We start from the raw sequence: 67229 nt of genomic DNA, 5'->3' as shown, positions 1-67229 counted from the left end.
TTCAAATCGCAAGAGTATACTGAACTGATGTACTTAGACTAAACCAAACTTTAAAGTATCAATTAAATGATGAATAAAATGATTTAAATATGTTTTCTATTTACATATTTGAATCAAAACTAGTAACATTTTCCAATTTGGAAAATGTCCCAGTTCCACCGGGAGCGTCCAAAAATAAAATTCCATTCAACAGTGGAATGTTTGTTCGAACTGCATCGTAAGCTAATCACAGATGCGCATTAAATGCAGCGCAATGATGCATTTCCGAAAAGGCCCACAGCCCAATTATGAATAACAATTCCTCGGGAGTTTTTTCCCTTTCTCCTATTCAAATTCAATGGGAAAAAACTCCTGGGGAATTTTTTATTCATAATTGGGCTGATAGTCTTTCACGTCGCAACTCTTGATTAAATACGTGCATCGGATAATGTCGGTTTGATGGGAAGCATGTTGAGATAATTATCGAATTTGTTTGTATTATTTGATGAGTATTTGACGAAAGCACACCATAATCGATCGCAAGCGTTGACACACTTCTCAATACGTGTCACACAATTCACCATTTACAGTTCGCAAATCTTCTTATAATGTTGGGAACGAACGTTTACTAATAGCAAATGCAAATAAAAACACTCATCGTTTCTTGGAGAAAACCTAGAACTGGATTTCCTTGTATTCGCCGTTGAAATTTCTTTGACGATTGATTCCAAGCATTTTGTAGTATATCAGCGTTCGGGCAAATTCATCATTCATCAGTTGGTCGATCAACTCGTAATACATTCTCCTCTTTGACTTCATCGTTGGAATTTTTCTCACTAACTCAGCCATGTCACTGCCTTTGGTTACATATTTTCAGAAAATTTACCATATCGGTGATTTTAAATAAATCAAAAAAAGTTGCTGTAGAAGTAGGCGTGGTCAATTTTTCTTTCCGTAAAAAAATAAGTTGGACTATGACGAACATTTAAAAAAAAACAAGTAAGAGAGCTATATTCGGCTGTACCGAATCTTATATACCCTTCACCAAATTATACTTCAAAATAAAAGTTTTGAATATTTTTAGGTAAACAAAATTTATTTTTTTTTCCAATGTTGTTTTTTAATTTTTTGGAAAAAAAAATTTCGAACTGTTATTTAAATTTTATTTATTAAATTGAATTTTTTTTTTAAATTTTAATTTTTTGTTTTTAAATTTTTTTTTTTGTGAAAAAAATTCGGGATAAATTAATTTTTTTTTCGATTTTGACCCATTGTAGGTCCAACATACGTCGTTGCAAAGGTCTTTGAAATATCTATCATCAGATATCCATATTGTCTATATTAATGTCTTAGTAATCCAGATATAGGTAAAAAATCGAGGTTGTCCTGGTTTTTTCCTCATATCTCAGCCATTTGTGGACCGCATCGCTACCCAACTTTAGTAATATGAAAATGAATCGAAACATACATAAATGGATGTGATCACTTTATTTTCAGAGTGTGCCGCTGTGCCGAATCTTGTATAGCCACCATCAATCACCCCTATCGCGAATCAATATTTCACATGAAATATTTTCCCTTTTCCTTTTTTCGTTCATCAATTTTGTTCACGTGAAAAAATTCCCCTTGTTGTGAAATTTTTAGATGGAATTTTGTAAACAATAAACAGCTGTTACGAACAAAATCAACTATTGTGAATGTAAAATTCATCGTGATATTCCCGATAGCAATTTTCCCTTCGAGGGAAATGGATATTTCATGGGAACAAAATTTCACATGTTATTGCCGATAGGGGTGAATATGTGATATTTTTATTTATTGGCAATAAAATATTTTGCTGATATATGGGGGTTGGGTCAATTATGGACCAATCTTCACAACAGTTGGTAGAAACATTTACTCTCATAAATATAAAACTTGTTGATGCCTAACTTCATCACGATACAATGTCCAACAGCATTTTTGGAACAGAATAGCGACCCTATAATTCTGAAAGGGCATGTTGAGTAAATGATCTACCAAGGCGAATTCATACAAGGTGGTGGCAGGTCTACAAAAACAACAGTTGGTCTTAACAAATGACAAAAAACTAAAATTAAACAAATAAGTATTACAACTTAATATAGTGTAGAAATTGAATAGTGAGGGTTTTACTTATTTATGTAAAAAATAAATATTTTTTTTAATAAGCTTAGAATACGTTGTTAGAACCAAAAAGCAAAAAAATCAGCTGTTTGACTGACTCCACCTTGTGATCTACTTTAGCTGGTCTGAATTTTTGTTTATAGTGGATCAAAGTTTTCATTTTTTGGCCGAAGGGAGCATTATACTGAATGAAAAAAATGTATGTTTATGCCGGAGAGAATTATTATTTTTAGAGTTGTATTTTGGAATTTTATGGGGATATTATTTAAAAAATATCAACCCTCTGTTAAAAAAAACAAAGCAAAGATCCAACAGAATTAAAAAAAATAAATAAATAAACCTAAGTATCTTTTGAACTAAAAGAGATATGTTACTTATGTACATATGAATGCATCTTTTTGTATATCTTCTTAAGGACTATTTATATTATAAATTTCAGCTCATTCGGATCATACCGGTGATTTTTTAAAAAAAAATGTGTGACCCGAGGTGGCGTTAAATGTTGCTATAAACTATTCGAATGTATTGATGTTTTTGATCACTACTATATCGGTGGTTATAAACTAGAGTTGGTAAAAGCAATTATGGATCTTGGTATTTTGTTAGATGGAAAATTAAACTTCATACAACATATTACGATGGCTGTTAACAAAGCTAGAGGAATCTTAGCTTTTATCAAACAATGGGCAAAGGAATTTAATGATCCCTTCATCACTAAAACATTATTTACGTCACTTGTAAGACCGATTTTAGAGTATGGCTCAATAGTGTGGGACCCCTACTATAATGTTTACATTGATCGTATCGAATCTGTCCAGAAACAATTTTTAATATTTTGTTTAAGACATGTATATCGAGGATATTCTTCGCTTCCATCATATTCTGCACGACTTGCTTTAATTCGACTGCCAACATTAAAAAGCCGAAGAATTATGCTAAATGTTTCATTTCTTTTAAATGGAAATGTTTTATCCGATTTTCTTTTAAGTAAGATAACATTAAATGTTCCTCAACGCTCATTACGATTTAATAAACCACTTTATGTTAAAACTTTCCGAACAAATTACGAAATGGCAGATCCGTTTAGGAAATTATGTTGTAATTTTAACGAAATGTTTAACTTTATAGATTTCACATTAAATGTTCATGTTATTAAACGAAATATTATTATCCATTTAAATAACTAAAAATCTTTACATCAAGAAAAAATTGTATAATTTAATACTCAGTCTGTAAGGATAATATCCATAGACTAAATTAAACAAATAAATAAAAAAAATAATAATAATTAAGCGTAAAGCAACTATGGTATCTTTGGTGACCACCACTGAAATTTTCCAGGAAAAATTTCCGTTAAATATTTTAATCCTTAAATGTCCTTTTTGAAAGGACTTTTTTTTGATGTTCTCGAAAAAAAAGTCTAATTGACACCTAAAGACAGGAGATAGAGAGTTAAGATCTTCCACAAAAATGATCCCCATAAAATTCCACAATACAACTTTGACAATAAGAATTCTCTCAGACATAAACTTACAAAATTTTTTTCATTCAGTATAATGCTCCCTTCGACCAAAAAATTAAAACTATAAAAAAAATCAGACCAGCTTGACTATAAGTTTATTCTACAAAAATGATCTACTCAACATGCCTTTTCAGAATTATACAGCCAAATTATGAACAAAAATTTCCCTTTTCTCATGTTTCCTATTCAAAGTCAATGGGAAAAAACTCCCGGGGAATTTTTTATTCATAATTGGGCTGATAGTGTCGCTATTCTGTTCCAATCAAAAAGGATGAATTTGTTGGATACAAACTCTACAAACTCGCAATTACAAATGTTCTAGTTATTTTCTGAGGGGGACCTTGTATGGGGACTAGGACAAATATTGTTCAATTTACGCCATACTTTATAATTTCAGAGTAATTGGAACTAATTTTTACAATATTTTATCAATATTATCGCAACATATTTATGGCTGGTCAAACAGTATTCATGTGGGAAGTTTGAATGGGGGCTAGGTGAAATCATGAATCATTTTTGATGGTGCGTATAAAAATAGAAATGTCCAAATGACTCTAAAGATTATGTATTTTTCGAATATGATCACAATCGAAAGACCCAAGGACAATTTGTTTGTAATGTACAGTGGAATAAATGATATATTATACAAAACTGCTCTGAATCTGAGCCCAACAATGACGCACTTTCTTTTGTTGTGCCTGATTAAATATTTACATACATATATTATTATTATTAAAATATTCTTATCAAAGAAGTTGTAATTAATTTAATTATTTAGCATTAAAGCGTGTTTTCAATGTTGCTTTTGTTATTTTAGTAAAAAAAATGTGTGTAGTAAATAAATAAATAATTTTCACTGATTAGAAGTGACATAAAAATCTCAATAAAAATTGAATTTTGCAAACTATAAAACAAAATTAGCAATCAATTTACACTTGAGTAAAAATCATATGAAATCAATCAACATTTAACAAATTAACAATTTACCAATTACTATTGTTGTTGAAATATTAATGTTATTGATCTTGTTCTTTGAAGAACAAAACAATCATATCCGCAGAGAACCAAACACCCTTAAAGAGAAAAACATGTTTTTTTTCTTGTCCAAGTAAGAGCAAGAAAGAAAGAGAGTGAGTTTAACACGAGGAAAATTCTTAAGGAAAGATATACCATCATAAAAGTCAACATATTTTTGGTAATTTATTATTGTTTTTATTTTTAAAACACAAACTGCATCTTAGTTCTTTTTCTTTATCTTATGAAAAATAAGTTTAAGGAACAAAACAACCAAGTGTCAGGTAGTGGAGATTTTCCATTGTACTCGCATTTTTCTAACCTACAGCAACAATCAGAAACAAGAAAAATGAGAAAGAGTGGGAAAATCATTGATGCAGGTAAAATCATGTAGTCAAAATCATAATAATAATACTTCATACGAATGTATTTTAATCTTAGGAAAATAACCTTTAATGACCTTAGAAATAACAAGTTTAGCGTAGAAACAAATTTGAATATTTTTTTTATTTTCAATTGCTTAAAATGATTAGTATAAAATGGGAATACCTATAGGTATATTAAGTTTCCAGTAAGCAAATTTTTATGTCTTATTTTGATTATTCTGTTGTTTTCACTTTATCAATATTTTGAGCATCATTTCAATATTTGGAACAGTTATCTGCGATTTTATTTCGTACAGAATATAGCCCGTAATATATTAAATTTTAAAAATGCTTTAGTTTGCGAGACAATTTTTGTATAAGCTTGAAATCGCAGATCCTTTTTATGTAATTTGTATAAAAATCAGAATCATAGAGAAATATACATAGAGCAGAAACTCTGCAGTCAAAGTCCTAACTCCTAAGTGGTGAGAATGTATTATTAAAAAAAAACTATGTGAAAACAAAAACAACATTCCACATTGGGGCAGAATCAAAATTTTTTGGAAATAAATCTGGCATTTCTAAACGGCTGATCCGATCGGGATAAAATTTTAGCCAAGGAGTATTCGAGTTTAAGATATTAAAATGGGCCATACAAATGAGCCAGGGGCGGCGCTATGGGGGCTCAGAGTAGGGTACCTTCGACATGTAACATTTTTAAACACATGCAATTTTTTGTTTCCTATCCGATTTCAAAGATTTTTATATTACTTATACTTTTCGAGTTATAGGCATTTCAAAATTGAAATTTTAAAATTTTGAGTTTTTTTCTAGTTTCCGCTCTATTAAAAATTTCAATTTTATAGAATCGACTTAATACAAATTGAAATTTTATGTTCCATAGTGAAGTGTATCCCAGAGATGTCATGATGGAATATTACGGTTACATGTCTATGCGTTTTCGGCCAATGCTCGCTTCAAACGAACCAGTTGTGTTCGATTCAGGTTAGTTCTGTTCAGATTTCAGCAACTCATAATAGATAGCAACCTTTTGCTCTCACCCAATACAGAGAATTACCTTAGCGCCATGGATGTTTGGCTTTGGTATCGATTCGGCTGATTGACCGGGCTTTACATACGATCTATTGCGCTTCGGGTTATCGTAATGTACCCATTTTTCATCGCAAGCAATGATTCGTTGCAAAAATTATTTTTTTTAGTGTTCAAGCATCATTTCGGATATGGAAAATCGTCTTTCTAGGTCTCTCAGCTTCAATTCGTATGGTACCCATTATCCCTGATGAATCCTGCTGCAAGCCCTTGTTGAGTTTTACAACAATCTTCATGAAGTAATGCCTTTGACTCGTGGTCTAGTTTGGCTGGCGTGGGCGTTCTTTGTCTTCTCGCACGTTGAAACCGATGGAACACATTCACCATAAGCTTCGGTAAACCATCGATGTGCTTCGCAACCATTCCAATGGAAGCACAAGAACAAGTATTCCAGAAGCTCAAGGATCTATTATGTACGGCACCAATTTTGTCATATCCTATACCTGGAGAAACGTTTGTGTAAGATATAGATGTGAGCGGATACGGAGAACTTTTGGCAGTTTTAGAGTGTGTGAAGCATTACCACAAGTATCTGTATATCCAACTCAGAACCAATCATTCTGCCCTCAGGTGGTTGCTGAATTTTAAACAAACTGAAGGACAACTGGCTCGTTGGTTTGAGCGGCTTCAGAGCTATGACTTTAGCATCGAGCACCGGAAGAGTTTGGAACACGGCAATGCGGTTGCGCTCTCAAGACGGCCCTGTAATACAAAAGCTGAGGAAAAGGAATGTGCCAACGATGTTCTACTAATGGATATAGAGTCCAGTGAAGATTATTCTGTTCAACATTTGTAAAAAGGTCGAAGGGAGGCTGGACCCAATGTACAGAAATGAGACAGTCAAGTTTGGCGTACATAATATTGCGGCCTGAGACCGGGGCAATTCATATCATAAAAAATACTATGACTCGGATATAGATCCATTTTAAATGATGTTCTGTATCCATACGCTGAGAAATATGCCCCAAGTTTGGAGATTTCAGCATGACAATGACACCAAACACACCCCTAGGGTTGTCACTGAGTGGTTACAATCCAATGAGGTACGTGTTTTGAAGTGGCCTGGCCAATCGCCAGATATCAATACCATAGAAAACCTATGGAAAATTCTTGATCGCAAAATATGAACTCAAAATTATACCACGAAGGGAGCTTTATCAGATGCAGTTATAGGGGAACGATTGAATCTTTAATTGGTTCAATGTATCGACGCTGTGAAGCAGTAATAAAAAACAAGAGATATCCAACCAAATACTGAGTCATTGTTGGATCCATTATTTAATTGTTTTGGAAATTTTTGAAATCAATAATGGAATAAAGTTTCAAAAGTTGAGATATGGCTATGTTTAGTGAGACCGTATCGAACAGTACTTTGGAAATATATTCTCAGATTCTGAACCTGTATTCTTTACTAAACATAACTTTAGCTTCTAAATCTTTAGTGTTACTCCGAAAATGTTATAAGTTGTATTGTAATTGGAAAGTGAGTACTTTCCAGTCGAATGCTCTCATGATCATGATGAGAAATTCGGTTTCGTATAGAATACAAGTTCAGAATCTAAGACTCTGTCTCATATAAAATACAGTTTCAGAATTAAAGATTTTGGTTCGACAAGAGTACGAAATTAATCTACAGCTAATACAGGAGTGTTACTATATAATGCGATTTGAAAGGAAAAGGATACGAATAACATAATAAACATAAAAAGTTTCAAGATTTTCTTTTTCGAATCGTGTTACATAATAACATTTAGGGTTAGAATATAAGGTATTTTTTGTATAGTTGATAGGTTGTGATTAGAGTTTTTCACGGGAATTCCAGGGACGAGAAATCCCAGGAATTCCGCACATTTTTCAGTCCCGAAATTCCGGGAAATTGTGCGAGAATTCCCGGGAATTAATTTCTTTAGTTTTATGTAATTTTTGCAGAAGATTCATACAACAAAAAAGATTTAAACCAAATAGACCAGTAACAAGTTCGAAATATTCCAAAAAACTCGTGAATGTTCAGGACTGTCACAGAATTCTATTCCGATCTAAAGTGGAATTATTTTAGTATTTTGCTTTTTCGCAAAGTGTAAAACGTATATTTTTTAGAGTAAAACCGTGTAATTGAATTTTGTTTAATCAGGCCTGTCACAGAATTCCATTCCGATCGAAAGTGGAATTAATTCCGTATTTTGCTTCTTCAGAAAAAATAAAACGAAAATTTATTTCGGAATGAAACCACTTTCACTTTTCAAAGTGGAATTGATTTTTGATTGAAATTATTTGGTTTTCTAAAATTTTTAATCAATTGCTGTACCAAAACCTTAACATTTGTTTTAATATGAAAAACGCTGTTAAATTAAAATCAGAAATAGAGAATTATGAAATATTTTCGGAATTAATAAATTAAACGGAATCTGAAGAACCTAAAACGAAATCGATCAGAATAAAAATACGAATTGAAACCATTCCGAAGAAAATGTATGACAGGCCTGAATATTATTGGGGTTTCTTCAAGTTTTAATTAACATCTTTACTTAATTTTTGATTTATAAAGTAAATATTTATTTTTTGCGAATTAAATGGGAATTGAAGCCATTCCGATACAAATCTTGTCATAACCAAAATTAGAAATCGTGTCAGTTTACCTCTTTATATTAAATTTTTATTGTATTTTTTTATTTGTATCCAATTACATTTTACAACCAAAGACATTTTTTAGATTTTTAACGAAGTCTACATTCTTAAAATTGAATAATTTGTTCTAGGCGGGAATTCCCGGAATCCCGGGAAATTTCAAAATGAATCCCGATTTATTGGGAAATGAAAAAGTATGGGAAAAGAAAAACTCTAGTTGTGATCGAAAGTGATGGTATTGATTATTTACGAAAATTGTTAATTCCATATTTATACCAAAAAATAACTCCATTTATTGTATTAATCAATGATTGTGGCACTACCAAAATATTATTGCTAGAACGTGCAAGACTTATTAACACAAATCAAATCTTACACAAATCAAACTTTAGAAATGAAACCATCTTAGCAATTATCATGTTTTTATCTTCTTTTTTACACATTTAAATTCCAAAAAAAAAGTAAAACACATTAAAAATATTCTGCTTTTGAAAAAAATACTTGAAAAATTTTGAAGATTTCAAGAGAAAAAAACAAATAAACAAAGTTATGATTAACAATAATTTGTTAATGGAAAATAAAGCAACTAAATAAATACAAACAACCCAGCAGTTAAGCAAGTAGTTAATGTATCCCTTATAGACAGTAATTGTCACTTAAGTGTCTCTAAGTAATCTAGAGTGTAGTAACATTAAACGACGATTGTGTACTGAATTTTTATGCCCTTCACCTTCGTGAGAAGGGTATATGTATATAAGTTTGTCATTCCGTTTGCAATTTCCACAATATAATTTTCCGACCCTATAAAGTATATGTATATATTCTGGATCCTTATAGATAGCGCAGATTGATTATGCCATGTCCGTCTGTCTGTTGAAATCAACTTTCCGAAGCCCCTAAATGACTTAAGCTTACGCTTTTTTAAGCAAATATTTGCCATGTGTGACCCTACCTTTACATACACGATTCATACATCAATATCTCCGGAATTCTTCCGACTCGGAAGAAAAATCGGTCCACAAATGGCTGAGATATAAGGAAAAAACCAGGACAACCTCGATTTTTGACCTATATCTGCAATATGACAATATGGATATCTAATGATATATATTTCAAAGACCTTTGCAACGACGTATATAAGACCATAGTAAGTTGGACCTACAATGGGTGAAAATCGGAAAAAAATATTTTTTAACCAGAATTTTTTTTCACCAAAAGCAACTATTCGCTAAATATTAAAAAAAAGTTTTAAAAACAAAAAACATTTTTTTAAAATTTAAAAAAGAAAAAAATTTAAATTGAAAAAAAACAATTCAAAAAACATTTTTTTCCAAAAAATGAAAAAACAACTTTGGAAGAAAAAATAAATTTTGTTTACCAAAAAATATTTATTTTGAAGTATAATTTGGTGAAGGATATATAAGATTTGGCACAGCCGAATACAGCTCTCTTACTTGTATTATTAGTAATTCGCTTTATATTTGTTTTATATGAATTGTGTAGATATAATTCTCATACAGTTTATTTTATTTTAGCTTAAGTATACTGACATCCCAGATAATCTACCGTGAAGTCAATTGTCTCCTTAGTGTCTCTTAGTAACCTACAGTGTAGTCACTTTAAATTTTTTATTATTATTTTGTACCGTACTTTAGAAAGAACTTATTTTACCAACCAGAAGTAATCTATGGGAGCGTTGGTTTGTTTACAAGCAATCGGTTATTGTACTGTCTATGAGATGTCTTTTTGACTGACTATTTGAGGTCAATTCGCATCCGTACATGTTAAAATAATTACTTACATATGTAGCTGATCAAGTAACCAGTTAAGTAGCTAATAAGGTAACTACTCTATGTAACCGTTATGTTAATCCACTGCGTTGAGTACTTTGGACCAGCTATCGAACTGTCTCATTGTAATCCAAAAGGCGGCAAAAGAACCCCCGAAGCTAGTTATGTAACTAGTTGTCACCCTAAATGATAGGTAAATTCATTAGTTCGGCGCAGTCTCCTAGAACTGCTGGGAACTATTAATACACAAAAATACACATTTCAACAAAAAATACATCCATACAAATAGACAAACGTGTACCACAGCCATACACCCATAAATTGTATTTATCGGAATTTTCAATTATTATTTTTGTAAAATTGAGATTGAAATAAGAGCAACAGTAGTGTAGCATGTCACTGTGTAGAATACAAACTCGTATTAAATGACAACAACAATAAAGACAATAATGATACAATATTGATTGTAGCTATTATCACCACTTAGCGTGCAACAGTTTGACTTCGTACTTGTTATCAATTTGTATAGTTGTTGTCGTTGTTTTTTGACAACTATAAAAACAACAACATGACACTTTTAAATTATAGACAAAAATAAATCTCAAATGTAAACTTTTAAAAGTTCTCCCTCTCTTCTGGGTTGCCATTTCAAAACAATGACAATGATAAACACGTTCTTTACTCTTTAGTTTTGCTCTTTATGTTAGGGACTGATTAAAATTATCAATGAATTTTTAACTAGTTTGATAAAATTTAAAAAAATTGCGAATTATAGATACTATTGAGAATTAATCGATGATTCAGAATCTATACAAAAAAGGAACGATTTCTGGGAAGCTCGATTATATGTGGAACATAAATAGTCTGTGAAATTTTTGAATCTTGTTTTCAATTAGATAATAGACTCAGCCTTCTGAGACTTGTTTTGATATAGAAAATAGCTTTAGAATATGAGAATAGTTTTTATGTAGGAAATATGAAACTAGTCTCAGATTGTAAGATAATTTTGTTAATGAAAACTTATTTCAGATTTTGAGACTCTTATGTATAGAAAACAGAGACTCAGACTTCTGGGACTCTCTTGCCTACAAAAAAATATAGAATAGAAATCATAGATTCTGACTTCTGAGACTCAATTAAAAGCATAGCATCTGAATTGAAAGATTCGTTTCCTTATTGAAAACATAGTCTCAGATGTCTAAGACTAGTTTTCATATAGAAAATAAAGTCTCTGGCTTCGGAGGCCCAGTTTTCAAAAAATCTTGTGTCAGACTTATGGTTTTTATCCCGGTACAAATTTCCCGGGAATTTTGCCAATTTTTCACTACCCTATTCCCGGGATTTTTAGTCGGGAATCCCGGGAAATAAAAACTGACGAAAATACATAGAAAACAAGTTAGAACTCCATTTTATTCACCAAAAAACAGTGAAAAGTGGTTTACAGTTGTTTGCTTATATCTCGGCAATAATAGACCGTTTATTATTATTATTATTATTTATTTGGTGTTTTTCGTATGAAAATTTAAGAAGTGAATTTATTATTTATGGATTTTATTTCTTATTGAATCATTCTAATTTCTTTAAATTTCTTCTTCAAATCCATACAAAATAGCTTCAAAAATTTATTAAGTGATTAAATTTTTCTTCAATTCAAATCTAGTACAAAAATGATTTGATTTAACAAAAATTTAATCTTTCAATGTTATTAATTAACTTTAAAATTAATTCAGTTTAAAAAATTAAATACTAGGAATGGATTTATGGAATGAAAGGCTGGCATTCTTTAATTACGGATTAAGATTTTAGTGAATTAAGCTCAAATTTTATTAATTAATTCGAAGCTCTGATATTTAATAATTATAACACTAAGTTTTTATATGAAATACAGTATCATTATATATTTCGAGAATAGCCGGGTACCCGGGAATGTAGAAAAAAATTTCCCGATTCCCGCGAATCAAAAAAGGTCGGGAAATTAAAAACCCTATTCAGACTTCAGAGACTAGTTTCCGTATAGAAAATCTATCAGACTTCGGAGACTAGTTTTCGTATAGAAAATCTAGTATCAGACAAGTTTTGGTTTAGAAAATCTTGTCTTAGCCGTCTAAGACTAGTTTTCGCTTAGAAAATCTTATCTCAGGTGTCAGAGACTAGCTTTCGTTTAGAAAATCATGACTTAGACTTTGGAGTCCAGTTTTCGTTTAGAAAATCTTATCTCAGCCTTCTGAGACTATTTTGCGTTTAGAAAATTTCGTCTCAGTTGTCTGAGAATAGTTTTCATTTAGAAAAATCTTGTTTCAGGCGTCTGATACTAGTTTTCATTTATAAAATCATGTCGCAACCGTATGAGACTAGTTTTAGTTTAAAAGGTCTTATCTCAGGTGTCTGAGATTAATTTTCGTTTAGAAATTCTTGTCTCTGGCTTCTGATACTAGTTTTAATTTAGAAAATCTAGTATTAGACTAGTTTCTGTTTATAAAATCATGACTCAGTTTTAGTGTAGAAGATCGAGTCTCGAGACTTGTTTTCATATAGAAACTCTAGTCCCATATTTCGGAGACTAATTTTTGTATAGAAAATATTCTGTCAGACTTCGGACACTAGTTTTTGAATAAAAAATCGTTTGTCTAATTTTTGTTTAGAATATCTAGTCTGAGTCGACAAGTTTTCGACAAGAAAATATAGTCTCAGACTTCCGAGACTAGTTTTCGTATAGAAAATCTGCCAGACTAGTTTTCGTTTACAAAATTTAGTCTCAGACTTCGGAGACTAGTTTTCGTTTAGAAAATCTTGTCTCAGTTGTATGAGACTAGACTTCGGAGACTTGTTTGCAATCAAGAGTCTGACTAGTTTTCGTTTAGAAAATCTAGTCTCAGATTTCGGAGACTAGTTTTCGCATAAAAAATCGTATCTAAGGCGTTTGATACTAGTTTTCGTTTAAAAAATCATGACTCAGACGTCTGATACTAGTTTTCATTTAAAAAGTCTTGTCTCTACCGTCTCAGACTAGTTTTCGTTTAGAAAATCTTGTCTCAGCCGTCTCAGACTAGTTTTCGTTTAGAAAATCTTGTCTCAGCCGTCCGACACTAGTTTTTGTTTAGAAAATCTTGCTTCAGTCGTCTGAGATTATTTTTCATTTAGAATATCTTAGCTCAGCCGTCTGAGACTAGTTTTAGAAATCTTGTCTCAGTCGTCTGACTAGTTTTCATTTAAAAAATTTAGTTTGAGGCGTCTGAGACTAGTTTTCGTTTAGAAAATCTTGTCTCAGCCATCCGATACTAGTTTTCGTTTAGAAAATCTTGACTCAGCCGCCTGAGACTAGTTTGCGTCTGAGACTAGTTTCGTTTAGAAAATTTTGCCTGAGACTAGTTTTAGAAATCTTGTCTCAGCCGTCTGACTAATTTTCATTTAAAAAATCTTGTCTGGTGCGTCTGAGACTAGTTTTCGTTTAAAAAATCTAGTTTTCGTTTAGAGAATCATGACTTAGACTAGTTTGCCTTTAGAAAATGTTTTCGTTTAGAAAATCTTGCCTCAGCCGTCTGACACTAGATTCATAAATCTTGTCTCAGACGCCTGACTAGTTTTCATTCAAAAAATCTTGTCTGAGCCGTTTGAGACTAGTTTTTGTTTAGAAAATCTTGACTCAACTGTCCGAGACTAGTTTTAATATAGAAAATCTTATATCAGACTAGTTTTCGTTTAGAATATCTAGACTCAGACATCGAAGACCAGTTTTCATATAGAAAACCTAGTTTACGTTTAGAAAACCTAGTTTACGTTTAGAATATTTTGTCTCAAATGTCTGGGATTAGTTTTCATTTCTCAGACTTCTGGGACTAGTTTTATGTCTTATTTATATCTGATACTAGTTTTATTTTAAAAAATATTAAAATTCTCTGTTATAGTCTTTAAATTCAATTTCCATACTGAAACTATTCTCAGTAACTAAGACAATTTCCTATACGAAAACCTATTTTCTCTTTTTTAACATCCTTACAGTGTTTTTCAAACTGTAAATTTGTTCTCTTTGGAGATTTATCACAAGTTGTTGTTGTTGTTGTTGTTGTTTTCAATTTCCCTTCAATTTATTGCTGTGTGTTGTGCGTGTGTTCGTTTGTTCATTTGGACCATATGTGTGTGTGTAATTTGCTCGATCATCACTCGGTGTTTTTGTTTTGAGTTGTTTTTCTTTTTAATTTTTACCCGAAGTGCATTGTTGTGGTTGTTCGTTCATTAATTTTTCCCACATGTTGTATTTTGTATTTATTTCGTTTTCGTAAAGTGCTCTTTCTTTTTAACAGTTTTGTTTTGTTATTGTAAAATAACAACACATTCGTGTGTCGTTGTGTATGTATGTGTGTGTGTGATGTTTTGAACAGAACAATTTTCTTTTAAGAGAACCTCCATAAACGTCAATTTCATATACGACTCGGTTATGTACGGACGGTTATAATGATCGCTTTAAAATAAACGTTAAATTTGAATAAAAGAAAATAAAAAAACATTTTCAATTACGCTTATTGAAAAACAACGGTTGGTGTGAATGATAAATTCGAAAAAAAATAACAAATAATAATAAATTGTTAATCTGTTTGTGTTGCCATTAATTTATACTAATAAAAGCTTAATAATTTTTAATAAAAATAAATTGAGAAAGAAAATTTGAAAAAAAAACGAAAACAATTTTCAATGCTAATTAAAAAGAAATTTATTTTAAGAAAATAAAAAGTGCTATTTTAATATATTTGCATAAAAAATAAAAAAAGTTAATAATTATTTATTTTTTCAACGATTATGATATTTTCTCTGGGATTACAACAATTGGATTATAATTTTTTTTAATATTGGATTACTTTGGTTTATTTCACAAACAATTTTAAAGGTAAGTTGATGTTTTTTTTAATTTATTAAACAAAAATTTTGTGGATTTTTTTCCGGCAGATATTTTTGTGTCCCGTTTAAGATAAGATTATTTATCTAATGAACTAAGTGATCTTATTAGGTTGGATCTAGTACTTTTTCTCTAATAGCTGGTCTCGATCTAATAGTAATTATCGAGGACATATCCACTGTAATAGATTGCTTGTAGCTTATCTATCAAATTATTGACCGAAATTTCGTTTTCTCATAATTTTCCTTTGTGTTTTATAACATTTAACTATTATAAAGAGAATTAGTTCAGCATCCTTTGAATTTTACGTGAGGAAAAAAATACGATATTCAAATTTATATCATTGGAAAGGAAATTCGGAATAAATACCTAAATATTTTTAATAATTATAAAACTAAACAGTTCTTTTATTATTAAATTAAATTCAAAGTTTGTTTTAGAACACTTTTCATTCAATCTTTTTATCAGTTATTGGATTGATTTTTATATTATTATTATATAAGTACTTTATTCAGTTAAAAAATATTGAATTTTATTATGGGAATTGACTTCCTGTCCAATATCAAATCGTTTATACAAATTTATTCATCAAACTATTCTTGAGGTTTTAGCAAAAACATAAAAACAATACTCTAGATAAGCAAATATTTATAACTTGTAATAAAATTCCCTTAACCACAATAAATTTCAGTAATTTTAAATAAAAATTCTTAAATTATTTCGACCTTGATTTAACCAATGAAAATTCTTAAAAATAACCCTTTCAGTTTGAAAAAAAAGCAATCCCACAAATTAACCTCAAATTTATCGTGTGTTTAAGAGAGTGAGTTTTAATTTAATTTATTTATATTTGTTATTATCAATTAACTAGCTGAAACCCCCAAAAACAAAACTTCATATGAGTGTACGAGTTAGTGTGAATGAAATGACTCAATTTTGCTGATAAAATTTTGTAAAAAATAAGAAAAAAATAACATATAAACTACAAAATGCACAATGAAAACAATAAAAATTTATCACATCAACGATATAAAGTAGTTTATTTCAATTAAAAACAATTAAGAAAATAATAATTCTTTAAGAATAACAAATATTGTATTGTTTGCGTGAGTATAAAATATGTATGACGATCATACGCTCTCTTTGACTTATGCACGAGTAAATTGCGTGAAGAAATACATATAAAAAGCATGATATCTAACTGAAGACAATTGAGAACTTCTTAGGAAACGGACTCATACTTATTGGTTGAGGTCTTTTAAATGAAGAGGGAAATTAGCGAGAAATCTGTATCAATGTCTACTATTATTTGTGCCACATAACTTTCAATAGTCCTTTCATCAATATATCTAAATGATTTATATTGTATTTTTGATTTGAAGTAGAAAAATGATTTTGGTTAAACCAAAATTAAATTAAATTCAGAATTGTCGTATGGTATTGAATGATTTTTTTTTACCAATGTTCACCAAACTGGCGGGTGAGAATGGCAGAAATCCAACTTTCGTTTTTTAAGGACCACCCTAGCGCACTATCCTTGGATCATAGAAAGATCAATTGAATTTAAAGATCATACGATGATAGATTTTCTGTATATATGGGCTCCTTTGATGATACCGAACCAGCAGCTGATGGACTTGGATTTCAACAGGAAGAGTGCATTTTGCCTCTCTTGTGGAACCTAGTAATCAGTACATTACATAGGAATACTTGGATGATCCAAAGGTGGCATTCACTGGAATTCATAAGAAAATGTCGGAAATGGATTCAGTGTAAATCCAAACAAAACAGAAGTTGTACTATTTGCTGGATAACTTGGAGATTCCTTCCTTCATATTAGCTAGTTTGTTGTACTGACTCTCTCAGAGAGCGCAAAATGCTTAGGCATCATTCTGGCTAACACGATATCCGGGAGATCAATATATAGGCAAAAGCATCGAAGGCGAATATGACAATATATGCAAAGGACGAGAAAGGAAAATCTTCCTGGACAGTTGAATAGGCTATATACGATAATTATAAAAACTGGAGAGTGTATGGGCAGTATGACAATCCTGAATTGTGGGGACAGAGGATAATTTGCAAAATCTTATACATTATTGCAATTAAAATCCTACCATCACCAACAATTTATAACTTCTCAAAATTGGATGGCACAAAATTAGCTGAAGAACTCTTCTCTTCACCGCGGCAGCACAGTGAGCCACAGTCATTGGTGTGGCTCTAAGAGGAGAGAAGGTGACCACGATATAGCAATTGTGATATCTACATTGATAGCTTCAGGCTTCCGAATACATTCTTATAGTATAATTTCGAATTGTCGGTTATTTAAAGGGCAAGAAACTGGCAGAGGTATTATATGAAATCGAATATAGATATCAGAATCTTTAGCAACAGTCAGACCGAATAGTGATTTCAATTTTCCTGGAATGCAGGTCATCCTTGAATTGGATGGCAAGAGATGCATCAGTCATACTTACATATTTTCAAAATGGGGTCTCTTCGACTTTACTTGATTGTTCACATGTATAGTGAACTACTACGTAAACCATACTTACATTAGTGCGTGGTTAGGGGACTGGGACTGTAAATTTTATTGCCGATAATCAGGTGAAAAGGGTGCCTATGCTTTCGGATGTGGATTCTAATGGGAAACGAGATGGGTAAACTTAGGAATTGAACTTGTTTCATAGCAAAATAAAATTTGTTAAGGATGGACTGGACTCCTACATCGTGTAAACTACGATTAAAGAGATCACTGATCATACTGTAGAAGCTTTTAGAAGAAGCTTCCGTATGATATACGGCGGCAACCATATATCATATCCTCTGTCGATGTTCTGTGCTGGCAAATTGTCAATATGAGTTTATGGGAAGACAATTATGCAAATGAATGTCCAGAAAAGATAAGTTTATTTTATTTGGAGCAACGGTAAATCCACACTAGAGTGTGATTACATGACCTTCTCTTACTTTAAATTCCTCTAACCCTACTTTTTATTGAAGCATAACATGTATATAAGTGAGCTTATCTGTTCTACCTACCTACCAAAGAAAGTTGAAATATTTTTTTTTTTAAAAGAACCAACGACAAGCTTCAAAAAGTATTTTTCTGTTGTAAAAGTGGATGACTGAAAACATGTTTGTATTAAATTAAATAAAACTTAAATCGTTCAATACAAAAATTCACAAAAATACGTAATTTTATTCAGTATTTATGATTTATACTCGATATTTATCCACTTTTTCCGTAAATCTCCCCATTAAAGATTTTATAGTTGTTTCCGTTACCTTTTTCGACAAGGTGGTCCACTTACGCTTAAAATCGGACTTGTCCTGGGATACCTTTCCTGTGTTCCTTAATTAGTTTTTACAAGAGCCCAATACCTTTTAAACAGGCCGAAGTTCTGAGTGGATTTGCCTCCCGTGGTAAAAAATTTACATTATTGCATGAATACCACTCAAGGGCATTTTTTCCATAGTGGCAGGATGCCAAATCGGGCCAGAAATATGAAAGCACTCTGTGATGTTTCAAGGTATATTCCTGTGTTTATCATGCCTTCAAATGGCTTGCCACACAAGAAACTTCTTGGGGAATTTGGTTTGGTTTTTTTTTGTCCGGTATTGTTTTTGAACCTCTTCAATCAGATACATACAAATCTTGACCCGGAAGTTGTGAAAAGTCTGTCAGTACATAAGATCCATCATCCATCATACAACAGGTGTATTTATACCCTACACCACCATAGTGGGAAGGGTATTATGCGTTTGTGCAGATGTTTGTAACGCCTAAAAATATTATTCTAACACCCAACTTAAAGTATACCGATCGACTTAGAATCACTTTCTGAGTCGATTAAACGATGTCCGTCGGTCCGTCTGGCTGGCTGACCATGTAAACCTTGTGCGCGGATTACAGGTCGCATTTTTGAAGATATTTCTATCAAATTTGGTAAATATTATTTTTTCGGCCCAAGGACTAAGCCTATTAAAACTGGCTGAAATCGGTCCATTATTTCACCAGCCCCCATACAAATGTCGTTCCTAAATTGGACTTTATCGGTAATAAATGTTTAATTTATAAATGTATCTCCACAAATTGCGCTCCAAATAAGTTTTATATATACAAAATTCATGTCACCAAATTTTGTTACTATCGGTCCATAATTAGTCATAGCTCCCATATAGACCCGCTTCCGAAAATCATTTTAACGTGCATAAATTGCTTAAAAATGTTGGTATACTCACAAAATTCAACATAATTAACTTTCATATAGACATAAATCACACGACCTAATTTCATGGTGATCGGTCCATAATTGGTCATTGGCCCTCATATAAGGCCCACTTCCAAAAATCACACAAAAATATAAATTATTGAAATTTTAAAAGAAAAATGTTTTTGCTCTTTTACTTAGTGTAGGGTATTATATGGACTTGACCGACCATACTTTCTTACTTGTTTTTTTATAAAATTTGACATACATGTTTTCGCTCGTTCTTTTGCTTCTAAGTTCTTTACCACATTGCGATCTGGAACTTTCTGGAAGTTTCTGAACATTATACGACATCAATCCAGCATTAGCTTTGGTTCTGCGCACAAAAAAATAATCAGAGCATTTAACTTTACGAGCAGCTTTGTTCGAATTCTTTTGCCATGTTATTAATAGTTAGATTAATATTAATATCCAGTTTTGAATTTTTTATTCATATCATATTAAAATGATTTGATACACACGATCAAAGAAATTTTCAATAATTCAACCGATTTTTGTTATTAAAAAATGTGGAAAGATGTACGTACGATCATGGTTTAACGATCATCATATTATCGATCTCTAATAGAAAGCTATAACACTTTATCCATAAAAAACATAAAATACACCTATTCCATAAATTGTTATATAGTTTTCCCTTGTTTCAATGATTTTGTATTACTTATTTCGTGTCACATAATAATTGTCTACATTTAGAATTCTTGTTTTCTTTTTCTTTCAATAAAATTTTTCAGTTTACTTTTATTTTTAAACCCCCAAAAAAATAAGCTATTTTTAAGTTTTAAAAATTTCAATTTTATTTAAGCTCAAATACTTTGTTTTCCATGTAGCGATTGTCATGTAGATTTCGAACAACAAAAAAAATATAGAAAATAAATCATACACTCACAAAAATTAATCTGAGACAAAAATACACAGAATCACACATTTACACGCACGAGTTGGAAGTAGAAAGAAAACACGACCACAATTTACTATTTAATCACTCTCTCTATAAAGGCTCTCACGTAGCCAGCCATAAACTCACACACTCACTCACCACATGCCAAGATAACACCTGTTATTATCAACATAAACCGAACAAACGATCATATTTATATTATGACAATTTCAGGGCAGATTAAAATTATAATATGCACAATAAAACACTTTGAAACATCAACCGTGAGTATTTTAACAAAGATCATTAAGATTTTACAAGCCGTAAAAATTATGAATATTTATTTATTCTCTTATTTCTTGTGCACGGACTAATTCCTTCCTAATGTGTCAACATCATCTGGGGGATTTTATTTACGTTATTGTGCTAGATTATAATGCTCATTATTTTGTTGTAGTGATTTTGGTCCAGCGATCGTTAGTTATGAGGGAAGGCTGAAAAGTTTTTTAATATTACCTTTAGCATTATTTCGTTTGTCTAATTTTTATACCCTTTACCTTCGTGAGAAGGGTATATATATAAGTTTGTTATTCCGTTTGTAATTTCCACAATATAATTTTCCGACCCTATAAAGTATATATATTCTGAATACTTATAGATAGCGGAGTCGATTAAGCCATGTCCGCCTGTCTGTTGAAATCAATTTTCTGAAGACCCCAGACATCTTCGGGATCCAAATCTTCAATAATTCTGCCAGGCATGCTTTCGAGAAGTTTCCTATTTAAAATCAGCAAAATTGGTCCACAAATGGCTTAGATATGAGGAAAAAACCAGGACAACCTCGATTTTTGACCTACATATATCTGGATTACTAAGTCATTAATATAAATGTAAAAAACCAAAAAAAAAATTTTAAAATTTAAAAAAAAATTTAAAAAATTTAAGAAAAAAATTTAAAGTTTAAAAAAAAAATTTAAAAATTCGAAAAAAAATTTTCCAAAAAATTAAAAAAACAACTTTGGAAAAAAAAAATTTTACTTAAAAATCACCAAAAAAATTTAAAAACCAAAAAAAAATTTAAAATTTAAAAAAAATTTTAAATTCGAAAAAAAAAATTTCCAGAAAATTAAAAAAAACATTTGGAAAAAAAATAAATTTTTATACCTAAAAATATTCAAAATTTGTATTTTGAAGTATAATTTGGTGAAGGAACAGCCGAATATAGCTCCCTTACTTGTTAGTATTATCTTTAGCATTATTTCGTTTGTATCATTTTTGTTCTACTTTCAAATATTTGAATATTTCAGCGATGATCTTATGATCGCCGGCATATACATATTTTCATATCTGGAAATATATGAAAAATGTTAATAGATTTTTGGCAATAATACATGATCTTTGCCAACCATTGTTTCTTGCATAGAAGATATTATATGTTGAGGCCGGGAAACCCTTCACGTCCAGGTCTGAAGCCCAGGGTTCTTGCACCAGCCAAATGTCCAGGTCCTCTTCGGCTAAGAGTACCCGAAGGTTATCTGTAGCACATTTCGAGTGCTGCAGATTTATCTGCACTACTTTTAGCACCATTGTCATTACTGAGAGGGGGTTCGGAGAGCTTCATCTCTATGAGCAGAGAGTTTGCCGCTTCAACCTCATCCGCTTCACCGCTCCCCGTACCTGTGGGCCGAAACACTTTCACCTTTGCGTCCCTCACCCCGAAGAACAGCTTAAACCCCGCCTTCTCAAGCTGGACTGAGCCAGATTCCGTGATGGCGAGAATTAGGCAAGTGTGGCCATCGCCTTGTTCAATGCGGATGATGGACCAGTCATCCATGTGGTTATTGGGGTTCTGCAGCTTCAGGCACTCCAACATCATATGCGCATTGGTTTTCATATTTGGTAACCAGTTTCGTGCACGCGGTCTCATAGGAATTTCTTGAGCAGGGATCAGTTTAAGGCTTAAACCTTCCCATGCACCACTAATCTTTGCGATGCATTCGCTAAGAAAGTCCTTTGAGAACTCGTCCAAGCATTTGATCACCCTGTAGCCCCGGTGAATTTCACCAGAGTCAAAACGAGGTGCCGTACCAGTCCTATTAGCGAGCAAGTATTCCATGACGAGTTCAGCTAATTTGGACTCGATGGCACCCCATTCTGTTACTACAGGATTGATGGTACCGTCTTTCTCAGTCGCCAGAGCCATAAGGAGATGATCTTTGACCACCTCGTTAAAGGGCCGTCTGGCGGATGTAGTCGTGGTTGAAGTAGGTCCCGGAGCGGCTTTTTTGTCGACAACCTTTCTCCGTTTAGGCGATTTTTCTTCCTCTGCCTGAGAGCGATTACGCTTGGACCTCTCTGTGTCTACGGCAGCTGCCTTGGATGTGCTGGGCACGGAATCCAAAAACTTTTGGTACTCATCTACCACAGCTTGGTATTTTGCGCGATTTTCCTCTTCGCGTTCATGGGGGGCACCTTGGCAGCATTCTTGTCAATCTTCTCAAGAATGAATAGCGCCTTGGCGTATCGAGATTTGAGGATGTCTTTCTGACTCTTCCTCTTTTTTCTTTTCTTCTTCAATTGGTCGCCAGTCTTGGCATCTGATTGAAGAGGAGCATTAGTCGAGTTATTGGAGGGCAGTAGAGTGCTGTGACGGTCACCCACGCTGCCTGACATTGCGACCAAAGTCTCTTGACTAGAGGCTAGTAGGTCGTCTTCTGAAGAAGAACCGAGATCATCGGTTTTCTTCAGGGGGTTGTTGTTGTTTTTGTTGTTGTTGTTGAGGTTCATTTTTGGTCCCACTAGTAGGCACGTACGGGGATGGACCATCCATGCAGTGACGCCGTACATAGACTGGACAGAAATTACAACCGGCCCGTGTCATAAGCAACGGAGGGGAGCTGTTATCGACTAATCTTCTTTAACCACTAATTAGCCATTCAGGTTCTCGGCACTGCTACCAACCACGTTAACCTTACAAGTGGGGGAAAAGAAAAGAGGGAGAGAAAAAGAGCAAAGAACAGTTTTGGTCCGCGGGTTGTAACACAAGAAAGAGAAAAGAATGTGCTATCACTAGGCGACCATTTGTTATAAAATGTATCGCCAGTTCTAGCATTGTCATAACACCAATTATATCCTACTGTGAACCAACTCATAGTTTTAATAGTTTCTTGGTGTCTGATATCGTGATCGCCGACATATATTTTTATATTTGGAAATGAGCTAGCTGTAATTGAAAAATATTAAATCAGGATGAGAGAGCTTATCTAGAGATTAGCATTGGCCACATTTGACCGATTTGTTCACAACCCAACTCATAGTTTTAATAGTTTCTTGGTCTCTGGATCCCAGATTTAATTTAATAGTGTTAGATACTAACATTGTTCGCTTTTGGACCCTAAACCAACACATATTTTCCATAGTATCTTGGGGTCTTGATTATTTTGATGGATCCCAGATCTTATTTGTAATAAGATTTAATTAAAAGTGATCATTTATGCAACTCGAAAGTTATTTAAATCATAGACTAAAAGTTCAATTGTAATAGATCCCAGATTTGACCACGATTACAAAATGAAACGAAATGCATTGAAATATCTCTAAATATGACAACAATGCTGAAATCTCGGATGTCGGAAACTAAACGATTTCTTCAATCATCTTTCAGATTTCCCTCGGCCATCATTCGTATGTATGTGAGTACAAGCGTGAGAGTGAATTTATCAATTTATTTCATTTATTTTTTATTTTGTTTGTCTCTCTCCGCATTTGCACGATCAATTTAAATCAATTAACGTTGGAATTGAGGATTTTGTTGTCTGACTGTCTGCCTCTACGTGCATAGTTTCCCATTAGTGTTTTTTTGTTTGAGATGTGTTTTTAGCTGTTGTATTTCAGTTATTTATTTATTCTATTTTAAAAAGAAAATTAAACAACTTGTTGCTTGTGTTTTATTTTATTTAAAAACTAATAAAAATATTGTATAATAATTTCTTTAAGTTTTGTTAGTGTATGATTACGTTAGAACGTAATAGATCTTTTTAATTTGTTTTGAAATCGAAAGCGAAAGTCATATTTATCAACAAATATTTGTGTGTTTAATGTTTAAAATGGTTGGGTATTTTTTTTTGAATAAACATTTTAGTAAACTCTCCCAAAATATGATAAAGAACATGCATTTTGTTTGTATTCTTTATAGTTTTTATTTATTTGTTTTTACTTTAGTTTTGAAATGCTGATAAGATTTTGAGAATAAGTACATATTTATAGTAAAAGTGTATGCAGGTTAAAAATGTTTTTAAAATTTTGGTTGTAAATCAGGGAAAGGCAAAACATGGGCGCCGCGTTTTTCATTTACTCTTCTCTTACGTACGTGTGCACACGCATTGTAGAGAAATAAACAACTTTTAATCAGTCTAGCTTGAGAACTCAAACAAGCAGTTTGTGTATCGTTTTTTATCGCACAATTTAAGAATCAGCGTTGCCAGTGAAAAAAATATGTCCCAACATTTAAAGATGTATGATGAACAATATGAGATTTTACATTTTTAATTGGGGAAAAGCGACGAAAGTTTACTGGCAACACCGATTCGTGGTGAGAGCGGAGAGAGTGTATAACTAATACAATCGTAAAATGCAATAGTATAGGTTGCCTTTCCCTGTTGTAAATTAAAAGTACATTGGCTTAGTAAACATTTTTGGAAGCACCTAAGAACAAAACAGTTTTTCTTGCTCTCCGAAAAAGGAGCTTCTTAGAGAAAAGAAAAGTAAGCGAGAAAATAAAAGCAATGATTTAAATAGCACGAAACAAACCTGCTTCCAAGTGGAAACTCAACATATAAACCTTGTCTTCTTTAAGAGAGAGGGCGAGCGATAAGTTTACTCTCCGGCTTCCGAAATTTAATCTAGTGTTTACACTCCCCCTCACAGGCGACATGAATTTCGTATGTCGAATTCCCACTTGAAAGAAGGTTTGATAGTGTTTGGCTCTGTTTAATCATTATTTTAGTTTTCTTGCTTAGAATTGATCATTTAATCTCTTACTCTACTGGTTCTACGATGCTTAATTCCTAAAGATTCTAAGATTATTCATATTGCTACGTTTTACCTTTTAAAAACGGTGGTTTATTTCCTTTAAATAAACCGTATTCTTTTAATTGCAAATAAAAACAGTTTAGTTGGTTAAAATAACAACTCTTTATTTAAATTTACACAACAATTTGAATAATCACTCTCTTTTAATACACGCACACACTGACTCACTACAACCCGCTGCTACAATTTATATACACAGTGCCATCTTCTAGTAGTTTCAAGAATTATCTTATAACGTACAAAACTAGAATGTTCTATTTCTAGAACATTTCAGTTGCTAGATAACCTAGCATCAATAAAAAACATGATGTACATAATCGAATCATTCGAACGGTAACAAATCTGGTTCCAACAAAGAATACGTTCTCTATTTAGCCCTTATTTTGCAAGTCCCTAATATAACGATCAAATTGTGGGGATTACTAGCTTAAATAAAACTTAACTTAAATCTGACAAATATAAAATGAGCCCATGCTCTATCTCGTGACACTTCTGTACTCAAGTGTTTTATTTTCTAATCACTTCCACTTGGTTCCCCGAATTCCATAAAAGCCTTTAGCTAAATTGCTTATTTCTAACAATTACAAAATCTTTTGACCGAATTATAAATTGAATAATTTCTGTTGTTCCCAAAATAAACTGTAAAAATTATGACGTCTGACCCACAATCACAAGACACTTAACAAAAAATCGCACACACACGCACCCTTTCTGTTAAACATATTTAAAAATTTAAGAATTAAAATGAATTGAAATAAGTACTAATTTGTTTTTCTCTACTTAACAAGAAGATAAAGTTAAAATCATTAAGAAAAACACTCAGAGGCAAGAGTGTGCATGCTTTTTTCAACACTGTGCCAAATTGTAGCTAAAAGTGAAAATGGATACAGCCAATATGCTCTATTCAAGAAAACGTGCAATAATTCTTTAAATAATAAACGAAAAAAAAAATAATTAAAGATTAATAAAATCACGTTCAAATCTATTTAATCAAAATTTTCTAGCAATGTTTATAATATTGTTGTGATTGGCAAAACACGTTCAAAATATGAGACTCTAATGAATGTAAGAACAGGAATAACTCGGAATGTATAAATCAGCTAAAAAAAATAAGACTATTTTAAAACGAATTATTTTTCTAATTAGGTTTCAAATATTGTACAAAAAACAAGTAAGAGAGCTATATTCGGCTGTGCCGAATCTTATATACCCTTCACCAAATTATACTTCAAAATAAAAATTTTAAATATTTTTAGGTAAACAAAATTTACTTTTTTTCCAAAGTTTTTTTTTTAATTTTTTGGAAAAAAAAATTTTTGGAATTGTTTTTTAAAAATTTTTTAAATTTTAAATTTTAATTTTCCTTTTTAATATTTAGCGAAAACAAAACTTTTGGTGAAAAAAAAAATTCGGGTTAAAAAATATTTTCTCCGATTTTGACCCATTGTAGGTCCAACTTACTATAGTCTTATATACATCGTTGCAAAGTTCTTTGAAATATCTATCATTAGATATCCATATTGTCTACATTAATGACTTAGTAATTCAGATATAGGTCAAAAATCGAGGTTGTCCTGGTTTTTTCCTTATATCTCAGCCATTTGTGGACAGATTTTCTCGATTTTAAATAGCAACCGAGCCGGAAGAATTCCAGAGGGGTATAAAAAGTATACAATTCTTTTGAATTCGAATAAAATCTAGTTACAACATCTCGATAACTTGTCTACTGTAAATAAAAGTTGTTGATAACTTTTCTAAAGAAAATTCAAGTTATCGATAACTTTTCTAAAGAAAATTCAAGTTATCGATATTTTTTCTATAAAATATTCTAGTTATCGATAACTTTTCTATAGAAAATTCTAGTTATCGATAACTTTTTTAAAGAAAATTCAAGTTCTCGATAACTTTACTATAGAAAATTCAATTTATCGATAACTTTTCTGTAAAAAGTTCAAGTTATCGATAACTTTACTATAGAAAATTCAAGTTATCGATAACTTTACTTTAGAAAATTCAAGTTATCGATAACTTTACTATAGAAAATTCAAGTTATCGATAATTTTTCTATAAAATATTCAAGTTATTGATAAATTTTCTATAAAATATTCCAGTTATCGATAAATATTCTATAGCAAATTCAAGTTATCGATAACTTTTCTATAGAAAATTAAAGTTATCTATAAATTTTCTTTAAAAGATTAAAGTTATTAATGACTTTTACATAGAAAATTCAAGTTATCGATACTTTTTCTATAGAAAATTCAAGTTATCGATAATTTTTCTATAGAAAATTCTAGTTATCGATAAATTTTCTATAAAAGATATTATCGATAACTTTCCTATAGAAAATTCAAGTTATCGATAATTTTTCTATAGAAAATTCTAATGATCGATAACTTATAGAAAATTCAAGTTATCTTATCAAGTTTTATATAGAAATTTAAAGTTATCGATAATTTTTCTATAGAAAATTCTAGTTATCGAAAATTTTCTATAAAAGATCAAAGTTAACGATAACTTTTCTATAGAAAATTCTAGTTACGTAATTATCGATAATATCTTTGGGAAGAATTTACCAGGAATTCCCGAGAATTATCGATAACTTTTTTATAGAAAATTCAATAAATTCAAAATTCCTTTTAAGGAGTGAGATCGAAAAATTCTTAACATACATATATGTTTATAAAAAAGAAACCACTAAACTTACAGCTTTAATTTTTTTTTTATTTGATTGAAATTATTATTACAATTTACAAAAAAAATTATTTTTATAGTTTTAATCACTAGTGATGAAATTTTGAACCTTTTTCGGAAACCCTTCCATTAACGTTTTTATAGTGCTTTCTGTCACTTTGCTCGAACATGTAGTCCATCTCCGTTTAAAATCTACCACACTTTTGGACACCTTTTTTGTACTCTTCAATTCTCTTTTAACAAGAGCCCAATATCTCTCCACTGGCCTTAGCTCCGGGCAGTTTGGAGGATTTGCCTCTCTTGGTACAAATACCACATTATTGTTCTTGTACCACTCAAGGGCTTGTTTGCCATAGTGACAGGATGCCAAGTCAGGCCAAAAATAAGTGGACACATTATGAAGTCTTATGAATGGAAGCAGCCTTTTTTGTAAACATTCCTTGATGTAAATTTCGGTATTTATAGAGCCCGTTGTAACAAATGAGTGGCTTCTTTTGCCGCAACTGCATATTGCTTGCCATACCAAGAACTTTCTGGGAAATTTTGTCTGCTTTTGGGTCCTAAACTTTTCTTCAACATTCCCTCGAGCATCAGCAACATAAAATTTTTGACCTGGAAGTTGCGAAAAATCTGCCAGAACATACGTTTCGTCATCCATTATGCAGCAAGAATATTTTTTTATAAAACTTGACTTCAATTTCCGTGCTCTGTTTGTGGCCTCTAAATTTTTAGTAGCGTTCCTGTCAGGAACTTTTTGAGCCTTGTATGTTTTTAAACCTGCATTAGCTTTAACTTTTCGTACCAAATAGTCCGAGCACTGAGCTAACCGGGCTGCTTTCCTACCGGATGTGTTGGAAGCTCTTTTGAAAATGCGTTCTATTTTTTTGGCTTTAGAAACATCATGTGGACCATTCCTTCTACCTGAACCAGGTTTTCTATCAACTGACAAGTTCTCCCGGTACTGTTTAATAACATTGGAAACAGTTTGACGGCAGACCTTTGTATGCTTGGCCAACTTTTTGTAAGACCAAGTTGGGTTTTGTTGAAAATATTTAATAATTTCAGTACGCACTTTTTTCTGGTCACTCATTTTAATCAGATTAACAAAAAAATTAATATAATTGACATTACACATAATAACTGACATGTTTTTCAAAGGTAACTTGATCAAAAAAAAATTCAAATAATACTTGGGTTAAAAAATGTAATGAAAAACGTGTGTTAAGAATTTTTCGATCTCACTCCTTATATAAAACTTATTTGTGGAGGAATTTGTATGGATGCCTATATAAATCAGACATTTATGACCTACTAGCTTGACCCGGTGCGCTTCGCTACCCCTGTTGAAGTAAAATAAAAAAATGTGAAAAGATTTTATAAGCAAATAAATGAATATAATTAATGATTGATTTTAAAAAATCTTGAAGCTTTTTTTAAGACATTCGCCTATTTTTAGTCAGACTCCTTATAATGATATGAAAGCTATTTATTATAATAGTTAAAGTAATGCTTCAAATGAGTTATTTTGTTACCATTGTAGATAAAATATATAAATATTCGAATATCAAGTGAATCTAATTGTAAGATTCTTTAAACTTTGTGTAAATTACGTTGATGCCAGTGTCCTGTTATGTCAGATATTAAGAAGGGGTGCCACACCCCTTGTTCCCATCCGTCCCATTTTTGGATAAACTTTATATACTGATAAGAAATTGATTCGTATAATGTTTGAAGTATGTCGCAATAATAGTTCTGCAGATATTCGAAAATACTATATACTTTGCATGGGAAGTTCCACGCACACTTATCCACTGCCGCCCATTTTCATTCTATGTAAAATTATAAGAGAGCTATTCGGACAAAGTTGGAAGAATCTAGTAATTATAGATCTCAAGATATTTAGAAATAACTAATTACATTGTATGGGAGGTGACTCACCCCGAGATCCGATCCTTCCCATTTTTTTATTAACTTCTTGCACTGATAAGAGATTAACTCATATGAAGTTTGAAGCCTTTCACATTTACAGTTCTCCAGATATTCGAAAATAACTATTTACTTTGTTTGGTAGGTGCCACACCCAATAATTTAATACCGCCCATTTTCAGCCAAACCATGTAAAATGATAAGGGTTCTATTCGGACTAAATTTCAATACTTCCACAATTATATTTCACCATATTTTTGAAAATAACTATTTACTTTGTATTACAGGTGTCACACCCCCTGTTCCGATCCGTCCCATTTTTAGTTAAACTTCAAACAGTGTTACGAAATTGATTCGTATAAAGTTTGAAGATAGTCACAATTTTAGTTCTGCAGATATTCGAAAATAACTATTTACTTTGTATGGGTGGTACAAATTTTGCCCTCTTTCGTCCCTTTGTGGTCCAAGTTAAGAAAAACTATATAGTCTATTATTGCTTCCAGGTAAACGAATATCTATGTTCCAAATTTAAATCAAATCGGTGCAGCCATTTACTCTTGATTGTTTAAGAACTAAAGGTACCAATTTTACCGGTTTTACCCCTTTAAATTTCTTTCTAGTCCAAGTATTAAAAAAAGATATAGCCTATTGACGCTTCCAAGTAAGGATCTATCTATGTCCCAAATTTCAATAAAATCGGTTCAGCCGTTTAGGCGTGATGCTCAAACAAACCAACAAACAAACTTACAAAGACATTTATATATTTATATAGATAAAGGCCAAATTCGTGAGGACATTTATATGGTGAAATAATGGACCGATTTCAACCAGTTTCAATAGGCCCCGTCCTGGGGCCAAATTAAATCGACTCAGAAAGTGATTCTGAGTCGATAGGTGGGTGTTAGAGACGTCAGCACAAACGGAATACTCCCTCCCCCTATAGTGGTGCATGGTATACAAATGACCGGAAATGAACATACTTTTCATAATTTACCGGAAATGGAAAATGTTCGGGTAATTAGGAACCCTATTAGGTACTCATAGAGAAAACAATTGCATTGAAACAAAGGAATGATTTTGCCAATCTATTTAATTGTATAAAACTCAATTCTTTTAAACATATTGGGGTTATCTCAACTGAATTTTTAAAGCTTCAATAAAAAAGATCGATGTAAACAATTTAATCAGTTGATGCAAAACAAATATGGTTGACACAAACAAGTATTTTCTGTATGTATTTAAAAAATGTGTATGTAGTTTAGTTGTTGTAATGGAATTGAAGTTTTAAAGAAGAAAAAAACTCTGGCAAAAGTTCACACTCTGCTGCAGTTAAAACTGAGTCTTATTAAATATTTCACATTAATCATACGACCCATAAGTAAGTCACCATAATCATAATTGTTTATTAGACAAAATTTAAATATTTTTTGTTTAAATATTATTATGATTGATCGATCGTTAGAACGCATATTTTCATTTATTATTTGTATTTAAACCTTATGGAGCCATATGGATTTTCAAATACATATTTATTGTATGAAAAAACAATTTGTTTTGTTAGAATTTCAAATTTTTTAAAAATGTCTAATAAACGATTTTTATATTCTATAAAAATCAAAAGTAACACAAATAAATCTTGGCCAAAAATGAAAAGTTTGTGTGTGTTTTTATGGTTGTTTTATTATTACTTAGCTAGATTTGGATTTGTGTTTATAGTATGTCCATCTATTTATCCGTCTGTTTGTCTGTCATATTTATAATTTTTTTTCTTTTTTATTAAAAAAAAAGAAAATTTCTTTTATGCCTGCATGTAGGTGGCTGTTGTTCTTTAGGTTTATAGTAGAAATTCTAATACAAGTTTTTAGTTTTGGCCATAAATTTCATTCATTGGCGTATTCGTTGGACAGCCAAGCACACGCCACACCACGCCGTTCACATATTGTTGCACATATTCTACATTTCCTGCATAAAACAGACACATTTTATATTGAGGTTTTTTGTTTTCTTAAATTTTATTTGTGGCAAACATTAGGAAGAGTGTTTTTTATATATATTGACCAGTAAGCATTTATTTAAATACAAAAAAAATAAAATGTTGCCAAATTACAAAGTTGTGAATCAATTTCGACGGCTTCAAAAAAAGAAAATAAACTTCTATTTTTTTTTGGGAGATCCGGAAAGAACTGTAAAAAGTCGAGATTAGTGTGGTCTTTAAATGTTGATTTTGTACTGCACTTTGGAAAGTAGTTGTTATACTCACCATAAGTAATCTTTTGGAGAGTTGTCGGAGGAAGGTTTATTTACAAGCAGTTGGTTAAACAGCGACGGCCTGACGAAGCTTTGGTTTTAACACTTTACGACTTGGTACTTTTGTTATTTGTTTTTTAAATTTATGACTTTTTTCAAAAATGTTTATTAAATTAAGAAAAATTCTTTAAATTTTCCTATAATTGATTTGATTACAGGGGCATTTCTTTTGTTCATAAATAAAAAGAAATAAATAATTTTGAAATGGATAAAGAAATCTCGAAAATATTTTGTAACAATTTTTACAAATATGTTTCATGTTATTAAATTTCTAATTCCCCCAAAAAACTTTTTTTCCGCTTTGTTTAAATATAGAAAAGAACAACAAAAATATTTAATATGACATTAGGTCATAATGATTTTGAAAAAGAATAACAACAACACAAAATATTTAACAAAAAAATAGATGTTTATTAATTATTGATTTATGGTTTCTAACACTTTTGGAAATGCTTTTTTCTTTGCTAATATTCATTTAAAATTGTGGTGAATTATAGAAATTTCTGAATGAATGTTGTGGTTGTTGGTGTAAAGCGATGTGGTGGGTTGTCTGGGGGGAGTTGGTTGTACATTTCTCCTCTATTTTCATTATTAACAGGTGTTTTATCACTAACATATTAAAATAAGTGAATACTTTTGGTTTTGTTATGTTTTCAAATCGTGTAGGTTTAGAGGGAGATTTATTTTCATTCGATTTTGTATTGTTTTGTGAACAGATTAGAGATTGTTTGTTTTAAGATTTATTATTTAATTTAAATTGATTTATTTAGCATTGTTTGAATAAAAGGGCTTTTGTTTTATTAGACAATTAAATGAAAATGTTACTCGGGAGATTAATAAAAAATCTTGTATAAATAAAAAAAAAATATTTGAAATGGGTTTAGGAAGTGATATTTATTAAACAATTTTGTGGCGAAAGTGTTTATTGATGGGTGAAAGATTTCATACAAGTGGTACGGAGTGTTTTCATAATAAATTTTTTAAATAAATAAATGTCCATAATTATAGATACAAGTTTTTCATTCGTTTGTAATTTCCACAATTTCCATATGTATCTTCTGGATCCTGGGGTAGATAACGGATCCTGATCTGGATCCTGATTTCCTAAGTACAAATAGATGGTATCAATATATTTTATATAGGTAGTCATAAGAAATTTAAAATCACCAACATCCACCCTAAAATGACAGAGATATAAGTAAAATTCACCACTGCTTTTGGCTATATCTTAGACACTATGTTCTGTAGATAGCCAGTATATATATATATCAAATAAAGGTATTTCAAAGACCTCTTCAACGATTTGTGTTAAGACTTCTATAGAAAAGTTGAATTTTCTATAGAAAATTCAAGTTATCGATAACTTTTTTAAAGAAATTCAAGTTATCGATAAATTTTCTATAAAAGATTCAAATTATCGATAACTTTTCTATAGAAAATTTAAGTTATCGATAATTTGTTCTATAAAAAATTCTAGTTATCGATAACTTTGAAATACAAAACTCTAGTTATCGATAACTTTTTTAAAGAAAATTCCAGTTGACGATAACTTTACTATAGAAAATACAAGTTATCGATAAATTGTCTATAAAATATTCAAGTTATCGGTAACTTTTTTAAAGAAAGTTCAAGTTATCGATAACTTTTCTATAAAAGATTCATATTGATAACTTTTTTAAATAAAGTTCAAGTTATCGATAAATTTTCTATAAAAGATTCAAGTTATCGATAACTTTCCTATAGAAAATTTTAGTTATCGATAACTTTTCTAAAGAAAATTCAAGTTATCGATTCCATTAAAATTCTAGTTATCGATAACTTTGAAATAGAAAATTCTAGTTGTCGATAACTTTGAAATAGAAAATTCTAGTGATCGATAACTTTACTATAGAAAATTTAAGTTATCGATAAATTGTCTATAAAATATTCATGTTATCGGTAACTTTTTTAAAGAAAGTTCAAGTTATCGATAAATTTTCTATAAAAGATTCATGTTATCGATAACTTTTCTATAGAAAATTCTAGTTATCGATAACTTTTTTAAAGAATATTCAAGTTGTCGATAACTTTACTATAGAAAATTCAAGTTATCAATAAATTGTCTATAAAATATTCAAGTTATCAATAACTTTTCCATAGAAAATTCAAGGTATCGATAATTTAAGACTTGGATCAGCAATTTAAATAGGATTTGGATGAAGTTTCCGAAATTTCGAAGATATTAGCAGATACATATTTTACAAAATATATCAGCCCAATTATGAATAAAAAATTCCGCGGGAGTTTTGTTCCCCTGGAGTTTTTTTCCATTGAATTTGAATAGAAAAAATTAGAAAAGGGGAAAAACTTCCGGGGAATTTTTATTCATAATTGGGCTGTATATAAGAAACAAGCCTTGTTATCGCATAAAAATACTATTTCCCGGTCCCCGGTCGAATATAGCACAATGACATGTTAATTTCTGCAATATTTCTTTGCGACTTGATTTAACGAACTCAACATTTTATTACGGACATGTATGATACATTAATATATAGGGTATGATCCCACGAGTTCTTTGTAAAGTAAATCTAATTTGGATTTCATTAACTACAATTCTATGCGAACTCGAACTAATAAAAATAGAACAAGTTCATTTGAGTTAGTTCCGTGATATGTCACAAAGTACCTAACAAGTGTCAATTTAGCCCCTTCTATGGCGACATGGTGTAGTGTTTAAAGTGCTTGCCTACAAAACCAAGCACCCCAGGTTCGATCCCTGGCAGAGGACGAAAAATTTAAACCATGGTTTTCGAGTTTTTAAAAATTAACCTCCGTCTAAACAATCACAGGATAACATCATTGAAAAGGTCAGGCAACCCGACACCCCCTGGGAGAAAAAGGTAGGAATCAGGTGCTAATTCAACTCAAATAGTCAGATAAAAAGACATCTGTCTCATAGACAGGTCCAATAACCGATTGTTTGTAAATTAACCTTTTTCGACAAATTTCCAATAGATTACTTCTGGTGGGTAAAATAACTACTTTGACTAAACTCTAGTTTACTTAGAGACACTTAAGTGACATTTGACTTTACGCTAGATTAACTGGGATGTATAAAGTAACCAATTGACTTATATTTGCATTACAAACAGCACATACGTGTCAAATGACCCAAAATATATAAATTGGTGTCAGATGTATAAACACTTATTGCCTATAAGCCATTAATTAGTCTTAATTTTAACGAAATTTTTAAAACATCCCTCGTTGTTTTTAACGTTCTATTAAAATATATAAAAGTTCATAATTATTTAGTGCATTTATCAAAAAAAATATATAAAAAATTGTGCTGACATTTTCCCAACATTTTAAGACTTTTTAACATTTTAAGTATTTATTATAATTATTTTTTTTTTTTGCTGCAACAATAATTTGCGTGTTTAGCAATATTTTTTCTTTTGTTATTAACAAATTGTTTTGCATGATTATTTTATTTTTTTTGAGTTTAGTTGATTGAAAAGGAAATGCTTGCCTAGAGAATGAATGACAAGACACCCTTAAATGCATAAATTATGACTTTGTTCTAAAAAAAAAATACATATTTTATTTAAAGTTAATTTTATCAGTATTTTTTTTTGTTAACAACAAAATTGTTTAACATGTATGATTAAATTTCATTTAAACGTTATTTCTATGGACTAATTGAAAGTTACTGTTAAGTTTACTAACTGACGTTTGCAAAAACCAAGTTTATTTATCATCATTATTCATTTGTTTAAATAACCAGTTGTTTTGCTATTTTTATTGTGAATTTCTAGTATTATTATTTTAATATTTTATTGATTTATTGTGATATCAAAGTCTTAGTTTTGCAAAATTAAATGAAATAATGTTTGCAGCGACACTTTAAGATTCAATGTTTTAAAATGAACACTCATTTTCTTTGTTAATTTTCTGGATAAAAAATAGCAAAATAAAAACCCCAACTGATTTCATTTATCGAATTGTTTAGAAAAAGTACATATTTCTATTTAATTTGTATTAGTTTAATAAGAACTTTGTTAGAAAGTTCTATTGTTCGAATTTTCTAACATTCTTACAACAGTAATACTTGATTAAAACGAATGCTCGATTATTGCAAACTTATTTGAAAGTCCTGATGGTCAGATTTCAGCAGCTCATAATACATAGGACCATTTTGCTCCCACCAAATACTGAGAATTACCTAGCCTCTTGGATATTTGGCTTTGGTGTCGATTCGGCTGGTTGGCCGAGCTTCATGTACGATTGTGGTGCAAAAGTATTAAGTATTTGGATACTCAATACTGTCTATTTTTTCCGGTACTCAATACCAAAATATAAATACTCGATACTTTCAGAGTTGTATTTTTGAGTTCAATATGGAAAAATATCAATATTTGTCGGTGAAAAAATGCAACTCCGTTTTTGGAGTAAGAATTTTTATATCATATAACCCATCTTAAGGTATACCGATCGACAGCATCACTTTCTGAATCGACTAAATGATTTCCGTCTGGCAGTCCATATAAAACTTGTTTATCGGCCCAAAGACGAAACCTATTGAAATTGGCTCAAATTGGTTGAAAGTGTCCTCCCGAAATAGGCTTTGTTGCTATAAATTTCTTATATACATATATAGATGTCCACGCAAGTTCCTCCATAAATTAGTTTTATATAAAAGGAAATTGCATTTAAAATTATTTTTGGATCAATCGATAACTGACCATAACTGACCATAACTCCCATATAAGGCCCACTTCCGAAAATCGCTTTAACGTGCATAAGTCTTATTAAAATGTTGGTATTCACATACAATTCAACATAAATAACTTCCATGTAGACATAAATCTCTCGACTTAATTGCAGGACGATCGGTCGAAAATTGGTCATAACTCTCACTTCCGAAAATCATTCACGAAATCAAAATTATTGAAATTCTAATGGAATAATGTTTTGCTTATATGTATATTCAGTGTAGGTTATTATATGGTCGGTCTTGGCCTATTTCATACTTGTTAAATGCTGATTGAAAAAGTATTGAGTAGTATCGAGTACCCAAACAAATGTATTGAGTATATTATTGTGTAGTCAAAAGTACCGACATTTTACAACACTAATGTACGATCTCTTATGCTTCGTGTTAATGTAATGGATAGCGCTCAAACATCATTTCGGACATACAAAACCATCTTTGAAGGTCTCTCGGCTTATTCGTATGGTACCCAATTTTCCTGCTACTCGCAAACGTTTTGAAATTGCTGCTTGAGTAGCTTAAATATATAGAGTAAGAGGATCCAAAAGGACTCTCTTTGAATGCAGAATACACATCAAAGTTTACTACAAAGTATGTGACGAAACGTTCAGAACGCAAACGTTTACTTCAATTGGTTACTTTATGAACCCCACGTAATCTAGTCAATTGTCACTTCAGTGTCTCTAAGTAATCTAAGGTGTAGTCATTTTAAAATTTATTTTCGTATATCTCTTCAATTAATTATTATACCCTTCACCTTCGTGAGAAGGGTATATATAAGTTTGTCATTCCGTTTGTAATTTCTACATTTTTCATTTTCGACCCTATAAAGTTCTAGATCCTTATAGATAGCGGAGTCGATTAAGCCATGCCCGTCATGTCCGAAGCCCCCAAATAACTTACACGATTCATACATCAATATCTCCGGAATTCTTCCGGCTCGGTTGCTATTTAAAATATTTAAAATTACTAAGTCAATAACATAGACAATATGGATATCTAATGATAGATATTTCCTTTGAAATATTACCTTTGCAATGATGTATATAACACCATAGTAAGTTGGACCTACAATGGGTCAAAATCGGAAAAAATATTTTTTAACCCGAATTTTTTTCACCAAAACTTTTTTTTTCGCTAAATATAAAAAAAATTTAAAACTAAAATAATAAAAAATTTAAATTTAAAAAATGTTTTCCAAAAAATGAAAAACGAACTTTGGAATATAGCTCTCTTACTTGTTTTTATATTGGGAAATCACTTGTCACTAAATGTATCACTTGTTTTTATATAAAAGAAAATCACTTGTCACTTAATGTACTTTTATAATCCGGAGTTTAGTCTTTGTAACAACTGGTGACCCATATTTATAGGTAAAATCACTAGTTTAGGGTGATTGATTTGGGTGATTTTTTGAATCTAAACATTTTTCGGTTACAGAATTGTCTGTATTAGATACATGTAGTCGTAAATAATAATGTTAAATACGAAAAATCTATCATAAAATTTTCATTTATTACCTGTCAGCCAGTGAGTGGGTGGTTAGATGGTGTTAAGACACCATAAAATTATGAATTCCAATATTTTATGCGTATAATTTTTATGTGACACATTAAATGTTTCATTTAAAAAATTATTGACTCAAACATATAACAGAACTATGCTAATCAGCTGGGTGAAAGAAACACAAATGCCTATGATTTTTCCAAATGTTCTTTGAAAAAGGGTTAAATACTTGAAAATATTAAATTTATTTTCTAATAAATTTTTTGTCTTAACTACATGGTGGGCGTTAGAGTATTTAAAGGGGATAAAATTTGAAATAGTGTGAAAATGTATAAGATTTCTTTTGAAGTCTAATTTATCACAAAACAATAACAAATTCGTCTATGCCGAATCTTATATACCCTTCACTAAAATTTATTTTATGAAAAATATTAGAAATAATTTTTGGTGAAAAAAATTGCAGTGAAAAAAAATTAATTTTTATAAAAAAAAATAGGAGATAGTCGCGGTTTTATGCTTATATCTCAACCATTTGCTGACCGATTTGATCGATTTTAAATAAAATCTAATTTGGACTGTAGCAGATATATTGATGTATCAATTATGTATGAAAGTTCGGAAAGTTGATTTCAACATACAGACAGAGGAAAACTGCTTTATCGACTCTGCTAACCATAACGATTCAGAGAATATACTTTATGGCGTCGCAAATAAAAAAAATGTACAAACGAAATGACAAACTTATGGTGAAGTGTATAAAAATATGACAAATTTAAGGTTGGTAAGGTAATAAATAAATGTCTTTAAAACCATAGTGAGTTGGAAAAACATTGATCTAGATTAATATTTCTTGGGAAGGTGAATGACTATAAACTAAAAATATGTTTTTTTTTTGGGTTACAGTTTCGTCATATACTTAGGTTTTTGTTTGTATATTTACGTAGTAAAATTGTTTCTATCTTATCATTTTGTAAAGACTAAAGTTTAATATTGTAGAAGATTGTATTGATAAGAAAAACCACAAAAAAAATGAAATACAACAATTTGTTATCGTTGACATATTTCTGGTTTTAAATCTTATCTTAAATAATAAAGAAACACATATAAGAGGTGTGATGAAAGCACAACTACTGGGTTTTTGGAAAAAAAATGGGAGCTGTTTTGTAAGACATTTAAGTAATAAACGAACTCACAGCAGACATTATCACTAGAACCAATATGTGCCCATGAAAAAATCTTATAAATAACTATCAATATATCAGATAATATATCATTATCCGACTACTTCTAAGTAATAAAGACAGTAAGTAGTTGTAAAATTGTAAAAGTACTTGTATCCAGCTAAAACTTTAATTCAAAATAATCACAAAAATAATGGGAACTTGAGGAAAATACTTCTACTAGAAGAAGTAATTATTTTTGTTCCCGATATCCCAAAAATAATCCCTTATAATTCGTGTAAGCGATTTATTTGTATAATTCTAACCCATGACATCAATCATTTTGCTTGTTAATCTAAACCACGACCTAGTTATTATACCCTTGTCCCGCATGGTGAAGGGTATGTCATTCTGTTTGTAATTTCTACATTTTTCATTTGCGACCCCACAAAGTATATATATTGTTACGAAATTGTTCTTGAATTCAAATATAACGATTTTAACGCCTGATTTAAAAGTAGCATAAAGCTTTCAAATAGCAGTGCTGTTAATAGCAAACTGTAACATATCTGTGGGCATTATTAACCTTGAATAAAAGCTTTCAGTTGACCATTGATCGTAAGTTGGCAACGCAGTTTGATGCGACATTGTAGAAAGTACACCACAGATGGCGTATCTATTAGAAAGCTCTAGACAGTTAAAGAGCAATCTAGAGTGCAGATGGTAGTGTTATAAAAAATGGCAGAGGTTGCAGTCGTGATAAACATCAACTGAGTGCCTTAAAGTGTGCTGTATTTTTCAAGTGAATTCGTGTACATTATAAAGTGTGTCTGTATTTCTGAGAATTTATATACGTGTATAAAAAACATTGAGTGACTATTTAATTCTGTGGTTGTTGAACATTTTAAATAAATAAAGAGTTGTTACAATTTTTTGAACTATAAACGGCTTTTATTTGCAATCAAAAGAATCCGGTTTATTTAAAGGAAATAAACCAACGTTTTGAAAAGGTTAAAACTTAACAATATTCTGGATCGTTATAGATAGCGAAGTCGATATAGCCATGTCCGCCTGTCCGTCTGTATGTTGAAATCAACTTTCCGTAGCCCCCAAATAACTTACATAATTCTCGGCAAAATCGGCCCACAAATGGCTGAGATATAAGGAAAAAACCGGGACAACCTCTAATTTTGGCATATTTTTGATCTATGTATATCTGGATTACTAAGTCATTAATATAGACAATATGAATATCTAATGATAGATATTTCTAAGTCCATTGCAACGATGTATGTATATAAGGCTATAGTAAGTTGGACCTACAATGAGTCAAAATTGGGAAAAATATTTTTTAACCCGATTTTTTTTTTCATCAAAAAAAAATTTTGTCATACATTTTTTTTTCAAAAAAAAAATAAAATTTAAAATAAACAAGTAAGAAAGTATGGTCGGTCAAGCCCGACCATATAATACCCTACACCAAGTAAATGACCAAAAACATTTTTCTTTTAAAATTTCAATAATTTATATTTGTGAGTGATTTTCGGAAGTGGGCCTTATATGGTAGCTATGACCAATTATGAACCGATCACCATAAAATTAGGTCATGTGATTTATGTCTATATCAAAGTTATTTATGGTGAATTTTGTGTGTATAACAAAATTTTTAAAAGATTTATGCACTTTAAAGTGATTTTTGGAAGCGGGTCTATATGAGAGATATGACTAATTATGGACCGATCGTAACAAAATTTGGTGACACGAATTTAGAATATATAAACCTTATTTGGAGCTAAATTTGTGAAGATACATATCGACGGCTTAATATAAAAAGGCCCTAACTCGTGTTTTTTTGTAAGTCCAGATTTTCGTTCCAATGGTCCAATCATATATCATAATTAGCCAAAAAAATCTCGACTTAAAAAAACACGAGTTAGGGCCTTTTTATATTAAGCCATCGATATATAGAAATTAAACATTTATGACCGATAAAGTCCAATTTCGGAAGGACATTTGTATGGGGGTTAGGTGAAATAATGAACCGATTTTAACCAGTTTCAATAGACATGGTCCGTAGGCCGAAAAAATTATATGTACCAAATTTTATCGAAATATCTTCAAAATTGTGACCTGTACTCTGCGCACAAGGTTTACATGGACAGACGGACGGGCGGACATTGTTTAATCGAGTGATTCTAATTCGATCGGTATACTTTAAGGCAGTGTTTAAAAAACTAGACTACAAGTAGCAGTAGCAATGAAAAAACACAAGTAGTCTAGTTAAAAAATTAATAAAAACTCGGAGTCAATAATTACTACTACTACTGCTACCTTCACATTTTGGTAGCAGTAGTTGTAGTAGTACTAATAAAAGAAAAATTTAAAAGTGCAGAGTAATTTATTTTCTATTGCTACCTTAAAAAAGAAAAAGTTTTGATGTAGCAGTCATTAGTTTTTTATTAATTCTGCTACTTTTAAAATTTAGTAGTAATAGAAGTAGCAGTTGAGGTAGTAGAAGAAGTAGCAGTTAAGTAGCAGTTGAAGTAGCAGCTAAGTAGCAGTTTAGGTAGCAATAAAATAAGTCAAAAATAAAAATCTTCAGCCAAAAAAGTATATTATGTGTTGTTGTTGTGAATGTATATTTGTGTAAGTTGGTCGTGTTGTACACAAAAGTTCGCATTTTTTGTTATACACACAGAAAACACGATCTTTCTGTTAGCAACACGAACATCTGAGACGAATAACGAATAATTCTTTCAAACTCTCTCAAAACAAAAACAACACACAGTGTTTAATTCTGTCAATTTTGGTGTTATGATTGAAGATTTTCTTTTTTTACTACTTTTATTGCTACCTTAACTGCAGCATCAAGTGCTACTTTACTGCTACCTTAAAAATTAAGACTCGATATAGAGCAGTAGCAATGATTTGTATTTTTATGCTATTACTCCATTTACAATTCATGTTTTATTACTACTGCTCTGTTAAGAGTTTTATATTTTGAAGGTAGCAGTAGTTTTAAAAAAACAAGAAAACGAAAAAAGACAAATGCTACTGCTACCGCTACATACACTTTTTTGAAGCAGTAGTTGTAGCAACAGTTAAAAATTTGTTAGTTATAGTAGCTTTTTAGTTAGACCAATAGTTTTGGACGTTACAAATATCTGCACAAATGCAGGATATAATGCAAAATTAAAATAAAAAATTTTAAATTTAGTTTACTTAAAAATATTTAAAAAAATTATTTTAAATATTTTTAGATAAACAAAATTTAAATTTGGTGAGGGGTGTATATAAGATTCCGAATATAGCTCTCTTACTTGTTTTGTTAAATAAATTCAACATAATTTACATTTATTTAAATTACATATATTGGAATTAAATCGAATATAATTGAAAAAAATAATTCCCCAACCTTGAGTTGAACTCGCGACCTCATATTTAGATTTATATTTGGCTTGATGATGCCACAGATAATTACAGATATGAAATAAATGACTGTTTTCAAAAAACTGAAATCGAACCGTATAGTTATTTTGCAGAGATTTGCAGAGCGAGAAAAAAATACAATTTTCAGTAGGCAACGAGTGTGATATATATTTGTCCCTATTTCCAAACCACAGCCATTCTGACATTTTATCTGTGTACTCTGGGATGATAGCTTACAAAATAAGGCATTAGGAAAAGAGTTACCTTAAAAAATTGTAAGTTAAGTTTTTGCTGAGTAATTGTAAATAATTACCAATTTTTTTTTGCTGGAATTTTCAGATAAGTTTATTAATCTACTCAAATTAAATCTGTTTTTGAATATACCTATTAACCTGAACTAGTTTTAAACCTTTAAAGTATTGTAATTTAAAACCTTATATCCACATTTTAATTATTGCTACAAATTGTTTAAAAAAGTGTCATATTTTTCTTGAATTTACTAAATAAATTACAGAATGCATTGTATTACAATTATTTCTGTAGTTTTTTTTTCCAATGTGTCATATTTCTTAAATGTTTTTCCATTGCTCGTATTGTGTAAACGTTAATTAGTTTATTTTAATTGTTTACTTTTTAAATAATTCAATTATTTCCAATACCAGTCAACAATTTTTAAAGAGAAGAAGACGTCAGTTTCAATTATAGCGACTTCCCAGTAATATCAGCGAAATAGTAAAGTTTCATTTTATATGAAAGACTGCTATGATTAGGTAAGCTTTATAATTATGTACTACAAATTAGTATTCGAATTTTTCCATTAAATTTTTTGAATGAAATATGCATCTTTATATAGCTACTAGGGTGATTGGCCCGGTTTTTAATAACCGGTTTTTTTGTTTTTTTTGAAAAGCTTTAGAAAATCGAAGAAACCGGGTTTTTCTCCTCGAATGACCGGTTTTTTTTCTAAAAGTGTGTTTTTATGAGTTTTAAAAAATATTCAAAATCCAAAAAAGTTTAAAAAAAATATTCCAACTATTTAGAAGACTTTTTATATTTAGAAAAATGTCACAAATTGAAAAACTATATAGAATATAATATAGATTATATTCTATATATTTTTAAATTTTTTTTTTAAATCTAACGTAGTTGTTGACTTTTGAAATTAAATAAAAGACGTAAAATATCAACCACTCATTTTTAATTAAAAAATGTGTAAAATTTGACCCGAATATCTTAAGAAAACAATAGCTTTGGTATTTACAAGGGGAATCCCTGTTTTCATACAAATATAATGTTCAGCAAATATGATGAAAAGAGACGGATATATGTTAGTGCTACCAAAGCTCTGAAAACATTTAACTTAATTGTGCGTAACAAAAATTTAAGATTTTAGCTCCAGGTCAAATTTGACCCAATGACCTTAAGTGCAAAAAATGTTGTAGATATTTTTTTTTGGCAGATTTGTGTTTCTAAAACATAGTTGTTGATATTTGAAATTAAATAAAATTTATAAAATATCAAAATTATCAACCACTGACTTTTAGAAAAAAATCCCATTTTAATATTAAAATGGGTCGAATTTGAACCGAAGACCTTGTGAACGTTAAAAGAAGTAATCAAAATTAGAATTAAAAAGTATTTAAGCGTTTTAAAAAGGCTTATTTTTTGTAATTAGAATACATGTATATTCTTTATCATAAGTATGAGATATTTAATATTTTACGAAATTGTGCTTGAATTCAAATATAACAAATAACAGTGTTGTAATAGCAAAATGTAACATATCTGTGGGCATTATTAAATAAAAGCTTTCAGTTGATTTGATCGTAAGTTGGCAACGCTGTATTCGAATTCGAATATTCAGTTAAAGAACATTGTAGAAAGTACACCACAGATGGCGTATGTATTAGTAAGATCTAGAATATTCGAATTTTGACAGTTAAGGAACAATCTAGAGTGCAGATGGCAGTGTTATAAATAGTGGCAGAGGTTGCAGTCGTGAGTCAGTTGATCAGAGACGCTTTTCGAATAAACATCAACTGAGTGCCTTAAAGTGTGTTGTGTTTTTCAAGTAAATTCGTGTACATTATAAAGTGTGTCTTTATTTCTGCGAATTTATAAACGTGTGTAAAGAAAACACTGAGTGACTATTTAATTCTGTTGTTGTAATTAAATAAAGAGTTGTTACAATTTTCAAACTACTAAACGGCTTTTATTTGCAATCAAAAGTATCCGGTTTATTTACAGGAAACAAACCAAACGTTTTGAAAAGGTTAAAACGTAACAATATAAAATAAAACTTATTTTTTTCTTATTTCTTGGCGTTTTAATATTTTGCCAAAAACCGGTTATTATTAAAAAAACCGAAACCGATTTATATTAAAGGCAAGGATTAAGGGGGATGAAATTTCAAATACCTCCAAATATTCTTTATTCATCAGAAATGTTTGGTATTGAAAATAGGTAAAATCGTTTCAGTACAACCAGATATAGATGAATAATAGCAAATTTACCACTTTCTAGTAATTGAAAATATAAAATTAATCAAATCTGGTGAAACATATAATAGGAAAATAATTTGTTAATTAAAAAAATGTTGAAAACCGAATAAAGCTAAAAACTACTAGCTTTTTGTTGGTGTAAACGGCATATTAATAGGAAGTACTTGTACATTTATTATAATATTTCAGCTCATGTTCATTTACTTGTAATAATCCACATAATATATTGACATGTAATTTAGGAATTTAGCAGAATTCTTTAGCAATCTTTCGTTGCCCCAGATCTCTTGTATACTAAATTTGTATACAGACAATGGAAGATTTCTGATGAAGTCCGTAGCGGGACAGATTTGAATTTGGAATTATTTCCATAGCCACCAAATTAAATTTCTTTACACATGAAATTTATTATTGCAAGAATAAAGTGTTATGGATTGATAAAAATCCATCGTAAAACTATGGATTGATAACACGACCCGGAATAAATTTGCTAAACCATTATCAAATTTAGCTACACCCTGGATTTTTATGGTGGATCATAACAATCAAATTAATATCGCGCCCAGTTTCTTAACATTATACTTATTCAAATTTTTAAATCAATCACAAAGGCCGCGATTTCAAACAATTTCCAGCTAAAGCGAATGATAAAAGTCATTCGCAAACATGACATGTATTTGCTTTAATATTATAGGAGTGGGAGAGAGTGGAGTTAAATGAGAATAGTTTTGTAATAAATTATATACGAATATGTTTTGATTTTTCGTAAAGCAGTGGTAGCCATAAAGAGATCGTGGAAAATGGATTACACAGGTTTACAATGATTTTGGTGCCAAACCTCGGTGTTGTCATAGAATCCAATCATTGTCGTAATCGGTTTTGGAAACGACAGAAAAAGTATATTGGTGGCGTGAAATCGAAAGTTACCGTTTTTATATTCGATTTAGAATTAAATTCTTTATCGACTAAACAAAAAATTGGATTTCATAAAACAAATGTACCTTCTTTGTCGTTTTCAAATCCGATTCCGACAATGGATTCTATGACAACCCCGATTATACCCTTCACCAAGAGTGGCAATGATATACATATATAAGTTTGTAATTTCAAAATTTTTCATTTGCGACCCCACAAAATATATATATTCTTGATCGTTATAGATAGCGGAGCGATATAGCCATGTCCGTGTGTATGTTGAAATTTCCGACCCTATAAAGTATATGTATATATTCTGGATCCTTATAGATAGCGGAGTCGATTAAGCCATGTCCTTCTGTCTGTTGAAATCAATTTTCTGCAGACCCCAGATAATTTCGGGATCCAAATCTTCAATAATTCTGTAGACAGACATGCTTTCGAGAAGTTTGGTATTTAAATTAGCAAAATCGGTCCACAAATGGCTGAGATATGAGCAAAAAAAAACCAGGACAACCTCGATTTTTGACCTATTTTTGACCTATATCTGGATTACTTAGTCATTAATATGGACAATATGGATATCTAATGATAGATATTTTAAAGACCTTTGCAATGACGTAAATAACACCATTGTAAGTTGGACCTATAATGGGTCAAAATTGGAAAAATATTTTTTAACCCGATTCTTTTTTCACCAAAAGTTTTTTTCCCTAAATATTAAAAAAATTTAAAAAAACAATTTGAAAATTTTTTTATCCAAAAAATGAAAAAACTGCCAGAAAAAATAAATTTTGTTTACCTAAAAATATTTAAAATTTTTATTTTGAAGTATAATTTTCTGAAGGGTATTTAAGTTTCGGCACAGCCGAATATAGCTCTCTTATTTGTTCTTTTAATGCTATATGAAGTTTACGAGAAATTACAGAGGAAAAAAACAAAAATAAACAATTTTACAACATTTTATTAAACTCTATACAAGTTAGAAGCTTAATTTTTAAGATTTTCTACGATTCAGGTCCTTAGGATACTCCCGTGTGAGACTGTGACTGTAATCTGCCATCATATTGTTATGTTTTACCTTTTAAAAATGTTGGTTTATTTTCTTTGAATAAACCTAATTCTTTTAATTGCAAATAAAATTTAAAATTTGCAACAACTCTTTATTTATAGAATTTACACAACAACAGTTTAAATAGTCACTACAAGTTTATAATTCACAATAATACTTACACTTAAATTACACTTTATTATGTACAAGACAATTAACGTTAACTCTAACGCCTATTAATAAACGCCTATGATAAACTAAACAAAGACTGCAACCTCTGCCACTATTTATACACAGCGCCATCTTCCTTCCAGTAGCTTCATGAAAGTTCATTTTCTACAATGATTAAAGCAAAGCTTTTATTCAATGTTGTGTTCCATAGCTATGTTAATCGACCGGTAAACAACATTGCCCACTATTAGAAGTCTCCAGAAATAGAAATGTCAAGAAACATGATGCAACTTGAAACCAACTATTAGAATCTGTTATATTTGAATTCAAATACAATTTCGTAACAATATGTTCATCCCAACTATCTTGGTATCTATGTATCCTCCATCACTTTTAAATCTTGATGGAAACGTTCTCCTTGTTGTTCGCTACACGATCCAAGATTGTTAGGAAACTTGTCTAAATTACTGTGCAGATAATGTACTTTTATGCTTTATTACAATATGTTTAAAGCTAATTAAAATGTCTATAACTAATTCCTTGTAATTTTCAGCCTTCTGATTTCCTATGAAATTTTTCATAACGGCAACAAAAGATTTCCAAGACGCTCCTTCTAAATCATTCATTGAATTTCTAAAATCGTTGTCTTTCAAAGTCTTATTTATGGGCCATTAATATTACCAGCTTTTAGTTTTTCTGTACTCAAACCTGGAAACTTTCTTGAAAGAAAGGCCAAACATTATAACACGAAATTATACTTTAAAATATTTTTATGTAAACAAAATTTAAAATTTATTTTCGAAATTGTTTTTTAATTTTTTTTAAAAAAGTTTTTTCCAAATTTTTTTCTTTAATTTTTATTTTTTTGAAAAAGAATTTATGACAAAAAAAAATTTGTTTGATGAAAAAAATTCGGGTTAAAAAAAATGTTTACCGATTTTCACAAATTGTAGGTCCAACTTACTATAGCCTTATATACATCGTTGCAATGGACTTTGAAATACATATCATTAGATATCCATATTGTCTATATTAATGACTTAGTAATCCAGATATAGATGAAAAATAGGCCAAAAATCGAGGTTGTTCCAGTTTTTCCTTATATTTCAGACATTTGATATATGAAAATTCAGCTTATATTCCAGAATCATTTGTATGAAAATTAATGTACGACTATACTTTCGGTTCTGTTCAAATCATAGGTACAACAAACTTCAAATGACTGCGTTTATCGCTTTCCCACTGTCTTAAATGTTTGGGAATCACAGTTTATTCAGGGCCATAATCTCCAGAACATAATGTTAAAATCAATTTATTTATAGAAATGTTTATACGTATACGAAACGGGCACCCGAATTTACTTATAACAGCTATTATTAAAAAATTAAGTAGATCCAAAGCTTAATTACCGAACATGTTCGTTCCCTGGTAGCTATGCAATCAATTTACTTTAATCTTAATTATATTTATAGACAATAATTAAAACTGTTGATAATGATAATTTAGTATTTGATCTGATTCTCATCAAAGTTGACATTTTGTTGCACTTTAGAGCAGATAATGTTTGTTTTTTAAAAAAAAACAAACTAAATTTAAAGGTCATTCATCAAACATTCAAGTACAAAACATAATAAATTGAATGAATGGTAAGGTATGAACTAATACACAAAAAAACACACCTCTAAATTTATCCAAGTAATGCGAACTTGAAAATCTAGGTCTACCTCCCCCAACTGTCTGTGATATGATTGAAAAGTACTACTTACTTACTTGCTTACTACTCGTAAACAAATAAATAAAATGATTTTATTATTATCATTATTTTAAGCCATGTGTATCATTGTGATAAATTACACTGATGACATTTTTAGTATTTTGTTAATTTGTGGCATTATTCAAATCAAATTTAATTCAAATGGCTAAATTTCGAACAAAAAACAAACAACTGGAAACTATAGTAAATAAATTTTAAACTTTTGAAACATTTGCCACTGCACAAATAAACCCAAAGAAATCAATAAATTTTACATTAAGCGGCGATAAGCATGAATGAATTTTTGTTTAAACAATTTAGGAAAATACAATTAAACAAAAAAAGGCAAGGCATTGATCTTCAAAAGATCAATTAAATTGTTTATAAATAGAAATAATTATTTAAAAAACGATTAACACGTAATTGTGAACATTATTTAAAAACAAAGCGAACATTTTAAAAATAGATCAAAGAAAGATCAATAATATTGTTACGTTTTAACCTTTTCAAAACGTTGGTTTATTTCCTTTAAATAAACCGGATACTTTTGAATGCAAATAAAAGCCGTTTAGTAGTTTGAAAATTGTAACAACTCTTTATTTATTTAAAATGTACAACAACAGACTTAAATAGTCACTCAATGTTTTATTTTATACACGTTTATAAATTCGCAGAAATACAGACACACTTTATAATGTAGACGAATTCACTTAAAAAACACAGCACTCTTTAAGGCACTCAGTTGATGTTTATTCAAATAGCGTCTCAGATAAACTCACTAACGACTGCAACCTCTGCCACTATTTATAACACTGCCATCTGCATTGTAGATTGCTCTTTAACTATCTAGAGCTTTCAAATACATACGTCATCTGTGGTGTACTTTCTATAATGTTCTTTAACTGAATATTCGAATTCGAATATACGGTCGCAGCAAACTGCGTTGCCAACTTACGATCAATGGTCAACTGAAAGCTTTTATGCATTTGAATTCAAGTACAATTTCGTAACTATATTAATTCAAAGGACATTTTGAGAATGTTTTATTTCAGAAACATTAAAAAGATGCAAGAGTGGTGGATTATTTATGATAATTAAATTATTAACTTATTTTGTTTTCAATTTACTGGCGATTTATCTCACCGATCTTGCTGAAATCTAAAATTCAATTAAATCAATAACTGAGACTCTTTTAGTTTTGTTCTTAATTTACTGGCGATTTCACTCACCGATCTTGCAGAACTTTAAAATTCAGCAATATCGGTTTATATTGACTTTATTTGAAAACAAATAATTGCCACTTTTTTAGTTTTGTTTACAATTTACTGCCATTTCTCTTACTGATCTTGCAGAACTCTAAAATTCATCAAAATCAGTTTCTATTGATTTCATTTGAAGGCAAATAAATGAAACTTTTTTTAGTTTTGTTTTCAATTTACTGGTGATTTCTCTCACCGATCTTGCAGAACTTTAAAATTAAGCAAAATCGGTTTATATTTACTTTAGTTGAAGACAAATAATTGTCACTTTTATAGTTTTGTTTTCAATTTTTTGGCGATTTCTCTCACCGATCTTGCTGAACTCTAAAATTCAACAAAATCAGTTTCTATTGATTTCATTTGAAGGAAAATAATAGATAAGTTCTTTAGTTTTATTTTCAATTTACTGGTGATTTCTCTTACCGATCTTGCAGAACTTTAAAATTCAGCAAAATCGGTTTATATTGACTTTATTTAAATACAAATAATTGACACTTTTTTAGTTTTGTTTTCAATTTACTGGCGATTTATCTCACTGATCTTGCTGAACTTTAAAATTCATCAAAATCAGTTTCTATTGATTTCATTTGAAGGAAAATAATAGAGAATTTTTTTAGTTTTATTTTCAATTTACTGCCTATTTCTCTTACTGATCTTGCAGAACTCTAAAATTTATCAAAATCAGTTTCTATTGATCTCATTTGAAGACAAATAATTAAGAGTTTTTTATTTTTTTTTTTATTTACTGCCGATTTCTCTTACCGATCTTGCAGAACTTTAAAATTCAACAAAATCGGTTTGTATTGACTTCATTTAAAGATTTAAAGATCTTTTTTTTAAAAAAAAAAAACAAACACAAATTGTCTGTAGAAACACCCAGAGTCTCTGGCAGGAATCGAACCTGCAACCCTTGGATTGATAGTCCAGTACACTCTCGTCTAGTCTTACGGGGGCACTCAGTCTGAATTCTTTTATAAGATTAATGTTAAATAATCAGTTCAAAGTGTTATAATTTATTACATTAGACTTCATTATGCATCACAGAACTCAGTGTAAAGGTAGCTTTAAGAATTTAAAAAAATACTTTTTTTTTCATTTATAGCTACACTTTAACAAAAATTCTTAAATTTATAAATTTTGTCTCACTTTTTTACAATGACCAGCATTTAGAAATAATTTAAATACCAATGAAAAGCAGCTGAGATTCCTTCTCATTGTTTGCACACTCTCTCTCTCTTTCTATCCCTCTTTCACTCATTTTTTATGAGTATTTTTAATTCCCATTCATTACTGCACAAGAAGGATATCAAATTTCAAACCAAATACAGTTCAAAGCTGATTAAATCATTGACCGAAAAATCTTTTTTAAATATAAATTTCATGGTACTTTTGTTTTTCTGTAAATCAAGTACCAAACCAGCGATCATTTAGTGTGAACTATGCAAATATAAATAAATATTTCATCATAATTTATTGAGATCTCTACCTTGAAATGTTGAGTGTCTTAGATTTGTTGTGAAGGTTGTAAAATAAGGATATTTTTTGGAAATAATATTGTGCTACGAAGATCTGTTGACATCTTATAGTTTTTACTAAGTGTCAGCAGGAAAAAAATCATTAGATTGGCAATAGCAATGAACTGTAACGTGCGAGAGATGGCAATGAAGAAAAAAATCGCCCAGGCCAGCCAAAACATTTTAAAGACCATGAATTGGAGGCATTACTCCATGAGGATTGTTGTAAAACTCAACAAGAGCTTGCAAAATCATTGGGAGCTACTTAAACAGCAATTTTCAGCAGAATTCAGCTAAAAAGAGGGGTATCCAACCATACGAATTTAAATTTTTTTGTTTTAAAAATTTTTTTGTTGAAAAAAAAATTCGGGTTAAAAAATATTTTCCGATTTTGACCCATTGTAGGTCCAATTTACTATGGACTTATATACGTCGTTGCAAAGGTCTTTGAAATATCTATCATTAGATATCCATAGTGTCCATTTTAATGACTTAGTAATCCAGATATAGGTAAAAAATCGAGGTTGTCCTTATATCTCAGCCATTTGTGGACCGATTTTCTCGATTTAAAATAGCAACCGAGCCGGAAGAATTACGGATATATTGATGTATGAATCGTGTAAGTTATTTGGCGGCTTCTGAAAGTTAATTTCAACAGACAGACGGACATGGCTTATTCGACTGCTATCTATAAGAATCCAGAATATATGTATATACTTTATAGGGTGGGAAAATTATATTGTGGAAATTACAAACGGAATGACAAACTTATCTATAATCTTCTCACGAAGGTGAAGGGTATAAAAATAATTTTTAAAAGGAATTAATACAATACATTTGAAGTATTAAGGAATTATGCCTACGAATTAATTCGTAATGAATGAAATGATTAGAAAAAAAATTAATTTGATTTTGAAAATTGAATTAAGAATTAATTCTTTCTAACCTTTTATATGAATTATTTATAATTATTAAATAGCGAACCTAACAAATTCGCCTTAAACTAACAAATCTGACTAAATACTTATTAACTATCATCTTTGCCATTGACTGAAACTGACCCCTCTTATTTTGAAAATAAAAAAAATATATAAACAAAACTAAAAATTTCCTTTTTCTCTTAATTTCAATTCTCATTTTAGCATGGAACTCAGTTCAGTGATCTTGCAAATTTCGTTTCTTATCATATTTGGCAAAATGTTGGCATTTGGATTTGTCGGTCCAGAAGAGCGAAAGTGTAAATATCTAAGAGTGGATAAATTATTGAAAATACGCTGCTACGATATGAATCTGAAGGAGGTGCCGCAATATCTTAAAACATCGGTAGAGGTAAAGTATAACAAATAATTATAAAATTAAAAGCATTTATGCAAATTTGTGTGTGTAATATTTGTTGTATTTATCAGTTTTAATTGAATTAGATATTCAATTAGTTTTGTCGTCATTTTAAGTGATCATTAACTTATGTGAACTTGATTTGTTGCATTCAGTTACTGGTTGTAAAAGCTGTATGTGAAAATGAAATGGATTTATTATTTAATTAAATGAGAAAGAATGTTTTGTGGCATCCAATACCATATTCAATTTTGTTTTTATTTTTTGGTGTAACAGACAAATGTCAGCCAGGGTTCGGAATAATTTAAAATAAATTCTTAGCTTAATTGAATTAAGCAGAAATAAATGAATAAATTAAAACATGTTTGAGTAATAAAATTTTAAAAAAAAACTTTCGATTTCATTGAATATTATTCCAATCAATTCCATTCTGCAATACTCTTTTTACTACATTAAAATCAGAGTTGGGATTATTAAGTAAAGGCTGTGTTTTTTAAGCACGATAGAACTTGAAATTGTAAAAAATAGCACAAAAAAGTATATTTTAGTCATACAAATTGTTTTATTCGAAAGATCAACACATGACATTAACATTTGAAAATGATTTCGGGCATATGGCCACTGCGACTGTACTTTTCGAAGCAGACAAAACTAGAATGTTCTATTTCTAAAGCTTTTAGTAGCTTCAATGTTAATGTTAGCAGCTTTAACATTTAATGTTGCTATACTTACAAACAATGTTAATAACTGCGTGTTATCAACATTGTTGATAAGTAGAAGTTTCTAATGATGGAAATGTTTATAAACATGATTAATGTTGCAAGCAGCTGTTACAGACCGTTAAATTGAAATCGCTAAGCTATTTCGTAATAATATTTATGACTGCTCAAACAGTATTCCGTGGGTAACTAATCATAGATCGATATTGCCCATTTTCAATGCCAAACAAACCTTATAAATATAGAGTATTTGTAAAGCTAGTTCCTTTCGGTTGGTCCCTATTTTGTTTTCAATAGACAGACAAATGGACGGACATAGCTATGAGGACCTAGAATCTATATACTAATGTGGGTATTTGATGAATAATTCGATGTGTTACTAAAGGAATAACAAAATAAATATACCTTCCAACTTTTTTGATGCAAAAATGTAATTTTAAGAAGAAAACTTATAAAAAAATTCCGGAAATTCTTTTTTTAATACGTTTATTATAATATTGTTTCTTCCTTTAATTGCTAGGCCTTACAATAAGTAATTAAATCTTATATCTAAACAATTATAGTTCTCTTAGTGGAGAATCATATGTATTTGCCAAATTAGTTTCAAATTAGATGAGTGGTAAATCAGCTCTACGAAGCCTTGATCCGTTTTGAGTTGCGATCGGATGATGATGTAATTTTAACAAATATGCTTTACGAGTTTTTCTAAATTAATCCATGACCATAGGCACCTCTAAGTCTCTGTGGATGTTTTAATTTTTTATGTACCATGTAGCTCCCGTCATGATTCTAAGAATTTTGGATTGTGCCCTCTGTATGAGATATATACTGGTATTGCTTGCTGTTCCCCATAATTGGATTCCGTCACCCTTATCGCGGCTCAATATTTCACATGAAATATGTTCCCATTTCCCATTTTTCGTTCATAAACTTTGTTTACGTGAAAAAATTCCCCATGTTGAGAAATTATTAGATCAAATTTTGTAAACAATAAACAGCTGTTACGAACAAAATCAACTATTGTGAATGAAAATTTCAGGGGAATATCACGATAGCAATTTTCTCTTCGAGGGAAATGGATATTTCATGGGAATATAAATTTCACATGTTTTTCATGATAGGGGTGCGTATGTCAAAATTGGTTTTAAGATCGTCTTATACAGGATGTCCTTGCAGTTAAGGCTTAATATCGATTGATGATGAATTAGCCAGTGTAAATTAGAAGCTTTTAGTTTCATGTGGAGCCGCTTGGCTTCTATTTGTGGACGCCCAGTAAGGCGTCTATCTAAACAAATACCACGTGATCAGACTGTGGGATGCTCACACCGTTTAGTGTCACTGGTGAACAACTTTCTGTCCCAATGGAAAACGTTATATGCTTACTTTTGAATTCATTTACATGTATTCTCCAATTTTTTAATCACGTCTCCCAAGCGTCTGATCTAATTTTCTAGGTTTCTAGATTATAAATTTTAGGTCCACATGAGAACTAAGAATTGCAGTCGCATCTGCAAAGGTGGAAATGATTAATTCTTCGGACTCGAGCAAATCAGAGGTGTATAATAGGTACAGGGTTGGTCCTAGAACATTTCCCTGAAGTACACCAGCATTGATGGCATATTCGCTTGTCAATCGCCGCTTTATCCTTATATGTACTAGAATGCAGTAGGAATTTTATCTTGTGTATTAGGCGTTTATGCCAAACCTTGTCAAAAGCCTGGGCAACATCTAGAAATATTGCCGTACAGTACTTTTTTAGTTCGAAAGATATTCGTATCTCTTGCTCAATTGTTCCGTGATGCTCACTGAATCCAAATTGATGATCTGGGATAATGTTCAAATTTTTCATTGAATTATTTTCTCAAATAGTTTAGACAAAAAAGGCAATAAGCTAATCGGTCTATAGGATGATGCCAATGTCAAATCCTTTCCTGGCTTGGGTATCATTATAATTTGTGAGATTTTCCAATCATTCATTTAATAATACTGTGATCATAACAATTGCCACATCTGTTAGGTTTTCAATCATGGAAGTTGTAATTAAATCGTAACCTGGAGTTTAAGATTATCATTTCTGATTTTCTGAACATCTTCTAGACTACCATTGCTTAGTTCAGAGTCCGGTCCTATGCGGACATGTAAATTTGTAAGAAAAGATTTCCGATTAGGAATCCTAGTTGCAATAAAAAGAGGTACGTGTTTTAAAGTGCCCTTTCCAATAGCCAGATCTCAATTCTATAGAAAACCCATGGGAAAATGGAGATCGCAAAATATTGTAAAAATTAAACCTAAGTTTCCATTGCTTTGTCAATACCATAATAATGAATTATTAAATTAAATTAAATACACCACCATAGTGGGGAGGGTATAATGCGTTTGTTCAGATGTTAGTAACGCCAAAAATATTGGACTAACACCCACCTTAAAGTATACCGATCGACCTAGAATCACTTTCTGAGTCGATTAAACGATGACCGTCCGTCCGTCCGTCTGGCTGGTTGGTTGTCTATCCATTTAACCATGTGCGCAAAGTACAGGTCGCAATTTTGAAGATATTACGATAAAATTTGTTACATATAATTCCTTCGCCCAAGGACGGAGCCTATTCAAAATGGCTGTAATAGGTCCATTATTTCACCGAGCCCCCATACAAATGACCTTCCGAAATTGAACTTTATCGGTCATAAATGTTTAATTTATATAGGTATCTTCACAAATTTCGCTGCAAATAAGTTTTATATATATGGAATTCATGTCACCAAATTTTATTATGATCGGTTCATAATTGGTCATAGCTCCCATATAAAACCTACTTCCGAAAATCACTTTAACATGAATAAATCTTCTAAAAATGTTGGTATACACACAAAATTCAACATAAATAACTTTCATATAGACATAAATCACACGACCTAATTTCATGGTGATCGGTCCATAATTGGTCATAGCTCCCTGTAAGGCTCACTTCCGAAAATCACTCACGAATATAAATTATTGAAATTTTAAAAGAAAAATGTTTTTGCTCTTTTGCTTAGTATAGGGTATTATATGGTCGGTCTTGACCGACCATACTTTCTTTCTTGTTTCTTGTTATTGATATGAAATACAAACTTCATACGAAATTTTGAGTTAAATATTTAAAACAGTTTTCATTGTACGGGTATTGTCACTCACTGTATGTCAAAGAAACTGTGAATACTGCATAAATTCATTCCAAACAACTGAGGTTTATTGGAAATTCTGTGAATACTTGTTCTGACACAACAGTACTATGTATGAAATAAATTTTAAAAGCATAAATGAAACTCAATTGAGCTTAATTATTAAATAAAACACTTGTCCCAACTGCTGCTACTGGCAGCAGTTGCAAATATACACACATACATTTATAAATAATTTGTTCTTTTAACAAATTTGAAGAAAAATATAAAAATTTTAATTAAATTACTGAAAATTTGAATAACATTTACTTTGTTTATTATTTTATTTTTGCAGGTTTTAGATTTATCATTTAATCGCATTAAGAAACTTAAACGCAGCTCATTTCAACCCTACACCAGTGTGAAATATTTATTACTCTATGAAAATATGATACAATCCGTGGAACCGGGTACTTTTTCACATCTTACATCACTACAGGTAAATGACACTTTCTACTAAATACACACACAAACAAAAACAACCGTTGCAAAAACAATAACAGTTGTTTTTTGTCATAAATAAAAAAACTAAAAAACAAAACAATACAAATTATCTGATTAATTATTTCTCTCCGTTCAGAGTTGAGATTAATTGTTAACAAATCATTTAAAAAACATGCAATTGTCATATTAACTAACTAACTAACATCAATAATTACTATTTATTACTATTAAAACAAATCTCCCACCACAATTATAACACTTTTCATGTCAATACCTTAATTGGTTTATAACAAAAATTTACTTAACAGGAAATTGATCTGTCAAATAATGCTCTCATGACCATACCTTTGGAGCTGTTGCAATTGCCTTCATTAAGAAACTTGTATATCGATAGCAATGAATTGACTTTCTTGGAAAGAGATCTAGAGGCTTTGGATGCACCCATCAAAGCCCCTCTAGAGTATTTGAATGTGGCCGATTGTGGTCTGCAGGATTTACCCAATTTGGGTATGTTACCAAGTAAGTTTTTGCCTTAGCTATTCAAATGATTTTAATTGTTGCTAATATCTATTGTTTCTTTTTTACAATTTCAGAACTTTGGCATATAAATGCCTCTATGAATCCTTTAATGGATTTAAGTATTGATCGTTTTGCCAATATGTGCAATTTGAAGAGTATAGATTTAACGCGCACTCAATTGTCGCAGTGTCAGTGCCAGCAGGCTAACAATCACTTAAGAAGTTTAGCGGTTAAAACGAAATTTGTTCCGGTTTGTGTGGGTAAGTTATGGGGCATATTTCATACATCGCACTGGTTCCTCTAAAGAGAGTCAACTCAAAATTTAAAAATTTTCAGTAGAAGCAAAAAACTGTCTTTTTTTTTAATACATTACAATGAAATTTAAATACGAATACAACTGTATTTTTTGGCGAAAGAGTAGAGAAAATGATAGCGGATTTTTGCAGTGGGTAGATATCACCACTGTACATCGATTGCGATATATACAGTGGAAACTTTTCTAAATATTTTAGGAACATATTCCCGCTTGAGTGATAAAAAACAACTAAGAGAGCTATATTCGGCTGTTCCGCATCTTATATACCTTTCACCAAATTATACTTCAAAATACAAATTTTAAATATTTTTAGGTTTGTTTTTTTTGCCAAAGGTGGTTTTTAATTTTTTTGAAAAAAAATTTTCGAATTGTTATTTTAAATTTTTTAAATTTTAACATTTTTTTTAAATTTAAAAAAAAAAATCGGATTAAAAATATTTTTTCCGATTTTGACCCATTGTAGGTCCAACTTACTATGGTCTTATATACGTCGTTGCAAAGGTCTTTGAAATATCTATCATTAGATATCCATATTGTCTATATTAATGACTTAGTAATCCAGATATAGGTCAAAAATCGAGGTTGTCCTGGTTTTTTCCTCATATCTCAGACATTTGTGAACCGATTTTGCTAATTTTAAATAGGAAACTTCTCGAAATCATGTCTGACAAAATTATTGAAGATTTGGACACCGAAGATATCTGGGGTCTTCAGAAAATTGATTTCAACTGACAGACAGACAGACGGACACGGCTTAATCGACTCCGCTATCTATAAGGATCCAGAATATATATACTATTTAGGGTCGGAGATTTATATTGTGTAAATTACAAACGGAATGACAAATAAGGGTATAAAAATATATGTGTGTGTGATTTTAACTTCCCAGCAGTTCTAGGAGACAGTCCCCAAGTGATTTTACTCATCATTTATGGTGACAACTAGTTAAATAACTAGCTACGTGACTAGTTATTTTAACATACTGTTTAAATAGTGTCAGTCACCTTACTAGCTACCTAACTGGTTATTTTAACATTTACGGGTATAAATTGATATCAAATAGTCAGTTAAAAAGACAGACCAATAACCGATTACTTGTGAACGAACCTTCATCCGACAACTCTCCAATAGATTACTTATGATTAGTAAACTAACTTTCTTTAGTGCAGTACAAAAAAAAGTTTAATTGACTACAATCTAGATTACTTAGAGACACTTAAGTGAAGATTGTATTCACGCATGACTACATGGGATGTATAAAGTAACCAAAGGACTTTTCTCTCTGTACTACAGAGAACACATACGTGTCAAATTACCCAAAATATATAAATTGGAGTCAGTGAAGTGATCAGACATTAGTGACAATTACTGTTTAGTACTTAGTAGTAAATAGTAATAACTTACTTATTGAAAATTCAAAAAGAACCATTCGATTAAGGAAAAATTACCTTTAAGTCAGCATTCCTGAATTCTCACACATGTCCTTAATTCATAATTCTAGGTAGTTCATTGTAATAGATATATCGAAAAGAACCATTTATTGTTTCCACGTTCATTAATAAAGGAAATTGATAAAGTACCATTAGAAGGATGAAAAAGTACCATTAATTACCCTTCTATGGTTTCCTATTAATTTAGGTGGCATTTCGTCTGCACTGTGGTTCCAAATCAAAATCTAGGTGGACAAAAATATTTGGCGCTCTTTTTATATAGAATTGGTATCTCCGATTCCAAAAAAATTTTTAAAAGATCAATATAAACTTTTTTTCAAGTTACAGTAGGGTCTACTAGATATACATATAAAAATCATTAATAAAAAATTAAAAAAAATACGTTTTCATGTGTTTCTGAAACTAGATTTTTAAAAAGATCTGTATTTACTATATTTTAAGTTACAGTAGGGTCCAGATATATACAAATCATTAATAAATAAAGAAATATTTCTTAAAATTAAATTCCGTAAAAATTAAAACAAAAGTATTTCGGCGGGTGCTGGCGGCTACAATTTTTTACAAAGATATTCCACAGAAGTTTCTTTAAATGAAGTATATAGTCATTGAACTAGCTTCGACGCTCTTTTTTTTTTGGCAAGCTGTATAACATTCTTAGAAAAAAAATATCAGTATATATTAGAGACCCAAGTTTAAAGGACTATAACAGGAAAATGGAGAGGCCCATAAATATAAGATATACACTTAATAAAAGCCTATATCAATGTTTATATATGTTTTGAAATATGAATTTCTATAGGGTAACACAATTGAGATATATGTAATTTAGTAAAGCAGTAAAATATTAAAAATAATTAACGAAAATATGATGCAAAATTTGTTGAACTTCTGCCGCTTCTGTCGAGGATACGAAATGTCCAATTGAAAAACCCATTTGTTTTGGAGTAGAGCAGATTGTCAGCTTCCGAAAAAACTTCGTTTTTCCAAATTCTGAAGATACCGATTTTCATAATTTTGTCCACCTAGATTTTGATTTGGAACCACAGTGGGCTGGTTCCAATGAATTCAAAAATTTAGTAGGAGAATTGACGACTTGTTCTTCGTTCATTACTGTGTCAATCGATTTGTATTTTATTGTTTCGCCAGACACTTTCAATTGTATTTGGTCATCGAGCTTGCTAACATCATAATTTTTTGATTAAAAGTAGATTTTATATGGAAATTTCATATTCATGCACCTAATATGCAAGAGTAAACGAAATTGTTTATCACAGACCAAGCGAGCAAGCTATTTAACTAGTTCATTTAGTTCTTTTCAACTGTATTTGTTTAATTGAACTAGTTCGTTCATGAACTAGCCAATTCTACTAAACACCGCTCCACTTTTTTATGTAGATGAAGATCCATTTAAAATTTGTTTGCATCTATTTTATTTATTGGATATAATGTTACTGAATTTACCAGTTTTTACTTCGTAAACCTTTGACATTCCCAAAATTCCAATTTTGTGGATATACATATTGAGATGGAAACCTATAGTCAAAATTTCATGCCTCTACCTTTTGACAATTGGTCTGATCGATGTTGAATTAATCAGTCACTCAGTAGAGTGACTATCATTATTTCATATCTATCATATCATTACTTCCACCAAAGAGCACAGAAAAAACACAAGTTTTTGTACTTCTTCGGCTATCCTTTCGAGTCCTTTGGGCATTTCCAATTTTAGTTTTTTAAATTCGAAAAACTCGCAATTTTATTCACAATTTAAATTCTTGTTAATATCAAGAAAATTAACTGTGCTGTAACTTTAAATATTCTTAACCCTTAATAACTTAACCCTTTTACTAGCGCACAGTGGTATGAGAAAAAAAAGAGGGAAATAAATCTGTAACTTCTAAACCCTTACCTCGATTTGAATGAAATTTCACATGCTCAAAGGGAAAGTATTGTCGAGTTTAAGTTTTGAATCTGGGCATCATGAGCCCACCAGGAGCTGGGCCAAGGGTCCCCAAAGTAGGACACCTCGGGTCAATTTTAAAAATGATACGTTTTATTATTCTTTCAGAATAATAAAACACTGTTTTTATTTTTAGGTTAAAAACATTAAAAACACAATTGCTCTATTCACATTGATCAAATAGGTACATAATACACAATGTCTTCGTTGATATTTTTCACTGGCATATGATCTCCTACATTCACTATTTTTGAATTAGGACCTTTTGTTGTAGATATCCTATTGAATTTTGTCCCAGCTCTGCCTTGCGAACTTCTTTTTTAGAATTTATTGTAATTGGAGCTAACAGAATTTACTCAATGTCTTCAGTGATGAAAAATTGAGGGCAAAAGAAGTATGATTGGGCTACACAGTTTCAGTTTTATCATCTAAAACTTCATCAGATTCGCTCAAAAGTTACATCCATTTATTTATTCGGAATCGGAAGCACTAAAATCACTGAGAAAATATTTCGTTTTCCTTCAGACTTACACCAGATTTTTTTTTTCTATTCATCCTGCAATATTTTAATTTCGGATTACATTTCAAAATGTTGTCGTACTTACAAACAATGTTAATAACAGCATGTTATCAACAGTGTTAATAACAGCATGTTATCCACATTATTTATAAGTAAAAGTTTCCATTGTATATAAACAGAATTCATATTTGCTAAATTCTATTAGGATCGTAACAATTATGATTCAAAAAACCTATATTTTAAACTAACACTTTGTTCATACAATCTTTTTTATGTTTTAATTTTTGCAGAAGTTTTAGACAACTCTATCTGTCCACTGCCATATAATTTCACCATTGATTCTGAAGCATTTCAGACATGTAAAAATTCTGTTAAAATAGCAGAAGCACGAAGTATGTGGCTGCTTGTAGCAGGCTGTGCGGGAGGTTTGGTAGCAGTTATATTAAGTAAGTTAATAAAACTAAAATATAAAAACAACTAGAAACTAAATTGAATTTCCTTATAATTTTCTTGCAGTGGTCTGGTTCTGCATTTACAGAAGACGCAGGAGACGCAATAAGAAATTGCGAGCAGCCGCCTTGCATCGCAAAAGTTTAGTTATATCGCCCAAGAATGCCATTAATAGAAACGAAAAGGAGAAGGAATTTCACTGTACACACAAAGATGAACTGTTATACTGTGATACTGCCTAAACAAATTTAATATTTAAGTTTAGAGTTTTAGTTAAACTTTTGTTTATAAGTAAAAAGGCCTCCCTCAAATATTTACAAAACAATAATTTAGTTTTTTTTTAAGAAAAAAACCGCCATACAACTCTTGTGTAAAATAAAATTTTTATTTATTTGTTTGTCAATGTTTTTTCTGTTTGATGTAGGCATTAGTATTATTAATAACAATTAAATTTAAATTTACAAATAACTAGTTAATTTAGTTGTATAGTTTGTATGTGTCTTCAAACATATCATCAAAAGCCAATCACAAAGGTGCCTTATTTTAAAATAATTTTAATTTTAATTTAATTTAATATTTAATGTTTATAGTTAATTAATTTTTAATTTAATTTACATTTAAGTAACATCTACTTTTATAATTATTTTTTTTAATAATATTTAGCAAAACAAAATCCCACCATAAAATTAAGCAAATGAAAATAAAAACAAACAAAAACGACTTAATAAAACTACATACAATAAATAAATATAAAATGTGTTAGAAATTTTAAATACTCGTAGTTTGAAATTAATTTTATTGCATTTTAGTGTCATGTCGCTGCAAAATGTAGTGACTAAAAAATGTGTCATAAAAAGTTCAATGTCCTTAATATTTAGTTAGTACTCCTACTCCTTTTAAACACATTTAGTATCTATACTTAGTATTGAAATATGTTGTTGGTTAAAAGCCTTAAAATGTTCTAGAAACTTAACACACTAAATCGGGGATGGAAAATTCATTACTTTTCTCCGTTTAACTCTAAAACACCCAAAATAAACAGCCCAATTATGAAAAAAAATTACTTGGGAGTTTTTTCCCTTTTCTCAGTTTTCCTATTCAAATTCTATGATAAAAAAAAAGAAAAGGGAATAAACTCCCGGGGAATTTTTTTTCATAATTGTGCTGAAAATCAGTTGAAAAGGTTACAAGTTAATCTATTTTCATTAAGAAATGTTTAATTTCAGAGTACTTAGAACTATTTGTTTAAAATTTTATCAGGATTGCCGTATAATCAACATATTTATGATTGCTAAAACATTATTCCGACATTTGTACAGATCATACAGATACCAAACTGACCTTATCAACAGAGACTAAGTATTTATAAAAATCTAGCTCCTTCCGTTTTGTCCCTATCCTGTTTTTAAAATGCAGATGGGTTACCCCATCTTTCTTGACGAAGCGCATTGCTGGTCGTATGTCACGAATAACACGAATAATGTTGGCCTCCAATGCATTAAATGTTACAAGTGGCAAAACCGGAAATAATCGAGAGGTTTCAAATTGCACGACCTTAGAGGTCAGTTGACAGGTCCATTTGTCGAAATCAAGTTATCGCCAAATTTTGATTTCGCAATCCAGTTGAAACCACATTTCGCTCGATTCAATGCCATCCATATAATCAAACAACAAGTAAGAGAGCTGTATTCGGCTGTTCCGAATCTTATATCCCCTTCACCAAATTATTCTTCAAAATACAAATTTTAAATATTCTTAGGTAAACAAAATTATTTTTTTTTCCAAAGTTGTTTTTTTAATTTTCTGGAAAATTTTTTTTTTTTAAATTTTAATTTTTTAAAATTTTTTTCTTTAAATTTAAATTTTTTTTTTTGTTATTTAATTTTTTTTTGTGAAAAAAAACTTCGGATTAAAAATGATTTTTTCCGATTTTGACACATTGTAGGTCCAACTTACTATGGTCTTATATACATTAGAGTGACAGCCGATTTTTTTTTTTAGATTTCAAAGAGTGCCGGGTGGAATATTGTGACACTAGGCCTAAATGTTAAGTGCTGAAAATTTTAGCCAAATCGGGCAACGATTTCTGGACGCGCATCGAGGTCAAAGTTCAGATATATGCAAAATTGTACTGTTAATATGGAATAAATAGGTGAAACTCGTTAACTTTCTGCATTGTTTTCTAGAAATACATAGATTTATTTATATTAATGTTAATTACATTAAAAAAAAATGTTGGAAATTAACCCTGTATCTCCTTTGGTTCAAAATGACCCAAAAACTGTATTATCGCCAAAATTAGAGAAAAATGCAAATTTTTCAGTTTTTGACAAAATTTTGCTACTAAATAAATACTTTTGCAATTGAATGCAAAAGAATCGAAATATGTACGTAATTATCGTTGTAATGAGATATAAATGACAAAATTTGATTAAAAAATTTTAAAGTTATTACAAATTCGCCAGACCATTAACGTGTTTCAGGCCACTTGAACAAAAAATTTAGGAAAAAAATTAAGATATTTCGAGAAAAATTAAAATAAAAGCTCATTTTTACTTAAAATATGTCCATATTTACTTGTATATGAGTTTTTGTCTTCGTAGGATATCGTTAACCTATTCGCAGGTATGGCCAAAAAAAATATTTTTTTTTAACGGCTGTTTCAAAACTCCATTTTCAAATTTTTAAAAATTTTGTTAAACAAATTTCAGACTTTTTCGATCATCACATTGGGGTTTATTGGGATCAAAATAGGGAATAAAAATATGAACAAATTATGTCAATACCTCTTACAGTTTTTCCGTACCTGCGATTTAAATTTTGCGATTTTCAAGAAAAACTAATTTTTTGTCCATATTTAGGCGAATGAGTCCAATTTCCTTACTGTTATAAATTTTAAGTAAAACCTATTCATAATATTATAGTCCTTATAATTTTAAATATGTTCTGAAAGTTTTACTAAAATCGGAAAACGATAACCTTTGAATTGTGAAGGTCAAAGGTCAAATTTTTCAATATTTTGAATTTCTAATGAAAATATAGCGAAATGTTATATATTTTTGGGCCGATTTTAATGCAGCTTAAGGAAAATATAACATAAAGTCCAGAATTTAAAATAACAGCACAAAAATGGAAATTGACCCTTAGCAGCACTTGGGGTCCAAATTACCCTCAACTTTTAAAATCACGAAAAACACAACCATTTTGACCCCAAGTCCTCTTAAAGGTTAAAATCCATTTTTTCACTGTTGTTGTAAATGCTAGACCCCAATATATATTTTCCTCAAGTTTCATGAAAATCGGCACAAAAATATATAACATTTCGCTATATTTTCTTTAGAAATTCCAAATATTGAAAAATTTGACCTTTGACCTTCCGATTCAAAGGTTATCGTTTTCCGATTTTAGTAAAACTTTCAGAACATATTTAAAATTACAAGGACTATAATATTATGAATAGGTTTTACTTAAAATTTATAACAGTAAGGAAATTGGACTCATTCGCCTAAATATGGACAAAAAATTAGTTTTTCTTGAAAAACGCAAAATTTAAATCGCAGGTACGGAAAAACTGTAAGAGGTATTGACATAATTTTTTCATATTTTTATTCCCTATTTTGATCTCAATAAACCCCAATGTGATGATCGAAAAAGTCTGAAATTTGTTTAACAAAATTTTTAAAA

General features: G+C 30.4%; 1 protein-coding gene across 1 annotated transcript; it reads left to right on the top strand.

The window, feature by feature from the left end:
* The first annotated feature begins 15229 nt into the window (after positions 1–15229).
* On the top strand, positions 15230–64318 carry Lapsyn (Leucine-rich repeat activity-regulated protein at synapses). The gene is made up of 7 exons (XM_065511573.1): positions 15230–15432; positions 53774–53960; positions 58181–58324; positions 58638–58848; positions 58923–59108; positions 63386–63541; positions 63612–64318. Exons 2-7 carry the CDS (start codon positions 53775–53777, stop codon positions 63785–63787), a joined length of 1059 nt encoding a protein of 352 aa, XP_065367645.1. The 5' UTR covers positions 15230–15432; position 53774; the 3' UTR covers positions 63788–64318.
* The last annotated feature ends 2911 nt before the right edge of the window (positions 64319–67229 follow it).

Source organism: Calliphora vicina, chromosome 5, assembly GCF_958450345.1.
Source record: "Calliphora vicina chromosome 5, idCalVici1.1, whole genome shotgun sequence".
NCBI lineage: Eukaryota > Metazoa > Arthropoda > Insecta > Diptera > Calliphoridae > Calliphora > Calliphora vicina.
Note: the sequence above shows the minus strand (reverse complement) of the source record. Positions and strands in the feature narration are given on the sequence as shown.

Excerpts from the sequence above, each read along its gene's own strand:
- Lapsyn (XM_065511573.1), top strand. The coding sequence starts at position 53,775 with ATGGAACTCAGTTCAGTGATCTTGCAAATTTCGTTTCTTATCATATTT. Across the intron at positions 53,961-58,180 it reads ATCTTAAAACATCGGTAGAG|GTTTTAGATTTATCATTTAA; the intron begins GTAAAGTATAAC and ends TTATTTTTGCAG. Across the intron at positions 58,325-58,637 it reads CACATCTTACATCACTACAG|GAAATTGATCTGTCAAATAA; the intron begins GTAAATGACACT and ends TTTACTTAACAG.